Source organism: Copadichromis virginalis, linkage group LG12 (genome assembly GCF_057382275.1).
Source record: "Copadichromis virginalis isolate Kocher_CV1m ecotype Utaka linkage group LG12, C_Virginalis_male_GT1.1, whole genome shotgun sequence".
In the NCBI taxonomy this organism is placed as follows: Eukaryota; Metazoa; Chordata; class Actinopteri; order Cichliformes; family Cichlidae; genus Copadichromis; species Copadichromis virginalis.
In genome coordinates this window covers 1,837,771-1,909,498 of record NC_140629.1, presented here as the reverse complement: position 1 = coordinate 1,909,498, position 71,728 = coordinate 1,837,771, and the positions used below count along the sequence as shown (strand labels likewise).

The following is a 71,728-nucleotide window of genomic DNA, read 5'->3' as shown; positions in this document are numbered from 1 at the left end:
GTATTTTTATTTTTTATTCCTATTTATTCTATTTATCCCCTTTGTATATTTTATTTATATTTGTCTCTGTATTTATATGTGTGTGTGTGTGTGTGTGTGTGTGTGTGTGTGTGTGTGTGTGTGTGTGTGTGATATATATATATATATATATATATATATATATATATATATATATATATATATATATATATATATATAACAGTTCTGTAACTGTAACTTTGGTCGTTGCTGTGCTTTTTTTGGAAGTCGAATTTCCCAGAGGAACCCACCCGAGGGATTAATAAAGTTCTATCTTATCTTATCTTATCTTATCTTAACAATAAATGCAAATAGAAATTATTATCAGAGCCCTTTTATTTTGCTAATAAGGGGGCAGGTTGCTTTTTGTCTGGAGTATATTTGTGAAGTTTTCATTTATCTGTTATTCTGTTGTTGTTTTTCTCTCATGTTAATGTTTTTTCTTGTAATTCATGCCTGTTACACACAACACTGTTTCCCCCCAAAAGTTGTAACATTGTGTAAAACAGACAAAAATGAAAAAGGAGCATCAAGTAATCTAAAACCTGTTTTCCTGATCAAACATCTCACAAATAAATATAAATAAATAAATATGTATATTATGACAATATTACTAACATTTCCCAATCGATGTGTCTTTAGTGTTGTTGACCAGGAGGGCCTAACTGGCACTGTGGGATTTGAAACTGTAATGGCTTATTGTGTTAACAGTGGTTTTCTTGGTGACAGTGGGCCCAGCAGTTATGACTTCATTACCATTTTTTCTTGTGTAGAGTAAATTTATTTTACTTCCAGTGAATAATGGCACTAGCTGTCATTTTCTCCCCATGTTGTTGAGATGCTTGTAGCCAGTTCCAGTCTTGGTGATTTTACATGATGGTTAGTTTGAAGATTACACAAATTCAGGGTAACTTCAGGTGTAATTAACTGTGAATGCTCACTTAGTAACTGTTCATTTTTAAGTTGTTACAGATGAAAATTCTGTGTAATATACTGATTTAAAATCTTGCTTTAGGGGGTACCCATTTAAAGCTTTGTCTGATTAGATGTTGTTACGCATGGTGTTTTTCTGCAGGCTAATCTGTGTACTTTATGTAATGACAAACCTTTAAATAACGACTTATTTTCAATTCAATTCGATTCAATTTTATTTATACAACACCAAATCACAACAAGTTGCCTCAAGGTGCTTTATATTGTAAGGTAGACCCTACAATAATACATGCAGAGAAAACCCAACAATCATATGACCCCCTATGAGCAGCACTTTGGCGACAGTGGGAAGGAAAAACTCCCTTTTAACAGGAAGAAACCTCCAGCAGAACCAGGCTCAGGGAGGGGCGGGGCCATCTGCTGTGATTGGTTGGGGTGAGAGAAGGAAGACAGGATAAAGACATGCTGTGGAAGAGAGACAGAGGTTAATAACAGATATGATTCAACGCAGAGAGGTCTGTTAACACATAGTGAGTGAGAAAGGTGACTGGAAAGGAAAAACTCAATGCATCATGGGAATCCCCGGCAGCCTACGTCTATTGCAGCATAACTAAGGGAGGATTCAGGGTCACCTGGTCCAGCCCTAACTATATGCTTTAGCAAAAAGGAAAGTTTGAAGCCTAATCTTGAAAGTAGAGATAGTGTCTGTCTCATGGAAGCCAATGAAGGGAAGCCAAAACAGGAGAAATCTGCTCTCTCTTTCTAGTCCCTGTCAGGACTCTGGCTGCAGCATTTTGGATCAGCTGAAGGCTTTTCAGGGAGTTTTTAGGACTTCCTGATAATAATGAATTACAGTCGTCCAGCCTGGAAGTAATAAATGCATGAACTAGTTTTTCAGTCACTCTGAGACAGGATATTTCTAACTTTAGAGATGTTGCACAAATGGAAGAAAGCAGTCTTACATATTTGTTTAATATGTGCGTTGAAGGACATGTCCTGGTCAAAAATGACTCCAAGGTTCCTCACAGTGTTACTGGAGCCCAAGGTAATGCCATCCAGAGTAAGAATCTGATTAGATACCATATTTCTAAGATTTTCAGGGCCGAGTACAATAACCTCAGTTTGATCTGAATTAAGAAGCAGAAAGTTAGCGGCCATCCAGGTCTTTATGTCTTTAAGACATTCCTGCAGTTTAACTCATTGGTGTGTGTTATCTGGCTCCATGGACAGATAGAGCTGGGTGTCATCAGCATAGCAGTGTAAATGTATGCTATGGCTTCTAATGATGCTGCCTAAGGGAAGCATGTATAATGTAAACAGAATTGGTCCTAGCACTGAACCCTGTGGAACTCCATAATTAACCTCAGTGTGTGAAGAGGACTCTCCATTTACATGCACAAACTGGAGTCTATTAGATAGATATGATACAAACCACTGCAGCACAGTACCTGTAATACCTACAGCATGTTCTAATCGCTCTAATAGGATATTATGGTCTCGAACGCTGCACTGAGGTCTAGCAGGACAAGCACAGAGATGAGTCCACTGTCAGAGGCCATAAGAAGATCATTTGTAACCTTCACTAAAGCTGTTTCTGTGCTGTGATGAGCTCTGAAACCTGACTGAAACTCTTCAAATAAGCCTCTGCAGATGATCTGTTAGCTGTTTGACAACTACTCTTTCAAGGATGTTTGATATAAAGGAAGGTTGGAGATTGGCCTATAATTAGCTAAGACTGCTGGGTCTAGAGATGCTTTTTGAGTAAAGGTTTAACTACAGCCAGCTTGAAGGCCTGTGGTACATAGCTGAATAAGATTACACTTGTTTCATAGTGTAATCTTAACATGCTTTATCTTTACCTTTCTGCTGAAGCTGTTTGGGTGCCTGGGTCGTTGACCCAGATTTTTCTGTTTTGCATTATTATTGAACTTTGATTTTGATATTATTTATCATTTCTAGTCTTTTGGCTTCTTTGTTAGTTTTCTGGTTTCTGTCTGTTCTTCGGTTGTTCTGTCTCCCGTCTGCTGTATCCCCTTGTCAAGTCCGAGTCTCTGTGTTATGTTTCCTGTTTTACTTTGAAGTTCATGTCTCAGGTTATTGTATCGGGTTTTGCTTCCCTTGTCTCGTTAGCCCTGATTTGCCCCAGCCTTGTTTCCCTCCTGTTTCCTATTCCCTCTTTGCTCCCTCTGTGTATTTAAGCCCTGTGTTTTCCTTTGTCTGTGTGTGATTGCCGTCATCGATGGTGTGTGTTCTGTCTGTCTGCTACTTCAGTTTATTAGTATTTTCAGTCTAGTTATTTTGCCTGTGTGAGTCTGCACTTTGGATCCTCCTTACCACACTCCTGCCTGCACACAGCCTACACATGACAGAAGCAGATTCTATTTATCATATTTACTCATTGTGTCTTTATGGATTTAATAGCTTTACTGTAAGCAGTGCAGCTGCAGAAAGAAACACCTAAGCTAATAGCTTAACAGTCTGTGTGGGCAAAGGTAGCTTAGCTGCTGCCCAGCAGATTGTCCTGAGCCAACCGCATCCGGTTGATGGTGGGGAGTGTGTGGTACAGCATCACTTCCTGTTTCTGTTACAACACACAGGGGTGTTTTTGGTTACCTTACCTGTGTATTCAATTTTATAAATACCGTCTTGTTTCTATGGACGAGGATTAGAGCCACTGGAAAGAGAAAAAAATGGGAACATCCTATTCTCCGAATTTTGAGATTAAAGTCAGAATTCTGGAAAAAAAAAGTCTGATGCTTCGCCTCGTCCATCACAGCTGTAAAACTCAGTCTTACTCGTTATCATCGTCCACCTGGGCCTTACACAGAGTTTCTGTCTGATTTTTCATCTGATTTAGTGCTCAGCTCAGATAAAATAATTATCTTATCTTAAAAACTTCATATCACACCAACAAAGAGTTTGCTGCCACACTGCAGGCTTACTTATTGATTCTAGGATATTTAAAAGTAGGAGGGAGGCAGAGCCTTCAGCTTTCAGACCCTTTTGGTGGAACCAGCTCCCAGTTTGGGTTCGGGAGGAAGACGCCCTCTCTATTTTTAAGCTTAATCTTAAAATTTTCCACTTCAATAAAAGTGGAATAGGGTTGGATCAGGTTATCCTGATAGGCCTCGTCTGCTGGGGGATTCCCATAATGAGTGTTTCTTCTCCGCTTGCCTCTTTTTACTATTTGTGTTTATACATCTCTTTGAATTTAATCATTGTTGACCTGTGGCTGTCTTCCAAAGCATGTCTTTATCCTGTCTTTGTCCCGTCAGGAACGTCTTTCAGGATTAAGAACTCCATCTGCTAATAAGAGACTGCTCATTTCTTTGTAGGTGGTTAAAATGATGAACTCAGCAGGGGATCAAACACTCATACTGTTCCCATGTATGCATGACTAAAACAGTGTGCACATATCAGGCTTAGAAAAACGTTCTTTTATGTTATATTTCATGTTCCTGTCAGACATTTTCCTGGGTTGGGATAAATAAGAAGGTACAGACACGTATTGATGGAAGGAACCTCAGTTAATGGAATTGATTGTGAAAATAGTGTTTGCTTTCTGCAGGAACTCCGGTGAATCGGATTCCTATCATGGCCAAGCAGGTGTTGGACCTCTACATGCTCTACAAGCTTGTTACAGAAAAAGGCGGCTTAGTGGAAGTCATCAATAAGAAAATATGGCGGGAGATCACCAAAGGCCTTAACCTCCCTACCTCTATTACCAGTGCAGCTTTCACTCTCCGAACACAGTGAGTACAAGAACAGCTCACCGGTCATCTGGGAACTCTGGATGACCAACTCATTATTTTTTATTTTTGCTTATTTTAACGAGTGAAATTTAGATTTATTATGTATTTTTTATTTTCCTTAATTGCAAAGAAAGAGCTGGGTGTCACAGCATAAAAACATAAAAGGACTATTTGGTCATAAATGTGATATACACTGTTGTATGTTCATTTCAAAATTATTTTTATCTACTTAATCACCTCTTTTCCTCTATAAAACTTTGTCTTTGAAGTCAAAATCTAGTCAATATGACGTCTTTCTTCAAATATGTTAAATTCAGAGATTATTTTAGATGAGTGGATCCTTAACGTCCCACTCCTCACACACACACACACACAGCTGTGTGTGTGTCTATTTTAGCACTCTGCATCACTGTAAAAATAAAAGGACATCAGGTCCTTGAGCTTCTCTCAGATGTGATGAGAGGTAAGCCGAGGGGTCTTCATTTAGTCCCACCTTTCTCAGCAATTGAAAAAAATGTGACATTAAAACAAAATCAAATAATCAAAATAGTCACAAAAAATCAGGAAATCATTAGCATCTGTTTCGCAGGTATATGAAGTACCTCTACCCGTATGAGTGTGAAAAGCGGGGACTGAGCTCCCCTGGCGAGCTTCAGGCAGCTATTGACAGCAACCGCCGCGAAGGCCGAAGGCAGAGTTATGGCTCAGCCATCTTGAACTGCTCTCTTATGGGAAGCCAAAGCCTTCTGTCCTCACCAAAGATACAGATGTCCCACCTACCCATTCCTACTCACAACAGTGGCCAGATCTCCCAGGTTCCTGTGATCAAGAAAGGTAAGAGACAACAGCAAGGTGTAAGGTGGTGACTAGATTTTACCGTCATTTTATTTCCTGCTTTCTGCTGCATTGTTTACTCAACATGAGTTGTAGCTCAAGGACCTGATGTCCCTGTTTTTTCATTTGCTCTTTTCCTAATTTGTTATGCTAGGATGTTTATCTCTCTTATATGCATCTGTCTGCATCACAGTCATAGACCTGGTGTTGTTGCTTGACACAACCCCCACCCAGCACACACACACAAAAACACAAAATAAAAATCCCCCTGTGAGTATTAAATTATATGTTTATTGAGAGGGATCAGCTCAAAGTGTTGCCATAAAGGAGAACACTTGTCCTTTCATTCGGCTCCAAGAAAGCATGCTGCATGCTTTGCTCCAGTTGATGCCAACACAACCACAGACAGTTACTGTGAGTCCACTGGGTTTTGTCATAAATCACGCCAACACTTCGGCTACCTTCTGAAACAGCGTCAGCAATCATCAGTGACGTCACTTGCCCTTAAAGCAAACCTTCATACTTCATAACTTCTTACTGGATTTCGCGACACATGCTCTGAAACCTCCACACAGTGCGTCTCTAGCTCTTTCTGTTTGCCTCTGATGGAAACGTGTCTCGTGTTTCGCCTGCGCTGATTCCTGGATTCCCTGGTGTGTGGTGAACCAGCGTGATGTGTGAATATATTCACTGTAAATAAACTGAACTTTGCGTTTATTTACAGTGTTTTTCTGCTTTCCAACTTCCCTCTGTCACTGATATTTCAGATTTCATCTGTAAGTCAAATCCTTTTACTTGTCAGCGAGACCCCACTCCTCTGCTTCCCCTCATATCTGCTGCCATCTACTCTTCACTTACCACTGAACTGTTCCTGCCGTCTTCAAAGTTGCTGCCATCACCCCAATGCTGAAAAAAACAGGCTTAGATCCCAATAATTTTGATAATTTACCATATCTATCAAAAATTCTCTAAAAGATAGTTGCCACACAACTCCACTCATACTTAACTAACAATAATTTATATGAACAGTTCCAGTCTGGTTTTCGCCCCTTTCACAGCGCTGAAACAGCGCTAATACAAATACCCAATGATCTTCTCGTGGCAGCTGACTCTGGTTTACTCTCCATTCTTATTCTTCTCGATCTAAGTGCTGCTTTTCATTCTATCTCTCACTCAAATCTCCTCAGTAGGCTCGCCTCCATCGGTCTCTCCCATATCCCACTAGCCAGGTTTAAATCACTCAGTTTATTCGACTTAAATCCTTCACTTCTCAGCCCTTTCCTCTGGTCGCAGGCGTGCAGGGATCTGTCCTGGGGCCTCTTCTTTTCATTATCTAGCTTCTTCCGCTTGGACACATTTTTCGTAAATACAGTATCCATTTTCACTGCTATGCTGATGACACCCAGCTTTATCTGTCCACTAAACCTGATTCTGCTCTCCCCCGTCCTCCCTCACTCCTGTGTAGCTGAACTAAATTCATGGTTCTCTTCTAATTTTCTCAAACTCAATAGTAACAAATCTGAGCTCCTCCTGGTCGGCTCTAAACAAACACGATCCACAACTAATAGCTTTCCTATTACAATCAATAACTCCAAGAATTTCTCCATGTGTGAAAAGTCTGGGTGTCATCCTCGATAGTACTCTATCTCTTAACTCACACATCAGTAACGTCACTCGGTCTGCATATTTCCAACTCCGTAACATTATTCGTCTCCGTCCTTTTCTCTCCTCGCATGCCGCTGCCATTCTTCTTCATAGCCTGGTCACTTCCCGGGTCGATTACTGCAACTTCTTTCTGGTCTTAGTCAAAAATCTATCCATCAGCTTCAACGTGTCCAGAACTCTGCTGCTCGTATCATCACCAGGACTCCTTCTGTGCACCACATCACCACATCGTTGGGATTCAGGGAGGGGGAGTGTGTGTCTGTGTCAGTCTGCAGCCTCCCACTTCTGCCACCCATCCATCGTGTATGTAGGGAACGTCCCTCCAGGACAATCGGGCTCTCCCGAACACTCCTCGTTAAGAAGAGAGCGTCAAAATGCACTGAGGGACCAGTTGATCTCTTTAGAGAACAAGAGTCCTTTAGAGTTTTTCTACAAAGTTTAAACGACGAATTAAAGAATGAGTTAGCTGCTAAGGAGTTAGCCGCCTCGCTGGATTGTTTTATTGCAATGTGCATGAGAGAAGATGGCTACATCTGTGACCAAAGAAGAAACAGAAACGCTCTCACTCTCTCCTTCAGCAGAAATACTGTGGAAATGGCCGGAGGCAGAGAGAGGGATCTGATGACAAAGGGGGAGCAACCAATGCAGCTTGGTGGCGTTTGCCTCCCTCTGAGCACAGAAGCAGGTTAATGTAGCCAGAAAGGCAATTTCATTGATTCTTTCATTGGAAGACTTTTCCCTATCGTGGCTCATGATATGTTCAAAACTCTCATTACACACTTGCTCCCACACACTCCGAGCATTAACTGACTCCATGGTAGAACGACACTCTGGCTCTGAAGCTCTTCAAGTAACACTCGATGGACTTCCTGATGTAACTCATAAGATCCGCCTCTCTCTGCGTCTCTTATATTTGTTTGAAGAACTACTTACTCCACTGGTTCTGGGTCACCCCTACCGTTTCCTGATCCTCCATCCTCATCTCCAGACCCATCTGTTCTTCCCATTTAACACAGTCTGGCTGAAGTACTTTGAAAGGATTTGGCACTATCTCTCCCCCTCATAGAATATATGACTCCTCCTTCCCAGTGCTTCACTTTCCACCAGACAGCTGTATAGCTTGTCTAAACCTGAATGGGGGGTGGGCGATGAAAAATACTCATTAGCTGCAGGCATCATCTTCCTCTACCCTAGGTTCTTGTTTTTTAGTTGTCAAGAAGAAAGACAAAGCCCTGCAGCCCTGTATTGACTTCCTCAGGTTGAACAAAATAACTGTTATAAAAATATACACTGCCTCTACTGGCATTTGCTTCCAAGCTGTTACAGGGAGCCACCATTTTCATCAAACTAGAACTTTGCAATGCCTATCATCTGGTGTGGATTAGGCAGGCGGACGAATGGAAGACAGCCTTAACATCCACCTGGGCCACTTTGAGCATCTGGTAATGCTAACACTGTGTTTCATGGTGAACAATGTCCTCCAGAATTTCATTAACCATTTAGGTTTTGTCTATGCAGACAAAATCCTGATCTTCTCCTGGTCCCTCCAAGAGCACGACTCCCATATCCTGAGTGCCTCCTTAAAAACAAACTGGCTAAGTGAGAGAAGTACAAATTTCACATTCACACAGGTTCTTTCTTCCGGCACATTGTTGAGATGGAACACCTCAAACCTGAACCAGCTAAGGTGCAAGTAGTGATCGACTGGCCAGCTCCGGTTAACAGAGAATAGCTAGAAAAGTTGCACCTGTTTGGGTTTGTGAGCAGGCTTCCATGATATTGCTTAGTGTTTCATGCCCTCTTTAAAGCCTCTACCTACACCGCTCACCCATAGTCCCATATAGCTCTTGACCTTTGTCACTGGTTAACTCCTCTAGGTAAATAACACAGCAGTACTTACCACTATTGATCACTTCTCCACTTTGTTGCTCTGCCCAAGTTTCCCTCTGCATTAAAGATCATGCAACTCCTCCTCGACCATGTTTTCCGGCTTCCCTCTGGACATAGTGTCTGACTGCAGAATACTTCTGCATTCGCTTCACAAGTCTGATGAGAGTTCTGCACTGCACTCAATGCCAAGGTCAGTCTGTTCTCTGGCTTTATCCTCAGACGAACAGCTAAGCAGCAAATCAGGTATTGGAGGCCGTCCTGTGCTGCATTGCTTCTTCTAATCAGTCCACTTAGAGCTCCCAGCTGGCCTGAATAGAATATGCCCATACCACGCCTTCTTCATCAACCGGACTATGTCCCTTTAAGTCATCTCTCGGATACCAGCCTCCACTCTTTTGATCTGGTGAAGGTGAGCACTCAGTCCAACTGCATCTCCGCAGATGCCGCTGCCTCTTGAAAGCCACCTGTGCCACCAGGAACAAAATAAGCACCTAGCCGATCGCAGCAGAATCCCAGCAGCCATCTACTGTCCTGGTCCAAAGGTTTGGCTCTCCACTCATGGTTTTACCCGTCTTTTCAAAATACAAACAACTGCCCCCTAAATTTATTGGGCCTTTAGAGTTAGATTCCATGGTTAACCATGTGTCTGCCCATCTCAAATGACCCCACAACATAGAAATCCACAAAGTCTTTCATGATTCCCAATTAAAATGTGTTTTTTCCAGTCCGTTGTGCCCATCCTTCAGACCACCACCGCCAGCAGAGTCATTGATGGGCAACCTGCCTTCTGAGTTACATGGATTATGGATTTCAGACACCACGGGAGAGGCATCCATGGATGGAAGGGATACAGCTCAGCTCCGTCCTGGCTTCCACAGGCCCCAGTTCTGGATAAAAACATGATTAGGAAGTGCCACTGCCGGCAGGGTGTGTACTGTCATGGTCCCTCAGTCCTCCCTGATTGATTTCTTTGGGTTTGTTTTCTATCTGTCTCTCTGGCTCAGCTTTCTCTCTGTGTGCATGGGTGAGACCTGACACACCTGGGGCAGTCACCCTCCTGATCCCAATGATCTTATTAGCAGCAACTGCTTAAAGTAGTGGCTGGCTGCCGTTCTTTGCTGTATGTTGAAGTACACAGTTAAGCTGTGGCTCTTTCTCCTCCATGTGCTTGTCCTACGCAGATTCCTGGATTCCCTTCCCTGGTGTCGTGAGCCAAATGGATGTCCCTTCCTCCCTGGACCCCTGGAGCACGATTCCCCTTTTGGATAGTGTTGTTGTGTAAATATATGCACTGTAAATGAACGCACTGAATTTTCACCTTCTGAGTCATGCACTTGAGTCCAACCTGCTCTTTTGGGCTGCAACTCCATATTTACAATAGCTTTACAATATTATATATTAATATTATTACTATAGTGGGCAGTGGGCCTTTTTAACTATAGTCACTGCGGTTCACAACATGTCACCATACACATGGAGCCTTGGGGGGCAGGTTCATTACCCAGGGGTTGGTGGGTGGGGCTGCTGCAGTATTCAGCCATTCACTGCTATGTGCATCTTAGACATTGGTACTGTTGGAGGTCGAGATGTCCTGGATCTTTGTCTGTGTGCCTCTGGCTCCGTGGGTGGGGGGTTATTGTTGCTTCCAACACTCTTGTTGATTTGTGTATCTGTGCATTTTCATCGTTTTCTTTTCCAGGTACTGTGTTTTTTTTCTTTCTTTGTTTTGTTCTTACAGGTGCAGCAGTCGGTGATACATCGTGTTTTTCTATTTGTCTCAATCCTTTTATTTTATTTCTCCCCGTTTTGTTCTGCCTGTCAGTTTTATACTGTAATAACTGATACAACACTAAAGATACTTTTTCACTACACTTCTTCCAGCTGCAGGCTGCTGGTGGGCTGTGTGCTGCACGGCCTTCCTGTGATACTCTGCCACATAATGCAAAGCCCAAAACGTTTACTTAAATATACTTCAGTAAATAGAAACAAACAAATACAAATGTGTCAGATTGTTGTGAATTCATCTATAATGTAAATCCACGGAAGAAAGAAAAGGAAACAATGTATCAAATATGAAATGTTTGTTCTTTATGTGAGCAACCAAAGAGGATCTATTTATAGATCACATTTTTAATAAGAACTATTGTGTCAAATCATTTATGTGTTAAAATGAAATTTGGACAGGTGATTAGAGGAGCCTGTTTTCATCAGTATGTATATTAATGTAAATATTGTATAAGAGCAGGGACAGATCATATATTGGCTTTTTTGTTGGTTTTTTCCTCCAGAGGAACCCATGATTGCCAGCTGCCTGTCCAGGCAGGTGGCTCTGCCCATGACTCCCAGCAGCCATCCTGCTGCAGCCATGGCCGTCCAGACAGCCGCTCTGGAACAGCTGAGAGAGAAACTGGACAGTGGCGAGCCGCCACAGAAGAAGATGATGATGGAGCAGCAGAGGATCATGCAGCATGCCCTGCAGCAAAACCTGCTGGCGATGGCCTCCCAGCTACCCCTCAACATCAAACTTAACAACAGAGGTAAGAACAGTCATTTAAGGTTTGAGTGCATGCTCTTTGGTTGGTGTTGTATGTGCGTCTTTGTCATTTCTTCATTTCATTTTCCAGTTAAAACCAGTTTAAGTAAAGTCTTTAATTTCACAATGTAAACTTCTAAATTTCCAAAACAGTGTTGAGGGCATGACCTCTGTGTCCTGTCACAGCCGTCTCTTTGCGTGGCTTTGGCAATGAAACTTCTAAGGACACTAAAAAGGGTCAATTAAGATGCTTCAGATGCTCGTGGATATAATACTATCTAACGTAATCTGCTGTCCACTGAAGCCTCTGCAAGAACCTAAATGGACAAAGAAATAGATTTCCTATAGCTTAGCACTGTTGCAGCCTGTGTTCCTTTTATTGTCGCAAAGAAATCCTACAATTAGATGTTTTAGTTGTGTAGGCCGTTCCTTTCCATTCACACTAATTTTGTGTACTAAGAAGGTTTTTCTTCTTGTTCATTCTGTTTCCCTTAACATAGTTAAATTTGCTGTTTAAGCTCCTACTTCATCATCTGTTCAGTGCTTCATGATCATGTTTAAATGTGATATTTTACAAAATCCTGATACAATCTGAAGTATTTTAGTAACAAAGCGTTTAACATGGAGCAGGGTCGTACTCACATGGTGTTGCTGTTAAAGGTGTTTTGTGGCACTACCAGGTGACGTAGCCCCAAACAAACACATTTATTAACATTTGTCAGGAATGATGAGTCCAGCTGTTTTAGGACATTTCTGAACCTTGAACATGGAGACACGGTAAGAGGTGGTTAGCATGAATGAACATTTCACATAACAGATGTTCACTCAGATGGGAATTTAACTATTGTTACTAATACAGTGTGATCTGCTCACTTTATGTTTGTAGAAACATATTTGAGGCTGATTTGAGTGTAAATCTGAGCCCAACTCAAAAATGTGTCACAAACAGCAAACGGTGAAATACCTGAACCACTAACATGCACAGAATTCATCATGTAACACGTCATTACAGACTCATCAGACTCGAGATGTTTTTCTCGTGCTGATCATGAGTGAGTACGCCCTCCTGCCGTGGCTTCGGCTGCAGCCAGCGCGGCTCATGAAAATCCATAAGTCACATATGACTTAATGATAGCGGTTAAAGGAAGAATGAGAGGCCCAGCTACTCAAGTGTGATATCATTTCTGTGTGCACCAGTGCCTCGCACATATTAGTCATAATAGCTGCCTTGAATTTGATAGGTGATGGAAGAATGAGGTTAATTCCCACACCGGCCATCCAGCTCTGTCAAAAACAAACCCTGTTATTTAAGATTACACTGAAAACTATTATTATTGTCTCTCAAATGGATAAATTTGTGTTTACAGATGTTTTAGTGCAGCAGCCACCAGCTGAGATCACCGTGTGCACGGCTCGTCTGTTCTCTGAGGACGATTTTGTTCAGTTAAAAGTTTATTTTATTTGCTTTCAGGTTTTGTTTTAGAGTACTATTGACACGCTACGCTTTCTTTCTGCTGGTTTCCGTTCTGAAATGGCAAAAGTTAACGACATTTCTGTCATTTAAGAACCTGGCCAAGTTTTCCGACTGTGTTGTGATAGGATTCATCCATAATTGACATGCAGAAATAGCTGTGCCATCTTTTGACAGTTCTTTCTCCCCAGAACTCTTTAATAAAGCTCTCCTTATCCTGTCACTCTCTGAATTATCACCAATACTCTTCTTGCTTCTTCCGTTCCTTTTCTAAATGCTCATATTGAGTTTTTTTCTCTCTCCTTCTGTGCCCCTTCTCTTGACAGATGATAGACAAGAGACTGCATTGAACCTGTCTACCAACGGCATTAGCAGCATCAACATGTCAATAGAAATAAATGGAGTTGTCTACACAGGTAAATAGAGGGGCCGTTTGCTGATGTAATTGCAGGCAGGAAATTCAATAAGTTATAGGAGCACCCTGGTGCTTAGTCCTCTACACAATTTGATGTCTTTGCTATAAAATCCATCGTAATGAAGTGGCAGTCCAATAGTGTTAAAAAAGTTAAATATCTCAAAATTGGGCCTGTGAATTTGAAGGTTTATTTTCTGTCTGTGTGTGGATACAGGGAGCTTGTGCCTTGTAGTAATTACTGCATCTCTCCTTTAACATAGCCCATTCATATCATCGTGCTATCGTCTCTAAGCTCTCTGAAGTTCTCCACAGAGCTTCCAGCTGCTATTCTCAGATCACTCTGTGGATCCTCTTTCACTGGACCTCAAACTTGTACAAAGACCAAAGATCAACTTATGCTTCAAACTGGCCTCTAACATATCTGAAGGATCGTAGCTGGTGAGGGGTCCCTGCTAACTGGTCATTTGCAATTACCGGTAGATTTCAGTGTCCACAGTGTCTGCCAATCAAGTGAGAAGCAAAAATTTGCTATTTTTTCAGCACTGAACAGGTTGAATGTGTCACTGCAGTCTCGCTCTGCTAAATCTTGTTCAATTCAGTTTTATTTATACAGCACCAAATCACAACAACAGTCGCCTCAAGGTGCTTTATATGTAAGGTCGACCCTACAATAATACATGCAGAGACAAACCCAACAATCATATGACCCCCTATGAGCAAGCAGTTTGGCGACAGTGGGAAGGAAAAACTCCCTTTTAACAGGAAGAAACCTCCAGCAGAACCAGGCTCAGGGAGGGGCGGGGCCATCTGCTGTCATTGGTTGGAGTGAGAGAAGGAAGACAGGATAAAGACATGCTGTGGAAGAGAGACAGCGGTTAATAACAGATATGATTCAGTGCAGAGACATAGGACTCCTGCTGCAGCATTTTGGATTAACTGAAAGCTTTTCAGGGAGTTTTTAGGACTTCCTGATAATTATGAATCCAGTCGTCCAGCCTGGAAGTAATAAATGCATGAAGCAATTTTTCAGCATCACTCTGAGACAGAATAAAGGGATGGTTGGCTCAACAGAGCTCTGACTTTTTGAAACCTGGGGTTGTTCTTATTTTCTTCAATCAGTGATGAATAGTAAGATGTTCTGGCTCTGTGGAGGGCTTTCTTATAAAGCAGCAAACTATTTCTCCAGGCTAAATGATGATCCTCTAAATTTGTGACACGCCATTTCCTCTCCAGCTTACGAGTCATCTGCTTTAGGGTACGTGTTTGAGAATTATACCACGGAGTCAGGTACTTCTGATTAGAGGCCTTAGTTTTCACAGGAGCTACAGTATCCAGAGTCGTACGCAGTGAGGAGGTGAAATTATTAACAAGATAATCGACCTCTGTTGGAGCAGCGTTCAGATAGCTGCTCTGCTCTGTGTTATGCACAAAAACAACATTGGTGTATTTTATTTATGGAGCATTATTATTTAATAAACGTTGATAACTCTGAGTAATTTCTTCATCTACATCTACGCTGCATGTTAATAAAGGTGCCTGTGTGAGATCTGGGACACAGCTTTGACCAAGAACTCTCTTTTTGTTCTTACTTTATGGCTTTAAAAAATATCGAGATATATATCGTATATCTCCATCCAGCTAGAGAATATCGAGATATGAATTTTGGGTCATATCGCCCAGTCCTAACTACTATTGCTGTAAGTTATGTCAGATTATTCCTTTTGCTTGTTAAAACAAACAAAACTATGTTTTTGTCAGCCTGTGAATTTCATTCTCTGGTCAGATCCAAAACCCACTTCATCTTTTTTGATATTACCTGTGAGGGATACCAAAATAAATCCTTTCATGCTTTATAAAAGCGTCTGAAACAAACACGCTCTGAAATCTGATGTTAGGACAGCGCAGAGTTCAAGGCTAACTTGGGCTCGATGTTTCTCCACAGGCGTCCTGTTTGCTCGGCAGTCGCCCATAGCAGGGATGGCAGGACACCATGGGAAGCATCATGGCTGTCAGACTCAGGGAAGAAGCAGCCCTACAAAGTTCCAGCCCTCCTCATCCTCCTCGTCCTCTTCTTCTTCTCTCCATGGACACCGAAACACCTCCCCCTGACCCTCCACTTCTTCTCACCTCCCCCTCCAGTCCCAGTGAGAAGAACCATGTTACTAAATCATCAGATTAACTCCAGTTTATTTCAGTTGTGGTTTACTCCACATCCACAGGTGAGCAAAGCACTGATTAAAAAGCAACTGTTGCATATAGACATCTACCTGCCCCCCACTTTTAACCTGTGTGACAGAACATTGTTCATGTCCTCAAACACATCTAGTTAGTGTGGAAAAGTTCACTCATCAACTCAACATACCACCACAGTGAGCCAAAGACTCGTACCCCCGCGCTGAAATGATGTTGCAGCTGAAACCGTGGTTTTGGTTTTTGTAACATTGTGACAAACCTCAGAAACGGACTGTTTACAGTGGATACATGAGGGACTGATCCAAAAACAAGAAGCACATCAGAGGTGAAAACCATCTGGTTCATTAGATAAACAGATACTCAAAGACTGGTGTTCGTTCACACGCTGGAGTTAAAGTGATGTGTTTACTCTCCTCTCTACTGCATGGCTCTGTCCACCCGCTAACAGTCCTATAAGCACAGCGTGTCTCAAAGCCATGTTGTTCACAACACAAAGATCAGCTACACAATTCATTTGAATAATTCGTTTGTTAGGTTTCCCCAAACCAGCTGGTACCAAACTAGCAATAGCCTGAGTTTGCTGTAGTGTATAATAATATGATAGCTGCCTAAGGTGTGTACTATGTAAGTATAATAACCACTCCAATACGTATTAAAGCTGCATCTTGACACTACAGAGAGCCTCAAATTTGGGGAAATCCCACTGTAGCTGTTCAAGTGCAAAGAGCTGCTGTTCAGTGTGTTTGTGTCTCCACCATAACCAGAACACGTCTCCATCATGGGATTCATCGTTTGTTTAGTAAATATGTAAACGTAATTAGAAAGCAGGCGTGTTTGTGTCCTCTCTGCTTTCAGGATGTTGGGCACAGCTTACATTAAAGTAATGAACGTGCACTTTATGTTGAGCGTGATTTTTACCCTGAGTAAGATTTTGGAAGCTCTTCTGACAAAACCATACGTGTAAAGTCTGTGCTGAGGTTGATGTAGATATACTGTAGATGCACAGATGGTGTGATGCTGTTGGGCTGACTGAAAGTCCTCAGAGGAAACGACTGTGACGAGAACGAGCAGCAGTTCAGTTGGCAGGCAGTAGGTGAGCAGGAGGCAAATACAGGTAACAGAGCAGTCATGAGTCAAACGTGGTTTTATTTTGGGTTTCTGTTTTAAAATAATGCTCTGGTGTCTTCATAAAGACCTTTGTTCATCATGAAAGGCAGTGGACACACGCTGAAGTGTTGTTTCTAGTACGTCTGTTAAAGCAAGTGTATGTTTGATCCTGTATCATCACTCTCGCTGATGCTCGTTGGCAAAACTTCACCAAACCACCTACATACAGACAAAGGATTAATACAAAATATACCTCATACATTTACTTTGTTATTACTGTTTTAGTTCAGTGGATCGCTGGGTTTTTTTCACATTTTACATGATTAAACAAGTGACACACATCTACCTCATTCATTATACAACGTGCCAACAATCACGTCTACATGGCAACTTTCATATCCATGTATTTATGAACCAGCAAGTTTACAGAGCTTTTTTACGTTATACCAAAAGAATCCAGATGAAAATGAACAGAAAGAAGAAATGATGGTGGCACAAGTGTAAAAGGTGTTTTAGATATAAATATGTGTTCATGTGATACTTTTTGTGACTGATTGTAAGAAACTGCAGAAATGAATTTGGGATCTTGCATCTTTCTCAGAATGACGCAGCTTTACATTTATCGTCCATATTTATAGCAGGGAAATTGTTGTAATTCAAGCTGATATCAGCCTAAAATTGTCTCCTGCAGTGCTGACAAACACTAAAGACATCATGAAATGCTATAATTACTTAAACTCCAGCACTCGCATAAAGATGTTTTTGATGTTTATCTCAGATTCACTCAGTTATCATTATGATGCATTTGCTTCAAACATGATCAGAGGACGTTTCAGTGGCTCCGAGCAGAGAACAACAACAGTTTGGAGTATTTGCATCATTTACTTCCACGTACAGGCCAGGCTGGGTGATGCTACAGGTTTCAGTAACGTCCCACAGACGACAGAAACATCTGAGCAAAATGAGGAAGAACATTTTTGTGTTTGTTGCTTTTTGCCTGTCATCATTAACCAGCACAGCAGTAACATCGTTCTTTTTGAGTACTTCACATCACATCTGTTTGGTGAAACTGAGCTAACATTCCCAGATATTCACTTCAGTCCCATCACATTTAGGAATGTTACCCTCAGATTCCTCCTCATTCATTTCAAAGCAACATATGAAGAGTTCGTGGAATGTAAGCATGTAGTTGTGTCTATATTTCAGATTTAATGATGGCAAAAATGGCAAAGACACAAACGCAGTACAGAAAGATGTGACTCACTGGGAGCTAATAGAGTGTTGCAATCAATACTTTGTATTAAATCAAAAATATAATATCTCTGTATGTTTAATTGTGGGTCCTGAACCACAAATATAATTTGTTTTAAACCTAAGAACATTCACTGCTACCTGCTGTCGTTTAACTGGGTTTTTTGGTTTTTTTTAACTGTTGTAACTAAACAAATCGCAGCCACGGACACGTGAAACTAGCGTGGAGACGCTCCAGGACCAGTGAGACTGTCTCTTTCTTAGCATCCTGTAGGATGATGCCCACTACATCGTTTAATTCTGTTTTATTTGCATCCAAACACAACAACAATGGCCTCGAGGTGCTTCAGCAGCTCAGATAACTGCGTGGCTGAAACATTTCACACTCACTTGATTTTGAGCTCATCGAGAGCAGAGAACCAAAGAGAAAGCAACACCTCCGCATGCAGGAAAAATGTAACCAAATAACATGTATTGTATTTGATCTATGATATGCTCTGCTTGTAGTTTTTAGACAATGACTGCGTTATGAGTTGTGTGCAAAGCTGTAAATGTTTCCCTTTGTTTGAATACATCCAGTGCATTCTGGGACACTGGCGTGTGGTGCTCAGGGGTAAAAATGTGTCAAAAACCGTTGTGATGGATTTTCTGGGTTTACCATTTGACTTGTGGTGCATTTAGAAATAAAAACATGCGTTTAACGCAACTTTTCCATTGTTCTGTACAAATGTTTGTGTTACCAAATGCATTTATATACACATGATACTCCACAATCAGTATCTTGGGTTCTGACAAACTTGACTTGTGATGCATCCTGAAAACACTCTCATTATTACTTTTTTATTATTTCTTGTTCTACTGCAAGAAAACAGTGAAAACATTTGTTTCAGAAACAGAAAACTGCAAAGTCCTTTTCAGCAAATGCAGTTTGTCGAGTGCAGCATTAAGCAGGTAAAATGCTGTAAAGATTGGTTAATTAAGACTGAGAATCCTGATGTAATTAGGGGCAGCAAAGATTAGCGGTTGTCAATGGTGCAGCTAGGATTTGCAGTAATAGGTTTATTATTGGGGCTTGCTGAATGTTACTTTATACTTCTGAATAAACAAAAACAAATTAGGAGCAGTCATCCAATAAAGGGTTATCTTGTCAAGGGCTGACAGAAATCCATGCCCCTATAACACAGTGTTAATTTTATGCACCACTGACAAACACAATGGTAATCAATAACAACACTATAAAATAAGGTGAAGCATCACTCTGAGCTGAAGGTGCTGGATGGATCCATGAGCAGAAAAACCATTCTGGCAGTATTTTCGGCGTTCCTCCTGTGCACAGTGTTACACAGCAGGAAAGAGCTCGCCTCTGCTACTGAAGGACGAGCATGTGAATAAAGTGCACAAAAAACTGCTGCCATGCACTCTTTGTAACATCTGTAAAGACAACATGCTAACACAAAGGTAGACCTATTAAATCCTCTTCTGATCTTCAGGAGTAACAAATGTAGTGATGAGTGCTCGAGCTTGCAGTTTCATCTCCATTTCTACATGTTTCTATAGTACAGTATATTGTAAGGTAAAAACCCTACAGTCATACAGACTCAATCAAATGACTCCCTACGAGCAAGAACTCGGCTTAACTAATGAGTAAATACAGAGTGGTGTGTAAGCGCATGGTCAAGGGGTGAGACAAGCATGTTGTAGGGTAACTAAGGGAGGATTCAGGGTCACCTGATCACGCCCTAACTATAAACTTTGAACTATAGACGCAGTCTAAGAGTTAAGAGCTCTATTGGGGTCATACGGTACTATAAGGTCTTTAAAGTTAGCATGAACCACTACATGTATTAAGGCCGATTTACATCATGGAGCCCTGCTCTCAAGAGCTGGATTTTAGAAATCAGTGCTTTTGGAACATGTTTAGCACCATATTCAGTCAGTCAGGAACCTTACACCACTGGGTTGGCTGATTACTGGTGGTCAACATCAGTTTATGTGTTGGAGATTATGTATCGCAATTTCAGGAGCGGGACTACGTCTCCAAATACGCTCCTTCCAGTTGTCATCTGTAGAGGTTCCCCCAGTTCTGGAAGCTGGGCATTTTCGTTTAGGTGCCCCACCCTCCCTCCTCGTTTTCAATTTTTTAACTTCTTCCTTTCTATTTAGTACACGGGGATCTGCCAGGCCCGGGAGCCCCCAGCCCCCTTTGAGGCCTTCCCCAAACCGCAGCTCACTTCATGTCAAAGCCATTCACCTTTACCTACCAAAACCTTTACCTACCAAAACACTGTCAATCCTAAGATGATGTGGGCCCAGCTAGTGAAAGCTAATTAATAAAAGAACCCAAAACTCAGCGGAATAGAAACCAGTTTAGGGGTCACTTTTGTTCTACCCCGGCAGCAACAATAAGTAAACAGAGCAAGGATTTCATTCTTTCTCTTTAGTAGTAACTGGCTCATCGTTTGGCTAGCTGCCCTGAAACAGGAAAGTCCACCCGTTAGCCGTAATGTTCAAGTTGTAAAGCACTATGATCAACCTATCTCTAATAATCAGCTATGTGCCACAGGCCTTCAAGCTGGCTGTAGTTAAACCTTTACTCAAAAAGCATCTCTAGACCCAGCAGTCTTAGCTAATTATAGGCCAATCTCCAACCTTCCTTTATATCATAGTCGACCATAATATCCTATTAGAGCGATTAGACAACCCGTTCTCACTCCCAAAGCGTAACATTTTACGCTAGGTGACAAATCGTCACCATATTACGTTTTCGGCTACCCACCACGTTCCTAAATGACGACCTCGGAAAAAGAGGAAATATGAGAACCGTCTGGACTGAACCTACACATGTTCGCTCTTTTTCTTCAAATCGCTTAGAAACACGCTATTTAACATCATTAAAGTCCTGGTTAAGGTCAGGAATAAGGTTATGGTCAGGGCTAGGGATAAGGTTAGGTTTAGGGCTGAAATACAGGGCTGGAACGTCTACTACCGCGGGAGCGTCATTGCACTGGATTCCAGCAATAACCCGCCGCGTACCATAAGAACGCCGAAGGTCTCCTTTCGCGTTCCTCAGGAACGCCGCGGGACGTGACAAAACGTCGACATGTTACGCCTCGGGAGTGAGAACGCTCTGGATTAGAACATGCTGTAGGTATTACAGGTACTGCACTGCAGTGGTTTGTATCATATCTATCTAATAGACTGCAGTTTGTGCATGTAAATGGAGAGTCCTCTTCACACACTGAGGTTAATTATGGAGTTCCACAGGGTTCAGTGCTAGGACCAATTCTGTTTACATTATACATGCTTCCCTTAGGCAGCATCATTAGAAGACATAGCATACATTTACACTGCTATGCAGATGACACCCAGCTCTATCTGTCCATGAAGCCAGATAACACACACCAATGAGTTAAACTGCAGGAATGTCTTAAAGACATAAAGACCTGGATGGCCGCTAACTTTCTGCTTCTTAATTCAGATCAAACTGAGGTTATTGTACTCGGCCCTGAAAAGCTTAGAAATGTGGTATCTAAGCAGATTCTTACTCTGGATGGCATTACCTTGGCCTCCAGTAACGCTGTGAGGAACCTTGGAGTCATTTTTGACCAGGACATGTCCTTCAACGCACATATTAAACAAATATGTAAGACTGCTTTCTTCCATTTGTGCAACATCTCTAAAGTTAGAAATATCCTGTCTCAGAGTGACGCTGAAAAACTAGTTCATGCATTTATTACTTCCAGGCTGGACGACTGTAATTCATTATTATCAGGAAGTCCTAAAAACTCCCTGAAAAGCCTTCAGCTAATCCAAAATGCTGCAGCAAGAGTACTGACAGGGACTAGAAAGAGAGAGCAGATTTCTCCTGTTTTGGCTTCCTGTTAAATCCAGAATTCAAAATCCTGCTCCTCACATACAAGGTCTTAAATAATCAGGCCCCATCTTATCTTAATGACCTTGTAGTACCATATCACCCTATTAGAGCACTTCGCTCTCGCTCTGCAGGCCTACTTGTTGTTCCTAGAGTATTTAAAAGTAGAATGGGAGGCAGAGCCTTCAGTTTTCAGGCCCCTCTTCTGTGGAACCAGCTTCCAGTTTGGATTCAGGAGACAGACACTATCTCTACTTTCAAGATTAGGCTTCAAACTTTCCTTTTTGCTAAAGCATATAGTTAGGGCTGGACCAGGTGACCCTGAATCCTCCCTTAGTTATGCTGCAATAGACGTAGGCTGCCGGGGATTCCCATGATGCACTGAGTTTTTCCTTTCCAGTCACCTTTCTCACTCACTGGGTCATGTTCACTGTTTATCTTCTGTATGTTCCACTTCCTGTTTTATTGTGTTAGCCTTACTCTGTGTGCATTATGTTCTAGTTCTCTTCCCATTTATCATTAGTTCATTATGATCAGCTGTTCACTCACCTGTCTCTAATCGCTCATCATTCATCATTCAAGCCTGTGTCCCTCAGTTACAACAGTCCAGGGTTGAGTCATTGTCGCTGTTAGGTTGTCCTATGTTCAGTTCCGTCAGTCAGTCGTTCAGCCATTTCCTGCTTCTGTTCTTTTTGTTCACTCCGTCTGCATTAAACACCAACCTTCACCTACCCGTGAGTCCAACGTTTGGGTCCTCCTTCCCTCATCCACACTGCAACCCCTGACACTCACTATGTGTTAACAGACCTCTCTGCATTGAATCATATCTGTTATTAATCTCTGTCTCTCTTCCACAGCATGTCTTTTATCCTGTCTTCCTTCTCTCACTCCAACCAATCACAGCAGATGGCCCCGCCCCTCCCTGAGCCTGGTTCTGCTGGAGGTTTCTTCCTGTTAAAAGGGAGTTTTTCCTTCCCACTGTCGCCAAAGTGCTGCTCATAGGGGGTCATATGATTGTTGGGTTTTTCTCTGCATGTATTATTGTAGGGTCTACCTTACAATATAAAGCACCTTGAGGCAACTTGTTGTGATTTGGTGCTGTGTAAATAAAATTGAATTGAATTAAATTCGTGAATGAGGCTGTGTGGGGGTCAGCTGATGCCATCAGGGCTATTTTGTGCAAGAAAATAATCGTTCTTTTCCTGAGCACATCCAAACAGATTACTACATGCACATCATAACACATCATAACACAACATGTTATGATGTGCATGGTGTGGTATACAGTGGGGCAAAAAAGTATTTAGTCAGCCACCGATTGTGCAAGTTCCCCCACCTAAAATGATGACAGAGGTCAGTAATTTGCACCAGAGGTACACTTCAACTGCGAGAGACAGAATGTGGAAAAAAAATCCATGAATCCACATGGTAGGATTTGTAAAGAATTTATTCGTAAATTAGGGTGGAAAATAAGTATTTGGTCACCTCAAACAAGGAAAATCTCTGGCTCTCACAGACCTGTAACGTCTTCTGTAAGAAGCTTTTCTGTCCCCACTCGTTACCTGTATGAATGGCACCTGTTTGAACTCATCATCTGTATAAAAGACACCTGTCCACAGCCTCAAACAGTCAGACTCCAAACTCCGCCATGGCCAAGACCAAAGAGCTTTCGAAGGACACCAGGAAAAGTATTGTAGACCTGCACCAGACTGGGAAGAGTGAATCTACAATAGGCAAGCAGCTTGGTGTGAAAAAATCAACTGTGGGAGCAATCATCAGAAAATGGAAGACATACAAGACCACTGATAATCTCCCTCGATCTGGGGCTCCACACAAGATCTCATCCCATGGGGTCAAAATGATCATGAGAACGGTGAGCAAAGATCCCAGAACCACACGGGGGGACCTGGTGAATGACCTGCAGAGAGCTGGGACCAAAGTAACAAAGGTCACCATCAGTAACACACTACAACGGCAGGGAATCAAATCCCGCAGTGCCAGACGTGTTCCGCTGCTGAAGCCAGTGCATGTCCAGGCCCGTCTGAAGTTTGCCAGAGAGCACATGGATGATACAGCAGAGGATTGGGAGAATGTCATGTGGTCAGATGAAACCAAAGTAGAACTTTTTGGTATAAACTCAACTCGTTGTGTTTGGAGGAAGAAGAATACTGAGTTGCATCCCAAGAACACCATACCTACTGTGAAGCATGGGGGTGGAAACATCATGCTATGGGGCTGTTTTTCTGCCAAGGGGACAGGACGACTGATCCGTGTTAAGGACAGAATGAATGGGGCCATGTATCGTGAGATTTTGAGCCAAAACCTCCTTCCATCAGTGAGAACTTTGAAGATGAAACGAGGCTGGGTCTTCCAACATGACAATGATCCAAAACACACCGCCCGGGCAACAAAGGAGTGGCTCCGTAAGAAGCATTTGAAAGTCCTGGAGTGGCCTAGCCAGTCTCCAGACCTCAACCCCATAGAAAATCTGTGGCGGGAGTTGAAAGTCCGTGTTGCTCGGCGACAGCCCCAAAACATCACTGCTCTCGAGAAGATCTGCATGGAGGAATGGGCCAAAATACCAGCTACTGTGTGTGCAAACCTGGTAAAGACCTATAGTAAACGTTTGACCTCTGTTATTGCCAACAAAGGTTATGTTACAAAGTATTGAGTTGTATTTTTGTTATTGACCAAATACTTATTTTCCACCCTGATTTACCAATAAATTCTTTACAAATCCTACCATGTGGATTCATGGATTTTTTTTTTCACATTCTGTCTCTCACAGTTGAAGTGTACCTCTGGTGCAAATTACTGACCTCTGTCATCATTTTAGGTGGGGGAACTTGCACAATCAGTGGCTGACTAAATACTTTTTTGCCCCACTGTATTTTCATAGGCCAATGTGCGCAATGGAAAAGAAGAAAAACCTGGAGACTCAGAGGAAGTGATATCAAGGACACGTAAGCTTAACAACAGAACAGGGGACAAACATGGAAGCACATGGCAGAGTGGGGAGACAAAGGACGAAACACAAGGACAGGACGGACCCAGAGAACGAGGAATCGAGACATACACACAGAGACTGATCGAGGACACGTAGACGAAGACAAACGCACAAAGGGACCTAATAGACAGGAGACCACAAAGCAGAAATAATAAACTCAGAGACATAAGAAGACTAACTCAATACTAACCGTGAAAAACATGAACATCTGCAACAAATTATAAATGTAAAATAACATTAACAGAACTCAACTGTGTAAGTTAGTGAACCAAAGTGTTTTACACACATAATTATCAGACATTGCAGGTTCTGTAAGTGTCAGATTACTAATACACATCATCAGAAACATCTTTTCTACTATTTCAGCTGCTATCCAGACAGCATGTTGTATCATTGCATCGTTAGCCGCACCTCTTTAAAGGTCTCAGTAATTGTTCTGAGAGGGATTCTGAAGATTGACGGCTTCCTTCAGCCAGGCATCGTGGTTCAAAGGCCCCAGGATGGTGGAAGGATGACTCCGCAGCTTACTTATGATACCTGACAGTGTATTTCACAGAATAGGTGCACAACTGAAGTCCATTCTGAGAAGCATTAAACAATGAATATAAAGTTGGATTAAATTAATTGTTAATTTGTGATTTGTTTGGGTGTATCTCATTCAACTGGAAAGATGTGTTTATTTTATAATCCTTTTGAACAGTTTTATAATTTTACTGAATAAAGAAAGAAACATGAAAAACAAAACACAAAAAGTCACAAAAACATTTGCTGCAAAACTTTCTAAAGCTTGACAGCTCTGTTAGGTTTTTCTTATGCACAGACACACACACAGACACACACACACACACACACACACACACACACACACACAGACACACACACACACACAGACACACACACACACACACAGACACACACAGACACACACACACACACACACACACACACACACACAGACACACACACACACACAGACACACACACACACACACAGACACACACACACACACACACACACACACACACACAGACACACAGACACACACAGACACACACACACACACAGACACACACACACACACACAGACACACACAGACACACACACACACACACACACACACACACACACAATTACACTTAAACTCGGCTCCTGGTTTCTTTACCTTCTTGGTCCATAAAGTCACTTATAGTTACAGACACGTGGGACCTTTGGAGGATACGTGCTCCAACACTGGGGCCGAGATGTGTGGCGTCTATATGGACAGAGTGGCCTTCATGTAGGCCAGCCGCTTGAATGCAGACATATGTTGGCATCTACACACAGAGTCTTTGTTGTTTTCCACGTCTGTGTAATAACACATCTCAAACAGGGCTGGAGTTCATCTCGTCATTGTCTCGGTGCATCACTGCACTTTATTAACTATTTCTCAGTCAAATGTGCTGAAAGGAGCACCATATGCCACATTTTCCCTTATTTCATGGCATAATTATCTGTGCTGCATGTGTATATATTGCACATAAGTATTCACTTACCATTCCAAACCACTGAATTATGTTCCAATCACTTCCATGTCCACAGGTGTCTAAAATCAGGCACCTGTGCATGCAGCCTGCTTCTACCTGTGTGAAAGAATGGCTCACAGAACTCCAGCGCTGTGCCGCGACACAATACCACCTATGGAAAAAACCCATTCATGAAGTATCCTACTAAATATTCCCGAGTCAACTGTTAGTGAAACTATAAGAAAGTGGAAGTGTTTGGGAATGACAGCAACTCAGCCACAGTGGTGGGAGATGTAAAGTCATAGAGCAGGATCAGAAGTCGCCGACTTTCTGCAAAGTCAATTCCTACAGACCTCTGAACTTGACGTGGCCTTCAGATGAGCTCAAGAACAGCAATGGAATCAGTTTCAGTGGCCGAGCAGCTGCATCAATGCTTTACACCAAGGGCAGCGCAAAGTCTCTTATGCAGCAGTTCAACCACAGTGATGGGTTTGGTTGACCTGTTAATAATTATTCCTAGAGTAGGGCACATATATATATATGCGTTCACACTGATGTCTTTAATCATAAGGTAGTAGAAATGACAGAGACGACCACTGTACATGGTTAGCATGCATATATTTTGGCCTGCAGGTCAATTTAACTCTGTTTGTGCTGCTACTGCTGTTGGTGCTTGCAGCACTCTACCTTCCTCTAGTGGTTGGTTGATGCTGACAATGATTGTAACACTCTGTAGGACTTAATGCCTGTGACACCACCAAGTGCACCCAGAGACATCCTTGTAAGATGACCCAGTTTGACAACGCCAGCCTCCACAAACTTGGTCCATATTGTAGCAGAAGAAAACACAGTGCTGGGAATGAAGTCATTAAAAAACAGCGGCTCCTCGAAAAGCCACATCCCAGGTCTGGGGTCAGGAGCACGAGCGACCTTCAGCGCCCGCCAGGTGTTCACCACCGAGCTGTAAAATGGCACAAGTCCAGACAGATCCACCTGATCCAACTTCAGAAGAAAGAGGAGTTTATCCAAACCAAGCCGGCCCGCTCTCCTAAGCAGCACCTGAGCAGAAGCCATCCAGCTGTGACCACAGCCACACAGCAGCCTCTGTGCCGTCTGCAGTCTAAAGGCTGCTGTTCTGGACAAAATCTATAACTCAGTGTATCAAATATTAAAGACATTCAGCATCTCTCATGTTTCTGTCTCTTTATAAAAACAGCTGCTTTTAAAAACTGACCCAATTAAAGAAACATGAACTTCCATATTGATCAGATCAATACACACAGCTCTGATGTCACTACATCTCCTTGGACTCTTCATTGATGGTGGTTTGTGGCCCTCTGCTGGTGAGAAGATGAACTGCATGATGTCAGGTTCATGAACACAGATGACATGAAGTGTTTTTATTGTGCTTTTTCTAATTGTTCAGGGTTCTGCACCAGGAAACAGCTTCAACACACTCAGAGTTTCAAAATAAAACAGTTGATGTGAGTTGGAGAAAAGAGTCATTTGAATCAGTTTAACCCCTCTGTCATCATCAGAATCAAGTTTGATATCATTTTGATCCTGAAGGAAACACCAATGCGCACCTGCGGACCACTTACGTGCACCCTGCATATAAAGGCTGTGCGAGGCGAAAATTCATCTAGTAAGTTGACGGAGTTCTTTGTTACACCTGGGAAAACGAGGATGTTGCATCTGCAGCAGAAGGTGCATTTCATACTATGAAGCGTCACAATAGCTACAGATCCATGGATTGCACTAGTGTGTTGCTAAAAAAAGAAGCATTTCCAGACTTTAACCAAGACTGAAGCTATTGTCAATGGTGTCATAGTGCTACATTCAGTTGAAGTCACTCTTTGGCTCTTCATAAAATCCAGTACTGTGGCATTTCTCAGACTTCAGTAACCAGGAACAGAGAAAATATTCCCAATCGTACTTTGACTGGAAGAATGGTGGCATGCAAAAAAAATTAATTGAGGGTAGAAACGCGAAATGAGACAGCAGAAACCATTGCACAATACCTCACTGGTACCTCACTGGTCATTTTTCTTATACAAAGGAGGTATTATTACTGTAACGTTATTTAATTCTAGAGGTTTTTGAATTATTTTTTTGCACTTCTTGACTTGTAAAAGCCTATAAGACATTTTTTTATTTCACCACTCATTTACTGCACAGAGAAGACATCATTTAAATATGTTAAAATTTTCTTTAAACAAACAGTATTATTAAAATTCGTCATGACTGGGCCAAGTGTCCTCTTTTTTGGAAATCAGAATATGGTCACCCTAATAATTACTTCCTCCAAACCATCAACCTGTCTTTTAGACCCCATTCCTACAAAACTGCTCAAAGAAGTCCTGCCATTAATTAATTCTTCGATCTTAAATATGATCAACCTATCTCTAATGATCAGCTATGTACCACAGGCCTTCAAGCTGGCTGTAGTTAAACCTTTACTCAAAAAGCATCTCTAGACCCAGCAGTCTTAGCTAATTATAGGCCAATCTCCAACCTTCCTTTATATCATAGTCGACCATAATATCCTATTAGAGCGATTAGAACATGCTGTAGGTATTACAGGTACTGCACTGCAGTGGTTTATATCATATCTATCTAATAGACTGCAGTTTGTGCATGTAAATGGAGAGTCCTCTTCACACACTGAGGTTAATTATGGAGTTCCACAGGGTTTAGTGCTAGGACCAATTCTGTTTACATTATACATGCTTCCCTTAGGCAGCATCATTAGAAGACATAGCATACATTTACACTGCTATGCTGATGACACCCAGCTCTATCTGTCCATGAAGCCAGATAACACACACCAATGAGTTAAACTGCAGGAATGTCTTAAAGACATAAAGACCTGGATGGCCGCTAACTTTCTGCTTCTTAATTCAGATCAAACTGAGGTTATTGTACTCGGCCCTGAAAAGCTTAGAAATATGGTATCTAAGCAGATTCTTACTCTGGATGGCATTACCTCGGCCTCCAGTAACACTGTGAGGAACCTTGGAGTCATTTCTGACCAGGACATGTCCTTCAACGCACATATTAAACAAATATGTAAGACTGCTTTCTTCCATTTGTGCAACATCTCTAAAGTTAGAAATATCCATATCACCCTATTAGAGCACTTCGCTCTCGCTCTGCAGGCCTACTTGTTGTTCCTAGAGTATTTAAAAGTAGAATGGGAGGCAGAGCCTTCAGTTTTCAGGCCCCTCTTCTGTGGAACCAGCTTCCAGTTTGGATTCAGGAGACAGACACTATCTCTACTTTCAAGATTAGGCTTCAAACTTTCCTTTTTGCTAAAGCATATAGTTAGGGCTGGACCAGGTGACCCTGAATCCTCCCTGTGTTTCTTCCTCGAATCAAAGAGAATGATCCTCCCCATTGAATCATGACTATCTAGATGAGCACAAGCTCTCTGCTACATGTAGATCAGCCTGGGAGCCGGAGCCAGAGAGAGCCCAAGTACCACTAGTGGTACGTGTACCACAGTTTGAGGAGGACTGATGTAGATGATTACCTGACACATTCCCAGATTTGGTCTAAGTAAACTTAGAGGGTCAAAGGGTTTTTCACCTCTGGTGTTCAGTGGGTCAGGACCAGTCTCTCCAGTACTTTCATAAATGTGAGGCACAGTTATCACTGGCAGCCACAGCAGGATGAAAACCTACTTCTTAAGCACATCTTACTTTTTTTATCTATATTTCTGAACTCACGGGTCGTTCTGGAGCAGCTCTGCTTTTGAGTGTAACACAGACATTCACAATCATACGGACACACCATCATTTCCTTGAATTACATTTTTTCACCCATTTTCAAAACCAACAAATTCTGTTTACAAAAGAAAATATTTAATAATAAAAAACAACTACACGTACCACGATTCTGGACGCTGATGAATACAGGAAACACAACAAGCCTTTTCTGTCAACACTGTTTAAAGAAAAATGGTACAAGTATAAAATAAAGTAACACAGAAACCAGTGGATCCACTACCATCTGCCTACAGGGAACCAGTCGTCTTTATGAACACTCCAATCATGTGTGTTAATAAAGGTGCGAACAGGCAGGAAGTTTAAAGCACGCCGTTCTTACCGTTATTTTATACAGAAAATGGTATTCTGAGAATAGTTCATACGACGTTTTCGCTCATGTCCTAATAGTTCCAATTAAATCCTCATTTCTGGAGCGAGAGAGTCACAGGACACCTGCTCAAACATTTATCTTCATTTGCTTCATGTTGTGATGGATTCACACAGCCTTAATGTGTCCACACCCACATTTATTAGCACAATATTCAGCTTCTGAATTGAAAAAGTACAAAGTGACCTAAAAATATTCTACGTCCCTCTATTTTTATAACTTTTAACAATTTCATGTGGCTGTTTTTGAATTAATGCAGCCACTTCAGAAAGCTGAGACTCCCTGAGACTGGCTGAGCGCAGATTAATGTTGTGATGGGACCATTGCTGCTCTGCTGGGAGACAGAGTGTGTGTGTGCGTGCGTGTGTGTGTGCGTGTGCGTGCGTGCGTGTGTGTGCGTGTGCGTGCGTGTGCGTGCGTGCGTGTGTGCGCGCGTGCGTGCGTGCGTGTGCCCGTGTGTGCGCGTGCGTGCGTGTGTGCGTGCGTGTGCGTATGTGTGCGTGTGTGTGCGTGCGTGTGTGTGTGTGTGCGTGCGTGTGTGTGTGTGTGCGTGCGTGTGTGCGTGCGCGTGTGTGTGTGCGTGTGTGCGTGCATGCATGTGCGCGCGTGTGTGTGCGTGTGTGTGTGCGTGTGTGTGCGTGCGTGTGTGCGTGCATGTGTGCGTGCGCGTGTGTGCATGTGTGTGTGCGTGTGTGTGTGTGTGCGTGCGTGTGTGCGTGTGCGCGTGTGTGTGCGTGTGCGTGCGTGTGCGTGTGCGTGCGTGTGCACTCAAACAGGAAATGTCTGCACCTGCAGTTTTGCACCAACACATCACATCCTCTGAACTGTTCGTACGTGTTAACACACTGAAGACACGGGAACGGCTCAAAGTCTGGATTTCCTTTGTGAGAGCGATGAGCGTCATGACTGTTTGTTTTCACATTTAAATGAGTCGTGATGTGGGCGGGACTGATGGACAGACATGACTGAGGGCGTGGACTCAACATGATGATAACACCAACAATAACTGCGCGCCTGTGACATGAACTAATGTTAATGAGGCAGCAGCGTTGCCACAGACGTGAGCTTCGATTACATGGATGCTTTGCCTGCTGTGACAAGGCGACATGTCTGCTGTAACTATGGAAACTATTAAACGGGAAACAGTATGTGAAGAACGTCAGGACGTCACTGTGAACATAGTGCAGGTGTATACATCACATGTACCCTGAGATTAACATCCACCTGAACACCTCTGAGAGCACGTCACTGATTACAAACACAAAGCAGTTCGTTAAACTAGAGCGAAGTCTGCAACCTTTAATCACAGCTCTGTGTAACGAACCTGTCAAGCTCTTATTGCTCTGATTCATTTACTGTACGATAGAACAAACAGTTTGTGTTGGTATGACATGAAATCCACCCTGTAACAACGTCCACAGACACCACCAGAGCTGGAGACGGCTCAGTCCACCGTCTGTGTGGGGAAACACCCACTCACTGTGACAGCGTCTTCTTACGCCCAGCCTAGAGCAGCGGGTCCGCTCTGAGTCCACTCCACACTGGCGAGGCACACAGTTCAGGTCCGATTTACATGAAAGGAAACAAATCGCTACAACAGCTCGGTGTTGTAAATGTTTCCAGTCCTGACAGGACGACGTTCACAGAGCTCAGGCTGAAGCTTTTCCTTTGAAAGTGTAACCATGTACGTCACAAGACTTCCTGTCACCGTGTAGAAAACAAAGTTCAATCAACTAAAACCAAAAACGACATTTTCGTTTTATGTACAAATGTCTGCATGTTGTTAAAGGACCATGAACAGCAAACATGACGTGACATGATTAAGAAACTCATGTCTTCAGTTAATGTGGTCCATGGCATTTATCATGCTAATGCTGTTAAAACAGGCGCTGCCATCATCAGAGTGCTCGTGTGGAAAACTGAACATTTACAATATTTCACATTAAAAAGAAAACCAGCTCCATCAGGTCCAGTACGGCGAGGCTCAATCGAGAGAAATGATATCCGATGTGCCGCCGTCGGCCCCTCCTCCCGTGCCCCCGCCCCCTCCTGTGAGGACCCTAGTGTCATGGAAGGAGCTGGCGGCGTGGCTGATGGCGTCATAGTGGCTGCTGGTTGCTGCAGCTGCATTTTGCATGCTGCTCGTCAGGTTATCCAAGAACATCTGAGGCGAGTAATGCTGCGCAGAGAGACACGCTGGTCAGATCAACGTCAGAGTAAATGAAAGTTTTACTGCATATAACATCTGTCAAAAACAAACAAACAAACAAACAAACAAACAAAAACACAAACTAATTGACGTGCCATATAAAAAAGATTCGGACTTCCACACCTCCGTGGGATGGAGCTACTACAGCGCTGCTCCCTAACAGCTCCATATCCTGTCCCATTCACTCTTTTCATCTACAAAATAAAAGTCCTTTCCTCCTTCCTTAGTGTGCAGCCTCCTGTACGACTCACCACAACTCTGGTTGTGCATTTGCCACCCGTCTTCGCTCTGCATCTACTCTTCCAGCACACTTTGTCTTCAGTGGTCTCACAGAGGATTCAAGGTGGCACACACAAGAGAAGCCCTACAGTACAGAGATCCCAAAGACTGCAAGGTAACATCAGCAGGCAACAAGGTGAGGAGGTAAGGAACAAAGTGGAAGGCCGAGAAGGCAGTTGAGGTGACAGAGTCACGCCTAAGGCAGAAGACACCGGTGGGGGTCTTAGCAACAGGGGGAGCAGGCTCGGGGTGCTTCCCAAAGGCCCAGGCCTGCAGGGCACAGGGAAAGGAGAGACACCAGCTACTCCAGGAAGAGGTCCGAGCAGGTATGGAGGAGGAGCGAGTACGCAGGGCCGGAGGTCTCAGGCAGCAGGGAGCGTGGACAAGGTGGGAGAGCACCTTGCAGCTCAAGGTCACCTGGGCAAACATCATGCAGGCAGACTTCCAGCGCATCAGATTCCTCGTGCAGGCAGCCTGCCAAGCCCAGTAAAGCTCCATGTGTGGGGGACGAGTGAGACACCTGCCTGTCCCCTGTGCTTTGGAAGAGGAACCATAGATCCTCGGCAGCTGCCCAAAGGCCCTGGCCGATGGTCGTGTTCTTGGCGACACGACCAGGTGCTCAGAGTAGTTGCTGAAAAGATTGCCTCAGCAATCAGTACCAGCAAGCACCATCACGCTCTGATGAAGCCAATCTCTTTTATTAAGGCTGGACAGAAAGCCCAGGTGCGCCCACATTCAACAACCGGCCCCCAGACACAGCCTCTGATTGGCAGCTGCAGGCTGACCTGGGTAAACAGCACACTGTAAAAACATCCCTGCACCCACACATGATCATCATTTCTGAGGGCTCAAAACATCTGCTCATGCTGAACGCACAGTGCCCTGGGAAGAGCGGATCGAGGAGGTCAACGAGAGGAAGCACACCAAGTACCAGGAACTAGTGCAGGATAAGGGGCTGAAAGACTTTCTATGAGCCCATAGAGGTGGGATGGAGGGGCTTTGCAGGACGATCGCTCTGCAAAGTCCTAGGTCGGCTGGGTGTGGCTGGAGCAGCGAAGAAGAGCGCCGTCCAGGTTGTGAGCGAGGCAGCAGGGAAAGCCACAAGCTGGCTGTGGATTAAGAGGGCTGATCCGTGGGTAGCTACTGGTGCGCAAGTCGGGGCCTGATCACCCCCAGCTGGGTCGCCTGGGCGAAGGTCTATGATGCTGCGAGACCCGAAACACCTGATGGCCCCAGGATACATCACTGAAGATGCGTACCAGGAGATGTTTCCTGCATAGTGCCTCTGCCAACCTCTTCATTCGCACACTATGTGGCTACTGTGTTTGCATTTGAGACATGCTACTCTGCTTTCCACAGAAACATTTGCACAGACTAAGAGTTGTTGTTGCCGTGACGTGAAGTTAATCTATCGTCTAAATCTTTGCCACGTTTGGTCAGACCTGCTTACACAAAAGAGCCGAGCTTTGAATCTTGGAATTTTGTACCATTTGGCACCACATGTCAAATCCACTCTAACTGAAACAAACAGAAAGCTTGCATGTCAGGAACATTATGAGACTGCGTCACTGTGCTGTCAGTTCAGACAGCATTAAAAAAAGGAGGGAACATAAAACACATACCTGTGGATCAGTTTGAATTAAGGAAAACAGATCCAGACCTGAAAGACAGAAGAATCAGATTTTGAACAGTATCCATGTGCACATAGCTGACAGTCAGTGAGTGTTTCTCTGACTCACTCTGCATGTCTGTGGGGATGGAGGCCAAGGCAGAAGGATGGAAGGGGACTGCATAGTCGGCCAGTGTGGAGTTCAGATACGACGGGTCCAGGGCCTGGACGTTTGGCACTCGCACAGTGGGCTGGTAGCTCAACACTCTGAGAACATCAAAGACAAACACACACAGCTGATGAGCACACATGTAATCATCAACATGCTGGGGTACAGCGCGGTCACACCAGATGGTTCACGGGAAAACTGAAACATGGCTCACCCCTTTGCATGCATCTCCTCATTCTTGGAAATGTAGACGCAGCGTTTCTTGGGTGGAGGGTCTTTGTCCTCTTCATCATCAGAAGAAGAGCTTTCTATAGTCAGATCGATCACATCCGCCCTCTTGGTGCAGCTGGGCTCAGTAGAATGAGGGGCCACCGACGGTTGACGCAAAGGAGCCGAGGCTGAAAGGTAAAGGTCACCTGACATGAGTCTGCTCCTCCCGTCCCAAGAAAAGACCGACAGCAATCATTTTCACATCTTTCAACGAGCTGAATTGAATCTGGTTACTACAGGTGAGGTTTCAGCCAACAGACGGTTTATGGCTAAAATCAGCATGTATGGAGCCACTCTGTAAGCTCTTTAGTCCATTAGTGGACTTAAAAGTTGGGACACTGGGAGAAGATGATGGTCTGTTATTACTGATCCTCACTGGAGGTTTGTTGGACACGCAGTCGGTTCCTCTCCGTCTCTTTCAGTTCAGTTATTGGGTCTGATAACAACACTGTCAAAGCACCAAAAACCTACAGTTTCATTTACAACACAATGACACAAAGATGGATTCATGAATAAATCCATTTCTCCCAGTTCTGTCCCAGTGAGATTAAAAGGATTTCTCAGTGCTGTGCAGACAACAATGAGTCTTTAACAGCTTTGCAAACATCCTTCACCCTTCTTTTGGAAACTTACAGGACTTCTGTTGACACAGGAACAAAACTATTTTAGAAACAGGGTCACGTGATCACCCCCTGATGCTAATAGTCTGTGGTCGTCCCAGGCCTTATCCTCCTTTCTCCATGACTCACATTCAAAGTTTCAGTCCTGCTCTGTATTATTGTCGACTCTTTATCTTACGATATAAAGCGCTTTAAGAAGACCTTTGTTTTGATTTGGTGATATATAAATACAGTTGAATCAAATATTTTATTTATTTATTTAACAAAGCTCCTAAATCAAAGCAGCCACTGACATTTGTTTTAACACACTAGCCTCTGCAGCCCTGCCCACCATACAGGCCAGTGCTGTGTGCCCACAGGACTCACATATACATGAATCCACACCATCTAGAAGCTGCCAGGTGTGCAGGGGACGATACTTACTGTCCACCTTTGGAACGGACTGAGTGGGGATCTTTACAGCGTCTTTCTTTGGTCTCATTGGACACCACGTCCCATCCTCCTGGAACTTGATTTCATCCACGTCCGAGCAGTCGTTCAGGATCTCCAAGAACAATCTTTAGTACAAGATAGGGAGGGAGGGAGGGAGGGAGGGAGGGAGAGAGAGAGAGAGAGAGAGGGAGGGAGGGAGGGAGAGAGAGAGAGAGAGAGAGAGAGAGAGAGAGAGGGAGGGAGGGAGGGAGAGAGAGAGAGAGAGAGAGGGAGGGAGGGAGAGAGAGAGAGAGGGAGGGAGAGAGAGAGAGACACAGAGACAGAGAGACACACAGAGAGAGAGAGAGAGAGGTAAAACACTGATGTGAAGTACGGTCACACGAACGCGTCACGCAGGCTGTCAGCACTGTGTCAGTGTTAGAGATGTCCAAACAGCTCAGTCTGATGTCATCAGTACTGATCACATATGCATCTGTGCACAGGGAAGATTACATGCATATTCATTATATGTGGAGTGCAGTGCTGTGCAGAAGGCTAAAGACCTGCCTCAGTTTTGATCATTTGCTTGGAAAATAAGAAATGTCTGCAGTGAATCATTCAAACATGCACTGAACAATCTAAATCTTGTATAAAAAGCAAAACCAGTTTATAGTTCAACTCTAGTATGAACAGGTTTGTTCTCAGGCAGCGCTCCTGTAATTCCTTCAGCAGTCTTCAGGAATAACTCTCTGAAGTCTTAATGACTGCTCAATGATCCTGGTCAGGAAATCCCAGGAAGTTGATTCTGTTCATCTGGATGTTTTCAGTGGGAGGAACGTTTCTTCATCCTCCAGCTGACTCCTTCAGTCTCAGCTGACTGCAGCCTTATAAACAGGACAGTTGTGTATTGACTGAAACCAGCAGCACAGATTAAAACTGGGCTGTGAGGTCAGTTTCACAAACCTGGGTGTAAATGACAACATGACCCCATCAGTCTTTTATAGCTGAGGGGAAAATGAGAAGGATGTCTTGTATTTGCAGGCTTTGGGCTTCAGATAGACTCTTCCTTCTTTCAGCTGCTCCTGCTGCCACAGGTCTGCCTCCATCTCAGCCTAACATCCTCTTCTGTCACACCAGCCCTCTCCGTGTCCTCCTTCAGCACATACATGAGCCTCGTCTGTGGTCTTCCTCTTGTTCTTCTGCCCACAAACCTCACTGTGCTCATACATGTCCTGCTCCACCCTCACACGTCCTCATGTAGGACCACACTTCCTCTCAGTATGTTGTCTCTGGCTCCACAGAGACAGTAAGCTCCTGTTTAAGACGTTTTCAGTGCACTTCCTTCACTTGCACATTCCCATCTCTGTCCTTCAATCTCTCGTCCCAGCCAATCGGTCTTTTCTCCAGCCTCAGATGAAGCCTTTTCTTCTGCCGCTCCTCTCGTGGCTGCACACCTAGCCTCCTGTCTACATCCCCTCCCAGACCATCTGCTGAACTCTTCCTTTGGATACGTTCTCATTCCACCACCAAGTCTCCTTGTCCTCTTTCCTCTATCCAGACACTATCCCAAACACCTTCTTGGCAGTTGTGCTGTAGTGCTTCAGTCCAACCCAGACCCCAACTCTTTGCAACAGTCAGCCTTCAGCTTCCACCACGTAATCCTTTCCTCCACCTTCATCCATCCTATACTGCCTAGGTAGACTGTTGCTGCCACCACCTTACAGTCTCCTACCTCTTCAGATGGTACCTTTAAATGAGATGTACCTGTGTGAACCTGGCTCTGCTCACATATTACCTCCATCTTCAACAAAGCTATTTCCATCCTTTTCCACGATCCATCCTCTTGCATTTCTCTTCTTAACATCAAACCTAGTTAACCTCTCATCACCTCTGTTCCTTTCATTTACATTAACATCTTCTCCCGTCACTAACCTCTCTCACCTGGGGACACCAACATGTCATCCAGAGTTTCATTCAGCCTGTGGGGCAGATGGACTGACCACCTTCAGCATCACCTAACGGACTTGCAGCGTCACATTCATGGTCCCACCTTCAATTCAGTGTTATTTATACAGCATTGCAACAACAGTCGCCTCGAGGTGCTTTATATTGTAAGGTAGATACGCAGGTAAACAACACTGAGCTGAGCACAGCCTCACTATAAATTGGGCCAAGCCTACCCAGGCCCGATCCAAGTCACCAACAGGTGGACCTCAGCCATCAGTCCACCTGAGTATCTGACACATACGGGCACCAAACGGTGCATAAAGCACACATGGATGATTGTTCAGTGTTTCACCAGCTGGACCACATCCTCATTTAGGTTTGACAGCATTTCTATTAGATAATGGCGGATGGGAGGAGCATGAATGAGGCTGCAGTTTGGGGAAGGCCTCACAGACCAGTGCAGATCCCCATGTACTGACATGAGGTGGATCAAATGAAAAAGGGAGCTGTGGTCCTGCTTAAATGATCTCCAGTATGTCATGTTTCTGTGATGACGGCCTGCTCAGTTACCCATCAATGATGAGGCTCTCATACGCAGCCTTCTTGTCACACACAGGACAGATCCAGGTGGGTTTCTTCTCATTCATCTGCAGGTAGAGGGCAGCATCGAAACACTGCAAATGGGAGCACGTCACAGCCCTGCATGGCACCATCAGTCGCATCTTACCCAGCTGCAGGACGAAACAAAGCGGAGGTCAGGCCGATGGGTAAACACAGCGGGTCAGCACTCGGCTCATACGTGAAACTCAGGAAATATGAGTGTGTGTAACGCGTTACAGGTTCATGTGTCAACATCTGTGACGTATGTAAGAGTCAAATCATCAGCAGCTTTCTGCATATGTGCACACGGTCATAATGCTGAAGCTGCAGGGAGACTCAACCACACAGCCTCAACTGGAGCTGAAGGGAGTTCCCTCTCAACCGAGCAGAGTTTAATAATCACAGCTCGGCAGGTTTTCTTTAACACTATGACCTTCACCTGACCTCGGCCCAACCAGCTCCTACTTAGGCTACGTTCACACTGCAGGCGAAAGCGCATCAAATCCGATTTTTTTGACCCTATGCGCCCCATATCCAATCATGGTATGACATTTGTGCTCATGATAGCGTTAAGCATACAGTCTAATGAAGGTTAAAAGTGTCGTTCAGCGTTATGTCTGAACTGATATATTGATGAAATGACCTGCATGCTACAATACCCAGGTCAGTTTTGTGTGTTACAATTAGTCAACACATTGTCAACCTAGTGTATAAGAATGTGATACAGTACATTGTGATTGAGTTGATTACACCACTCAATCCTGTGCCTAACACGCTTACATACACATAGACATGAAGTATAATTTCTAGGGTAAAGGTGAAAGACATCTAGCTTTGTCTCTGCTTGGCAACTAGTGATCCGGGCCTACAGGAAGCATCTGGAGCAGCCAGACAACCATATAGGGGGAAATGCTGTTAAACACGGAAACTAGTTGAACTGTCGTTAATTATAACCTGTACATGTGATGTTTTGTCTAACGCGAGAAGGGGCGTGAACCCTGACATGATAAAACCATGCTGAAAGTACGTTTTGACGGGAGATCTGGGGTGACAATATCGAGCTGTGCATCTTTCCACACACGTGTTTAATAAAATCATTGTTTTGACGCACTTGGACCAGAGGTCGTTTGTCTCTCACCTCAATCACGAATCGGGACAAGAGCCATGTATGACATTTATCATTTGTTTACATATGAGTCCAGATTTCTCTTCATGTTTTGGTTCATGTCATTTTCCTGCACACTACTTACATGTTGACTGTTTTGTTATGAATGTTTTAGTTTAGTTTGTGCTGCTGTCCAAATATTTTCAGGTCCAAAGCCACAAAACGTCCCATAGAACAGAGTCTGGCTGCAGTTCTATATCAGTGCAGTTCTACAGTGAGGAGGGTTTAAGGTGGAGCTTGTTAGTAACACTACATGTAGACACCTCGTTCTGACTCGTGGACTCAGCACACACAGTGTTCAAACTTCAGGGAGCTTCAAACGTGTCACATGTTGCATGGCTGCTTATTTACCGGGCACATAAGAGACACTCGAAGGCTTGTTGTAGCAATCTCACTGTCTGGATCTGCTGTCAGCTTCTCTTTGACTGGAACACAGAGAGGAGGGCAAAATGCAAAGACACAGGTTGAAACACACACGACAGGGCTTCACCACATCTCTACACTATGAGCCTGGTCTTATACTCAGCTTTGACTCCTGCCTGGAACATGTCAGTCTCAGGCAGGAAATAACTAAGAACATAACTGTCATGTCTCTGCTGTTTGTCAGCATGACCTGATGTCATGTGATCTACCTGATGTCATGTGATCTACCTGATGTCATGTGATCTACCTGAGTATACGCGGGAAACATAAGTGTGAGGAGGATGAATAAAGTCGTAGTAAGACTGTAAAGCTGAGGCATCAGTGTTGTAGTCGCTCATGCAGCTCACGTTTGGGTGAAGACCATTTGATTACAATCAGACCTGTACTGTGTGTGTGGGGGGGGCTTGTTACTGCTGTAACAGTTACTGCTGCTCTGTAACTGTTACAGTAACAAGCTCATTATTACTCAGTGCTCTGGAGTGGTCTGGGTTCCTGATGCCCTTCATCCTCAGTCTTTGCAGGAGCAGGGGAGACGTCAGCTGCCTCACCAAGTACACAGACATGGAGTAGGTCTGAAACAAAGACGGCGTGGCTCATACTCAGTGTGAAACAGCAGGAGTCAAACACACGCTCAGGATTAAAATGACATCAATAACAGGAAGGAACAACAGATGTTCAATGACACAACCGGCTTCAGCTATAGAGATTGAAAATGTGACGTCACTCAGGGGTAAAACCGCAAAGGATTCTGGGAACTCGTGGCAAGCGGTACTATCGCACGCAGGCTTTCAATTGAAATCAGTCACACAGCGATAAAAAGAAACACAAAAATGTCAAGAAGCTGTTGTATTATTAACTGCAATAGCCGGTCGCATGACAGCCACGGGAAGCCGACGGGTAAAGAGATCAGTTGTTATCGGATTACGTCGTTGAAGAGAAATTGTTCGAGCCATGTTTCCGAAGTAACAAAGATGCGACGGATGGCCTGGATCGCAGCCATTCAAAGACCAAATATAACGTCCCAGAACCCTCCAGCTCACAGGTTAGTCTGCTCCAAGCATTTACACGAAGGTCAGTGTTTTTTAGTAGTTAATACGTCATTTTCATAACATAATTGGTGATATAGGTTACAAGCAAGTCTGGCGCTGAACAGAAATTGTCGCGCTATGCTCCTTTATTTATTGTGCATAAATAGTGAATTGTCCTGACACAATATTGCGTTTCGCTTCTGTTATTATGGTACATTGACAAAAACATATACTTTTATTCACAGGATAAAACAGGTTTTTTGTATCACTAATTGCCCAGTACGATTACAGCATACAATATTATTGTCACTGCTACATTTCTGTGATGCTACCAGAAATTATTTCCACTACTAATTAATTACCGTTGAGCTCAAAGGTCCTATTAATAAATGGTTAATGAATGTGTATTTATGACGACGATTTGTGAGACTGGTAAACTTATGATACGTACGATGGTCTTTACTTTATACACGGTGCAGTTCAAGGTCCTGCACCCATCCGTCGGTAAACTGTACCTGGGCTTGTTGCAGTGACCTGAAGTTACTAAACTTCATGAGTGTATGCACTCACTCCAAGAACCGTATGATTATAAATATGAGCGTGGTGAAAGTTGGGCAGCACGCTGATGTCTTTTGTCCCTCTGTGTGCTCGTAAGGGTCTGACCCTTTCACTCCTTTGATTTTTTCCTCGTATCTTTTCTTTGACTTTTCATCAAGTCTGTCTTTGTACGGACCGGCATTGCTCTCCTTCGTTTTGTACATACCTTTTTGGGGGGCAAAGAAAAAGCAAGAATTTATTGGAACCGAAGAATGAACATTTTGCGGTGCATCAAATGCTTGCATTTGATGCAGGTACTTGGATTGTTTTGCCACGAGTTCCCGGCATGCAATGCGCAAAAATCACGTGGTCTGTCAATCTCTTGATGCTTCTCATTGTCACACTAATAATAACAACAGAGACACTTCATACACAGTGTGGATCACTGATGTTTGGCATCAGGTAAAGTCTCGTGTCTCGACAACATCCCATACACACATCTGTCTGTTTCATATCTACGGTGAGTTTCTCTTTAACAGGTTGTTGCTGCTGTGAGTCCCTGCAGCCAGAGCCCGGTTACTGTTTCTTCCAATTCTGCTGTTTTGCTTCAGAGATGAGACTAGAACGATGTGACTGTAAATGTGTTCCTTTAAAGAGAAGTGTGTGTGTGGCAGTATCCAGATTACAACCCTGTGAATTCAGAGAGCATCACCACCTCCACACATCACAGCGCATAAACATAAGCATGCTTAAAACATTTCCAACTTGAGCTTCTTCTCTTACCTTTCCAATTTCAGGTGCCCATGTCACTGAAATCTGATTGGGTACTGCAGATGAGAGTCTAACAAGGGAGGTAATGTTGAGTGGTCTTCCTGGTCTCTTCTGTTCCACGCCATTTTTTGGTGGCGGTGCGTAGCCCTGCAGGCAGAAATCCAACGTTAGCATATTCACAATATAAAGTTTGCCTGGCTTCTTGTTTGACTGCAGTACAACGAGCACTTACTGGCAAAGGAAACAGTTTTCCATTGACCTTTATGCAAAGACTGTTGGGGTAATTGTCCTCCTGAGGGCAGCTCGTCTCTGATAAACAAAACCTGAAAACACACAGAAACATTTCAGAGCCCAGTACGAAACTTTAGATATAGTCAGATATACACAGATATACACAGATATACTCTGATATACTCTATTTAGGTAACTGAGACTTCATCATTACTCTTAAATGAGAAGTGGGTCGAGCCTAACTGCTGTAGGAGAAATAAGACAGAGCTGTATTTATATTTAAAAATCTGGACAATAATGTTTTTTCTGAAACGCAAACAACGAGATCTGTTACAAGCAGTTATTTATGAATGTTTACTGTCATAATATGACAGAAATAATCTGGTTTGATTGTCACAGGAAGTCAGGGACCAGTCCCAGTGTGTTCAGATCAGTGGGCTGGTATTTCTCCTGTTTTCATTTATCAGCCACTACAGAGTGTAAAACATCCACACTAACATCTCACAGAGGACAATATGACGGGGGTCAGGTTCTAATGTAAAGCCCTCTTCACACCGACCGCGTCAATTCACCCGCCGTGTATATCTGAACCAAGCTGGAACTTTCTGACGTTTCCGAATCAAGAGATCTGACCAATCAGATTACAGCATTTGGTAACAGGTGCCCTCGTAGCTCAAATCTCGCACTGGTATGAATATTCAATGATATGGAAATACAGTTTGTAGCTCAGACACAGCTAGACGCTGCTCTGGGTCCATCTGAATGACCTCTCTGAGTTCAAACTGCCATCCTGAAACATGTATGTACGCTGTGATATTCTCCATGTTGCTGCCTGCTCGTGAGAACTGGAGGAACTCGGAATCTCTGCTTCCTCCTTTTCTCCTTCAGGATCATCAGGACCAGATCATCATCGCTTCAGCTTCTTCTTTTGTTTTTAAACCGTTCGTTTTTTGAGGACGAATTTTCCTCAAAATTCAGTGTGTATAAGTCACACATCGGTTTAGATTGATCAAATCTGCAATGTCGTGTTGTCTTTAGGCACTGTGTTCGGTGTATAAATGTCACTTTAAGTGTTTACAGAAAACTGAACATCCTCACCTCAGCTGAATCTGAACCATATAGTCTCTCCTCCCACCTGGTAGAAAGTCTCTGAAAAAGTTTAAATCAGTTAAAGTTGATTTTAAAAACTTTTTTCAGTTACTGCAGATGAACTGACCAATCAAGAAACAGGCTTACCGGGAGATGCACACTTCTCTAACTTGTTGTGGCGTCAACGCAAAGATAAAATATTTTTCCTGGTGGTACCTCTGAGCCGTACTCGCTCCTGTCAACAGAAACCAGGGCTGTCAAGTCAGGTTACAACACACACTTTCTCTGTCATTTATATTTTGGACAAACGATCCTGACTTCAATGATTTCTCCACTGAGATCGGCACCATCTCTCTGTTAGCTGTTGTTATACTGACTGTTGCCCCACAGCAGTGACTTTTATCATCATGTGCCTGAGTACACTGAGTCCATCCTCACCCACCCACGACCTGTTTCAGTCTGCATCCTTAAAGGACGCCCTCCCTGGTGCTCTCAAACCACTCATGTGCTACTGCTGTTCCTGCACTTCAGTTCAGTTCCTGTTCCATGATGGTAACAGCAGTAACACCTCCAACAACATCATGCTGCGCAAAAGGCTCCACAGCAGCGTGTGCTCAGCCCACTACTCCTCACCCAGCTGATCCACCAACCAAATCACTGGGTTTCCAGACGACATGGCACCATCAGCATTGCTGTTGATGGCTCCACACTCCTCCTGCGTTTGGGAAGGAGGTATCACGGCATCCAGAATCTGTCTGAAAGACTGCTGAACAGCTTCATTTATCAGGCTGGGGAGGTGTTTGGAGTTTCATTGTTTTGTAGTGTTGGTCATGTGACAGCCTTGTGTGTCACAGGGTTTAGCTAACCCAGTATTTAAGTTCCAGTTTGTCTTGTGTTTGTTTTTGTAGCTAATATTTGGAGTTTATCGAGTTGACCTCTTTTCTTGGTCTGCCTGTCCAAGTTTTGGATTTGTTCATCATTTTTCATATTTCAGGGTAAATAAAAACACATTTTTGGATTTAAACACCTGTGTCCTCGATGCTGTTGATGTGTAATTAACTGAAATTACAAATAGATTTTTGGGACTAGGACAATCAAATTAATTACATTTTCTGTCCTCTAGATGGCAACATTGTGTACTGATTGTCAAGCAGACGGGACAAGTTATGAGCCAAGTATACTCACTCCAACAGTCATGTTGGGACTAGGGGTGGGCGATAGAAACGATATAAATTTGGCCAACGATAGAGATTTTGATTACACCACTCAATCACGTTAGCGCATGTTGATGATGTCATCAAGCTGCGCCTGTTTTGGTCAAAAGCATCGCAGCGGCTACAACCATCATCATCTGCAAATTATGCCGACAGTCACAGCAAAGAGATGAAGCACTTTTGAAATATGGGGAAAGCCAAAAACTGCGCTTCCTCTACTTCCGTAACATTGATTCATTAATGTTGGATTCTCTCGCAGCTGCTCTATTCCGGTGTTGTTGCAGTATATTAATAACTAACCTCGTATTGTGGATGAATAATCTCAGTTGTTCTCCTGACTTAGTTTGGCCCGTGTACAGCATCCTGCTATGTGATTGCATTTGTCCCTGACCACCAGAATCCCTCACGTTAACTTTTATCGAGTGGAAAAAAAGTTGGCGTTCAACCTCCAGCTTCACTGTGCTAATGTTATGCTAACATAGCTGTGTCGCTAGCAGTCACGTAGCACAACATTATATAGCAGCTAGCCCAACTTCAGTAACCCTGCAAACGTCACTGCTGTTTAGTTTCTGTCTTCATTTATGTTGGAAGTGACAGCAGAGCTGTACGTTTGAATTAGTTTCAAAAATCTCTCAGTCAGAACATGGTATGAAATGTTTAGGTGGTAACTAGCGAGCTAACTTCCTGTTAACTTCTAACTCCGTTAAATTTAATAAATTCTGTTTTCATGGATGCCTGGATGTTAAACTTCATTGTTACACCTGATAAAGGCAGCAACGCTGATGATTTTATTAAAGATGAAAGAATTTAGACCGTTTTTAACTCTCAGTGTTCGTTTGATTTGGGACCTGAAGCGGACGGAGTTTTGGACCCAGATTACTCCGCGAGGCTCCTCACTACGGCAGCCGTAATGCTCTGACAATCCATCAAACATTTTTAACAGATTTCTGCAGCCAAAATCGGTTCAAGGTCAGTAAGCACAACCAGAATTCATACATAAGGAACACTCTCTCGATTTTTGAGAAAATTAAAGGATTTTAAGTCCTTATAGTGTGAAAAATACGTTATACAGAAGAAAAGAATATATCGCGATATATATCGTTACCGCACGTGCTTCAAATTATATCGCGATATGGATTTTAGGCCATATCGCCCAGCCCTAGTTGGGACCATTTAAAGTAGTACTGCGGGTATAAAATACTCACTGCAGTATTCTCCTGAGCCACAGGTGTCACCACTCAGACTACACCACCATGTCAGTGCTGACAGAGGCGAGGAAAAGTCAAAACTGGAAGTCAAGACTTTGCCGAGTGTTTTTGTTCTTTCCAAACTGTTCCAGCGTCTCCTTCTGTGTATCTGCACGTCTCTGAGCTCCTGTTCTGGAGCATCATTAACATGGGGGTAAAAGACTCTTCCACCCAGATGGGCAACGCACCTGGTTGTAAAAAATCAAGACCAGTCGACACACCACAAGTTTGTGTCTTGTGACACATGATGTGACGTCAAACTAAGCGGCGCACCAGATAAGAAGTTGCAACACGCGTTTGCGTCCATATAAAAGGCACTGTTTTTGTCCGCTAGAGTGGGATTTTCATGGCACATTCTGCACCACATCTCTGTGCGTTCATCATTTGTTTGAAGCCAGCTCACCTCCTGCAACCACTTTTCCAAGAACACGCGCTTCTTTTGTGGTTCGGACTCCTTCTGACATTTCTTTGGAGGTGGAGGAACACTAAAGTAATTGCTTAAAGGAGCTTCTTCGACATCTTTAAGCGTTCTAAACAAATGTCTGTCCTCCTCCAGAAAATCTTATGTACACAAACACGCGTTGCAACTTCTTATCTTATGCGTGTTTTTTATTTTGACAGCGAATGCGCACCTGCGGACCACTTATGTGCACCCCTGGTTATTTAGCTTGTCATATTGCAGCCACAGAAATTCTTTTGTCCATGAAACCATAAAGCTGCACTTTCTTTTTGTTCTTTTCCGTTTTGTGGTAAGCTTTTCTTTGGCTGTCACTTCTTCACCCTGACCTGTCTTATTTGGCTGAACTAAAATATATATCCTGCTGCTTTTACACACGCGCTCACGTTGTCAGCGATTCTCTGCTCGATCAACCTCTCACATGTTTAAGCTTGCTGTGGGAGATTTCACTTGTCATGTTTGCATAGTAAGCTAACGATTGATAAGACAATGTCAGAGGAATTGGTGCGCAAATTATCGTCACTCACCAATCAGTACTGTCGCTCTCTATGCACAGTTTGCGCGATTGCAAAGTGAAGCAAAAAACAAGCGCAAATTCAAACGCGATTTCAATATGTCACATATTGACAGTGGCTCACCGATTCCAATGACATAATTACCCAGCTACATTTCCGAAAGAATGCAAAAGCATTGACATATATTTTTCCTTCCTATGATAGCCCGACGGGCAGGGCTGAGATAGATTTTGGTAGCCCGACTGGAAAAATCGCTAGCCCCGGGACGTCGGGCTAGCGATTTTGCGAGCCCTGCTCTAGGAACAACAAGTAGGTCTGCAGAGCAAGAGCGAAGTGCTGTAATAGGGTGATATGGTACTACAAGGTCATTAAGATAAGATGGGGCCTGATTATTTAAGACCTTGTATGTGAGGAGCAGGATTTTGAATTCTGGATTTAACAGGAAGCCAAAACAGGAGAAATCTGCTCTCTTTCTAGTCCCTGTCAGGACTCTTGCTGCAGCATTTTGGATTAGCTGAAGGCTTTTCAGCGAGGTTTTTTGGACATCCTGATAATAATGAATTACAGTCGTCCAGCCTGGAAGTAATAAATGCATGAACTAGTTTTTCAGCGTCACTCTGAGACAGGATATTTCTAACTTTAGAGATGTTGCACAAATGGAAGAAAGCAGTCTTACATATTTGTTTAATATGTGCGTTGAAGGACATGTCCTGGTCAAAAATGACTCCAAGGTTCCTCACAGCGTTACTGGAGGCCAAGGTAATGCCATCCAGAGTAAGAATCTGGTTAGAGACCATATTTCTAAGCTTTTCAGGGCCGAGTACAATAACCTCAGTTTGATCTGAATTAAGAAGCAGAAAGTTAGCGGCCATCCAGGTCTTTATGTCTTTAAGACATTCCTGCAGTTTAACTCATTGGTGTGTGTTATCTGGCTTCATGGACAGATAGAGCTGGGTGTCATCTGCATAGCAGTGAAAATGTATGCTATGTCTTCTAATGATGCTGCCTAAGGGAAGCATGTATAATGTAAACAGAATTGGTCCTAGCACTGAACCCTGTGGAACTCCATAATTAACCTCAGTGTGTGAAGAGGACTCTCCATTTACATGCACAAACTGGAGTCTATTAGATAGATATGATACAAACCACTGCAGCACAGTACCTGTAATACCTACAGCATGTTCTAATCGCTCTAATAGGATATTATGGTCTCGAACGCTGCACTGAGGTCTAGCAGGACAAGCACAGAGATGAGTCCACTGTCAGAGGCCATAAGAAGATCATTTATAACCTTCACTAAAGCTGTTTCTGTGCTGTGATGAGCTCTAAAGCCTGACTGAAACTCTTCAAATAAGCCTCTGCAGATGATCTGTTAGCTGTGTGACAACTACTCTTTCAAGGATTTTTGATATGAAAGGAAGGTTGGAGATTGGCCTGTAATTAGCTAAGACTGCTGGGTCATAAACAGATTATTTTGATTTTGTGCAAAAATTATGATTACTTCTCTGTCAGTGCGCCCCAGGGTGGCTGTGGCTACAATGTAGCTTGCCATCACCAGTGTGTGAATGTGTGGATGACTGGATGTGTAAAGCGCTTTGGGGTCCTTAGGGACTAGTAAAGCGCTATATAAATACAGGCCATTTACCATTTACTTCACATTTTAATATTTTTAATGATAACATTATTAGGTTTTTAATGTCCCTTACTGCAGAATAAAGGTTTCTTATGAAAGTTTTGTTTTGTTTTGTTTTTATCTTTAGCTCCATTCTAAAATGACCAGTTTCAAGTGTCCTCAGTGTAGGACACATACAGGATGTCATGCTGAAATGTAAAGCACTTACAATAGAAGACAAACAACAAACTATTCCAGCCTAATTGATGACATTTATGGCATTTGTTTTCTGTGCTGACTGATATGCTGCTCAGTGCTTTGCTGCCTGCTTTTAAATCAGATGTCACTCTGAACATAAACACAAGCTACATGTGATGTCTCTGATGTGTATCTGTTTCTACCCATGCTGATGCTAGCATGACTAAAGCTAGCCAAGCAGCAGTAAATATGTGAAGTAAGGAAGAAGGATATACTCATCAAACAAACAGGATCATAAGAATATAAAACCACGAGCACTACAAATGTAACAGAAATATGTTGACATAAAATGGCATGTTATTTGAAATCTACACGAAACAATGACACAACTACTTTTTTTCAATTTTTTCAATTTATTTATTTTTTACCAATTGTCCAAATTAGTCTGTGATTGGCCTGAGTGTGACAGAAATCATATTTATATACAACTAAATATGACTCAGCAAACATGTTTTAAATGGATGATTCCTCACTTGATGACGAATGATCCATTTCCATATTTGCTGAGTCTTAAATTTGATGTCAGTGAACTTACCAGTGGTTGGTGTTAAAAAAAAAGCCCCCAAATCCCCTATGAGCAAGCACTTGGCGACAGTGGAGAGGAAAAACTCCCTCTTAATGGGAAGAAACCTCTGACAGAACCGGGCTCAGGAAGGGGTGGCCTTCTGTCTCGACCGAGAGGGGTTCAAATGTTCACTGACAATTTAGTTGTATATAAATATGATTTTTAGGACTTGATGTTGACACCAATTATGTGAAATTGGGGACGCACACAGTTCCGCTTCTTCTTGTTCTTCTTCTTCTTCTTACTTGGCGGAATCTCTGGCAGGCTCTTAACTTCATTCTCGAGTTCAGCCACCTTGACATTGAGCATTTTCTGTTTGTCTCGTAGACTTTGCAAAGATCCCTGTACAGAAAATGCAGCTGACTCTTCTTTTTCGATCTTCTGTTGTTCTGTGGTGTCTTTTTCTTTCTGAGGCTCCTGCAGAGACATTGCAGTGGATGGCAGTGAGTCCTCTTTTTCCATCTTCTCCTGTTCTCCAGTCTCGTTTTCTTTCAGAGGCTCACATTTATGCATTTCATTTGCAGCAGTGGAATTTTGTTCTTTGTGCTGCTGTGGGATTTTAAGTGAGCAATCTTTGGCCTCTTTCAGCTCTCGCTCAGGAGATTCTCTCTTCAAATCATGAAGGGCCTTGTTGGGGCAGAGCTGGGATTTCAGGTCACTGATTTCCAGGTTGAGTGTCTCCTGCTCCTGCCTATGTTTAACGGCCTGCTCTTCAAGCTGATTTTGAGCTGCTAGGAGCTGTTTCTGGAGCATCTCAATCTGCTCTTGCTGAATCCTACATTTGAGCTCAAATTCAGCCTCCTTAGAGGACTTCAGTCCTACAGAGTCAGTGTGTGAAGCCTCTGTGGTTGGAGTGGCAGACTCCACACACTGCTCTGTGGTAGGGTGGCTGATTTGGTCCTGCAGGGTAGCAATCACCTCATCCAATATGACAATAGCTTCATTGTCATTTGTGAGAGTGTCTGTCTCACTGATGTCATTGGGCTTATTACTAGAAGCCTCTTCCAGCTGCTCTATGAGGTCTTTAATCGTTTCCTCATAATTTCGCTTGTTCTCGTGAATTTCTTCACAAAGTTTGTTCACCTCAAGCTGGTGATAAGAGGCCCTCTTGTTTGCACCTACCATTTTACAGTAAAGGTTGTTCTGATGGTATTGGGAGGCTTCCAGTTGGTGTCTGAGAGCAGCAATCTCGTGCCAGGGATTAAACGGGGGTCTAAATGTGGGATTGGGTTGATATTGCCAAGTCCCTCCGTTAGGCACAGGGTTTGGTCTGCTGTGGTTCTTCCTATTTCCCTCTCTCTCCATGTCCTCCTTTGCATTTGAAATGGGGAGGGATTCAGCCTTTTCTTTTTCAGGAGTGGCTTCAGTGTTTTTTTGCACTTCTTCATTTTTCGAGTTTGCTCCATAACCCGTGCTGTTTTGAGCTTCAAGAAAAGTCCAGGCATATGCCCGAGTAATTGGTCTTCTTGGTTCTTCAGCCACTCTTTTCTGTTTTTGCTTTTGTTGTTTCTTTGGTTTCACAACCGTTTCCTTTGGTGGTTGTGCCACAGGAGACTTTTCAGTATTTGGTTGTGCGGCTTTTTTTGCTTCTGCCATTGTAGATGCGTCAGCGTTTGCGTCTGCGTTTCTCTGCGTCTGCCTTGTCTTTGTTTTAACAACCAGGTTGTTTTGTGTTTCTGCCATCCGAGATCCACTGAAGTTGGTTGAATGTCTCCCCTATTTATAGGTTTTTCAGTAGAATGTGCACAGTGACATCACAGGCTGTTCCTGTGATGCGCTGTTCCTTTGAAGTGCCATGATTAGAACAATTCAAAATAAAATGCCCACAAACCTAATGTAAAGGAAAGGCTTTTATTTTGTAGCACATACTGAATTAACACTATAAAAGCTACTCTACAGGAATTGCAGTAAAAAATAAAACTAAAGCAAAATATGTTTTTTAAATGGTTGTTAAAAAAACTAACCAAAGTAGAAGACAACTGTTTAGTGGAAAGTATTCGACATTCTAGAGATTCTCAGGCATAATAACTTCTTTCATAATTTAAACAAGGACAGGTAGAAAACGTTCATATTTAGTGAAGGATATTTATTAACATTATCCAATGAGAGTTACTGAATGTCTGTAGGCAGTGAGATCTTGGTGGTTGCCGAGGCAACAGAATATCATCTATGTTTTGTTTTAAATTCAGTTTCAATGCTGAATCTAAGAAACAACAGACTGCAGAGGGAGACTTTAATAGAGGTTTACTAACTCTTACTATCATATACATTGTGGAAAAATCTGTCTTTATTTAGCATAATATATTTGTTATAAGCACTAAATATGTTTGATGATTAACTGACGATGAACACTAACGTACCAAGCTGAAAATTCTGCTCACCAGTCAGCAGCTTATATTCACAAAAAACGGATAAATCTGCGATCCATGCAACTCTAACCAGCCAACAAAAACATGTGTTCATAATACAAAACAAGTTTACTTTGTGAAATGTTAAAAGGTACAAAAAATAAAACAATAAAATAAAACAATATGTTTTCAAGACTTTTTCACAAGTTCCTATGAACTTCCTATGAGCGTGAGGGCGCCATAAATCATCCCTGCTACCCTCGATGTAACCTAACTGACCATGAGCAGCACTAACACTGGAGAAGCTCGAGAAAGCTTCTAATTCACAGGAAATGACGCAGTTCATCCACCTGCTGTGAAGAGGTCATGGAACAGGAAGTCTGACACCCCTGCAATGGTTTATCTGTGCTCTACACTGGGCTCAGTTTACACGAGTAAAGGCCGACATTTCTTATCGTATTAACCCAATAAAACATTTGACTTTCAGTGTTAAAAACAAAGTGAAAGCAGACCTAGACTTGAAGGTTTGATCAGAACATCCAGCACATCGTAGAAGGGAAGAGGCTTCATCTGCACATCAGGGTGGACAGGGGGGATGGGAGGGGCTGGCTGCTGGAGATTCATGGTGGATGTGGGGACACACGGCTGCTTCACCCGTCTGTGTTACAGAACTTACTCCTGTTTAACATAGAGAAATGAATGCGTATTTACTATGGTTAGCCTTCAATCAACAGAGAACAAGCAGCAGTGATGGTTGGACCTCCACGGTTGGAGACAGACTGGTAACACAGCTCCTTCATACGTAAGCAGAGACAGCCTGATACTGAGCCCAGTAACACGCCTCGACGGTACATGACTGAATACTAGCATAAAATAAAAACAAATTCAAAGAGTTTTCTACAGTCATACTGATGCACTGAGTGAAAAAAGCACAACTGTGTGATGTAGATCTGAGCGTACAGTAACATTTTTAGAATAATGTTGCATAAAAAAGCAAAAGAGGCCCTTTTGTTAGTACTTTACAATATTATAACTGCAGGTGTTTTATCAACGTATCAACATGTTGTTGCCTCAGGGTTTGACTGGAATAATAATGTCATAATGTGAATTCATTCATAGCAGCTGACGTACAGCCGGCTGCTGTGAGAGGACTCCACAGTTTCTCTGGTTCAAACATTTTCCCAACAAGTTCAACACCAGCTTGTTTTTACTGAATAAAGTGTTTGTTTGTGTCACTAAACTAGTCACATGTCATCATGTGTGAAACACACACGACAACATGTGGGTTACTGACACACAGCAAGCTTCAGCTTACATGGTTATCAAGCAGAGACAAAACAGGACATTTCTGCCACGATCCCACAGCAGAGGGACGGGAGCTGAGGAGGATATAACAAATCTGATATATACCAGTCATAACATTACTTTCAGGTTACTCTGTAAAATAAGCTGAAACACACTGTCTCATAATCACCATTTAACAATATAACCTGAGGCTACAGCCCCACACACCAGCACAGATGCTATCCTGATGAGGACACTCGTGATCTTTCTCTGAGTGTTTATGTATGAAACTAGGGGTGGGCGATAGAGACGATATACGATAGAAACGATATAAATTTGGCCAACGATAGAGATTTTGACTATACCGCTCTATCGCGATAGCGCATGTTGATGATGTCATCAAGCTGCGCCTGTTTTGGTCGAAAGCATCGCAGCGGCTACAACCATTATCATCTGCAAATGATGGCGGGCGACAGTCATAGCAAAGAGATGAAGCACTGTTGAAATATGGAGAAAGCCAAAAACTGCGCTTCCTCCACTTCGGTAACATTGATTCATTAATGTTCTCAGTGTTCGTTTGATTTGGGACCTGAAGAGGACGGAGTTTTGGACCCAGATTACTCCGCGAAGCTCCTCACTACGGCAGCCGTAATGCTCTGACGATTCATCAAGCAGTGCGGCTTACAAAGTTGTACTAAAACATTTTTAACAGATTTCTGCAGCCAAAATCGGTTCGAGGTCAGTAAGCACAACCAGAATTCATACATAAGGCACACTCTCGACTTCTGAGAAAATTAAAGGATTTTAAGTCCTTATAGTGTGGAAAATACGTTATACAGAAGAAAAGAATATATCGCGATATATATCGTTACCGCACGTGCTTCAAATTATATCGTGATATGGATTTCAGGTCATATCGCCCATTTCATAATGAAACCAGCACAAAGACACTTCAAAGTGATTCTACTGTAGAAACATCAACAGGTAGAAACCTGCAGCCTGACTGCTCATCAGTTTGCTGCCTGTTCAAGTTCAGCAGCAGCTCACTTTGTAACGGTGCTGGTCTGGGGTCAGCATTTACTCAGCTTTAACGTCACTCTGGGATCTTGGCTAGTTTAGCGTTAGCGTTAGCATGTTGTCTGTGCAGGTGCTTGTAAAGAGCTGAAGTTGTGTTAATAGTGTGATTCTGTCCTGGAGCAGTCTCACTTTGCCATCACGCTCTCATCCTTTTGTGCAATAAAAATAAAAGTCATGTCCACGCTGCGGACTGCGCTGCTGTGTTCCTCCTCCACAAACTGAAATCAGCTGATCGTAACGAGGGTGCAAGAACTGATAACTGGGATCTATAGGCAGACCGACTAACGATTCCAAGGAATCCTCGTTTCCCAACCCTAGAGGCAGGTGACATCCACACAGTAATTGTCTTTTTTCTGTTCGTTAAACATGCTAATCATTCTTCATCTAGTCTCAGGCTTAAAACACATTCTTACAAAAACTACTGCAATCCATCAGTGTCTCCCCTCAACTCTATGGTATCAACTTTAAAACATCCTACATCATCTCATCCTCAACTTATCACATTCCCAAGATTCCCAGAAAACGTACTCTGACCTTTAGGTCGAGGTCACCGAGGTTGGAACTCATTAGAAGATGTTGAGTAGATACACTTATGGTACTAAATGAAAATCCTGCGTCGCTTCATTCTGTAGGTCTTCCTTTTTTCTTTAAAGTAAGGTCACGTGATATTTTGTGTGGCAACACTAATCCTAACTCTATCGATACAGGCACGCCACAGGTCAATAGGATGCTGAATTCACTCCCTGCTCTCACACATGATCTCCAGACCTGCATGCACCTCTTCCCTCTGAGCCCCCCCTCCAAACATACAAACTCTGACCCACCACCATCAGCCTTTCATTGACTGCCCCACTCCCACTGCACACGAACTTACCCACAATCACTACGATTGTGTTGGACACTGCTGTTTAAATAATTGTGTAGTGTTGTATTGTGTTGTACATAAAACTTTTTATTTTATTTTGTTTTTATTTCCTTCTCTTTGTATTTTTAGTGTACACTGGGGGAGCATTGCAATTCCAAATTCCTGTGTACGACTGTACATATGATCTTTGACAATAAAGCTGACTTTGACTACTAAACGAGAGGGCCCATTTCACCTGAGGCAACCTTTCTGGACACAGCTGCTTAGGCTGACTGGTTAAAAGGTCTAATTTATAAATGCAGGCAGATTTCCAAAGAATGAGTCTTTATCAACAAGGACAACTGAAAAGGATTCGACTGAGCAGCTGCTCTGGTTATAAGAAGAAGGCTTCACAGCAATAATAAGCAGTAATATCTTCATATGAATTTGTCTCTACGTGACAACAACATGTTATAGTGATTTATCACAGCTGCTGTATCATCAGGAATAAACTGCATGTAATTTGAAACTGTCGGATGGCAACATTTATGACAGATACAGTGTTGGTGTGTTTGACAAAACTCAGAACTATCTGACTGAATTAAACAGATTTGATGAAGTTTAACTTAATTTGCAGTTGAAAAAGATCAAATGTCAAAGTTTATTATTACAACGTGGATTTGTTATATGTTTGAACTGAAAACTAGAGCGTAAGAAAAGTACTTCAATCGTGTATTTCATTGTGTTTTTAATGAATCCATTTGAACTTTCAAAAGCGAGTTTAAATGTTTGTCTGAATGAAAGTGACAGACCTGATTTCATCAGCTGAACAAACAACTGATTCTAGTTTCTCAGAACTGAAGACGAACACACAACAGCACGGCCAAGTGCCCAGCTTAGTTTGTCCTTTATCTGGGGTCTTGTTTCAGTGTCACGTCCACGGTGAGTGAACCCACGACAGTGTGATGATACAGACGCGGTGAACGAGCGCTGGATCAGGAATATTTAACACGACATGAAAGCAAAGTTTCTGTAATCTCGTTACTAATAAAATGAAAACCCGGATGTTTTAACATGTTTGTGTACATCGTGTTTAACTCACAGCCTCGCGATAACTTTTGGCTAATCGGGTGTATGTAGTTTTTTCGATTAGCAGTTTGGTTTAAGATTCCCACGGAAACTATTATGTTTCTTACACCATACCTCACACTCATGTCTGCCACATACAACACGTAGTACATCAAGACAGTGTGCGAGCTTCAGGCGCATTAACTTATAATAACAGCGGGTTGTTGGGAGCTAGCAGAGACTGGCTAGCCTGTGTTAGCATCAGGGCTACATAGTGAAACGTCCACGATTCCCGTGACTACGCTCATCCCTGCCTGTGGGCGCCCACCTCGCCCATCACTCACACAAACACACATCAGCTGCTTTCTTTCTTCGTTACAAGCTTCAGCGTCAACACGAGTTACAGGTTGTGTTTTGTTTTCGCCTACCCGAAGCACCACAGTCCTCGCCATCTTGTTGTTCCGGTCAGTGTGATCACTTCCAGGTGAAGCTACAGTGTATGGCGTTATTTTTGTGCCAGGCAGCTCCGAAAACGTCAGAGCACTTGTGCAAATATGTGATGGTATTTGAAGTTTACACAGAAACATTCTCGCATGGAAAATATCTTTAAAGTTTATTTTGTGACGCAGACAGAGTAATATTTCAAACTCTGTCTTCCTCCGCCACTGCCTCGTTTGAGTTTTGAACGAAATGCATTCTGGGATATTGCATTTCGTCATTTCGAGCTGATTGGAGACCAGAACAGCCAATCAGAGTTTTTTGCATCCAAGTCTGTGATTGGCTGGTTTTGTGGCACAAATATAACGGTGTAGAGAAAGAGTTGAACGCGCACGGGCAGAAATGTTGAGAGCGCGAGCGACACATTGCGAGCGAGCGCAAATGCAAAAACTGAGCGAGAGGGGCTGCTGGTGTGTGTGTGGATAATAGCAAACACTGAAATACATCTTTTGCACGCAGGAATGAATTTTGTTCACTCAAATTTAGCTTTTCTTCGCTCAAAATAGATTTCTCCTCAAAATACAACACTTGCACCTGCAAACTTTTTTTACGTGTGCTCAGAATAGCAGTGTTGGGTAAGTTACTTTAAAATAGTAACTTAGTTACATTACTAGTTACTTCTCTCAAAAGTAACTCAGTTACTTCAAGTTACTCGTTACTTTCAAAGTAACTAGTTACTAGGGAAAGTAACTTTGGTTTTACTCAGAATTCTCTTGTTAATGTGTTGCTCCCATAACTTTGCAGTCTTCTAGCTTGCTTACTTGCCACAGTGCACTGTGCCACCTACCAATAGAAAGAAAAAGATAATGTGCATATTTCCACGAGAGAAATCCCACGCCTGGACCGTCATTGACTGCTGCCATGATTCTAGCCTACGTCACAGCGTCATGTGCGCCTTTTACATCCAACACAAAAACTGCAGTCGTGGTGCTTTGATTGTACTCAGAACTCGGAAATTCTGCCTTCTGAATAGGAAGATGTAGGTAACACCAGACTGCAGATGAGCTGCATACAGGGCTGGACTGGGACAGAAAACTGGCCCGGGCATTTTGACTAGAGACCGGCCCACCATTATAGGAAAAATCATAAAGCCTTTGAATGAAAACAAACACTGTTGTGACAGTGATGTTCACTGTTCTGATGGTATATATGCATCAATCTATCAATCGTTTGTTGTAAGATTCAGATAATTATTTTTTAAAAGCGAGACATTTTGAATGAGAATAAGAAAGAAAAGTATTTCTTTGTGCCCCCCTTTCCCTGTTAATGCCCTACATGCCCCCCTGGCAACACTTTGCTAGACCCGCCCCTGCACAGTTACCAGCTGTCAGCTGCTTAGAAAAGGATCCTGGTGTTATTTGTCTCTCAGAAACAGTTCATAACTTCAACTCATCCATGTCACCTAAAAGGTAAACCTGTTTCTCCATCACCTGTTCAGCTCTGATGATCCAGTAAGGGCATCTCCTGGTTTCATCTTCATGTTTCCCTCTCACCAGATAACCAAACCATATCATGACCAGCAGCTTTACAGCTGTGGCTCCAGCAAACATCAGCTGATACTAGAAATTAATATTAAATAAATTCTAACAACAGCTGATCAAGCTTAAACGTGCTGCTGTTGTTTAGCGCGACATCCGCTGGTTTCCTCTTTCGGCGCAAAGTGGGCGATAAACAAACAAGAGAGACGATCAGCTGATCATTGATCAGTTTCATGATTGAAGTAGAAACGGGAGAATGAGAGGAGAGGCAGCTGTGCAGCGTAAACACAGAATAACTCCAGCTTTGTGTCTTTTACATTGTAGCTGGATTACGGGACAAACTGTTCCTTTTCACCTCAATAAGAAACGCGTAATATTTTCTCTGAATACCAGACGGGACGGTTGGCAACTCTAATAACTTATGAACAAAATAAAGTTCAACATCATTAACTTCATAGCACCACCCAGCTGTATAGAAACTCCGTCATGCTAGCTAGCACGCAGTACGGAAAAAGTCAGCATAACGAAAATAAACTCCACCTAAACTTGGTTCATATCTGACCCAGAGAGACTGCAGGTCATAACTTCTTACCTGAAGTTCAGTTCACACTTGGACCGGCGGCCGCCTCGGGTCTCTTTTCCTTCTGCGTCCCTTTTCCTTCATCCACCTGCTGGCCTCCACCACTTGCTAACGTTACTGAATCTGTGGAAGCTCCGTGATAGCCACCACACGAAGTAACGAGTAACGACCCTATCTAAATCCCAGTAACGAGTAACGCGTTCCTGATTTTGGCATAATAACTAGTTACCGTGCTCGTTACCACAATAATAACGTAGTTACTGTAACGCGTTACTTAATAACGCGTTAGTCCCAACACTGCAGAATAGTGGCACAAAAATAACGCCATAACAGTGCGGTTCACTTTACAGCAGCTACAAGGAAACTCACAGTGAAGCCTGTCACGACAAGCAAGAGTCTGAAAACTGCTGTTGTTTAACATGTGTTAGGAAATGGTCCCACAGCACGTGTCAAATCCTCGCTAATTTATATAGATAAGAGAGTGAGACCAAGCTCTTTAAGGCCACCGAAGCAGCATGTACCACCGAGCTGATGGGTCCCACTATGGGCCCCGGGGACAGACTGGGTACAGCCTGCCGTGGGTACAGCCTGCCGTGGGTATTGCTGCCGTGTCAAATGTGGCGCATTGCTATGGAACTAAATTAGGATCAAAAGCTTTGTTCATCTGGAAAAGTGATTTCCATCTGTTTTTGACATTTAAAAATTAAAACAAACAAGCAGATGAATTATTTTGAATAAAGTATCCTTTGTCTGTTTTCTGTTGTTGTTTTTTACAGCTGCAATTTTTTCTTCTTCTTTTTTATCAGTTTCAGATCTTTTGGCCATGATTTTGTGTTGTGGGCGTGTATCAAGGGCGGGCCGTAGAGTAACGAGTGACAGCTGGAGCAGCGTTGGATGGTAGTGCTGGAGGACGACTTTGGAAATCAAGAGGAAGCGAGTGAAGGCAGAGGCAAGGATGCAATGGTAGGAAATGAAGAGTAAAGGATGCTGCACAGATTTCAGGGAGAGGTTGAGACAGGCTCCGAGTGGCAGCAAACATGACTGGAACAGTACAGCTATAGGCTGAAGGAACCTGTCATGAAGGTGATGGGTGTGTCCTACAGAGGAAAGAGGACAACGAGACTTGGTGGAGGGATGAGGAAGTGCAGGAAAATATTAAAAGGAGATTACCAAAGAGACTGGCAAATAAAAAGTGGGACCGGAGGTGCAAAATACAGACAGGAGTACTGGGAAACTAGGCATACAGGAAAGACAGACGTGGCAAAGGAAAAGCCTTAGTGAGTTGTATGTGAAGGAGGGAAAGAACAGTGCTGAGTGGCTACACGCTGACAGATGGAGCTGGAAAGGAGCTGGAGATAATCAGGGACAGGAATGGAGATGTGTTAACAGGTGATGGGAGTGTGCAGAAAACGAGAGATTGAGGAGCACAGATGGACAGTGGGTGAGTCAGGAAGTGACTTAGAAAGGAGGAGGAGTGGAAAGGCAGCTGGTCCAGGTGCCATACCTGTGGAGGTATGGAGATGTCTGAGAGGGAGCAGTGGACTTCTCAGTAGGCTTACAGCAAAGCAGTAAGAAGAGAATCACAACATCGTTTCAACCTGTTGACCAAATAATAAAGCAATCTTTGATGATTTTCCACCTAACGTGCACATTTGCAGACACTCTTCTTCCTGTCATCCTCAGTCCTATGTTGATGCAAGTGTTCAGGTATTTCTGACTGTTCCAGGTTTCATGTCTGTAGTTTTCCCAGTTTAGGGAAAGAAAGGGGTTTGTCTTTTGGTTAATGTTTTGCTATCGGCCATAATGAACGACAAATCTAGTTTTGCGTCTGGTCGTCTGTGTTTGGGTCGCCATGATCACTCCACACGCTGTGGCACTGCAGACGATCAACATAATCTATGTTATAAGAGCAGGTTTGTGGTCCACACACACTGAGTAGTTCTATAAAATCATCATGAGTGAAACAGAAGCTTCCCTGGTGTGTATCATCTTTCACTACGTGTCAGATCTTGTCCTGTTCTTAGCTCTGTCTCTTTCTCACCCTCTCTGTCCTGCTCTCTCAGTGCTGTCACAGCAAAGTGTAACAGTGAAACAGAATTTACAACCACATAAATGCCATCAGACTAAAGTTAATTAATAATTTCTAATAACACAGTGTACACATGTTTATAAATGAGACGGTGCAGTCTGAATATTCAAACTGAAGGTGGACTACCGCTTTTCAATGTTCAGGTACAAGGATGACCTGCAGAGCTACATCATCCTATACTGAGAGAGACGACGGTCATTGTACAGCAGGGTGGTGCAGCACATACATGTGTGCAGCAGTGGGGGGGGGGGGGGGGGGGTTACATCAGAAACGTGCTCTGAGCCGTACTTGTTTGCAGTGCTGATGGACAGATTCACACATGTTTGTAGCTTTAGAACGAAAGTGCAGGGCGAACATGGATTTGCACGTGATATTAAAGTAGAAACATGAACTCAAATAAAACTTTATTGTTGAAAGTGTTGCACAAGCACATGGAACCTTTTTGCTCTGTGCCATCCACACGACTGTTGCATGAGCCAATTACAACAGACTGACAGCAGAGCTGAGGGTTAACCAAGCCGACTCATACAGGTGTAACTCATCATGCGTTTTCAGGGGTCTACATGCGAACACCTGCATTAATACTAACAAATAAAGCGGAAGCAGACACAGCTGGGTTCAGGCTCAGGTCTCCCCCCGCGGCTCCGGCTCACAGCCCAACATGTTTGTAACATACATAATTACAGATATCCCGCATTTAAACACGTCGCTTCCTGGCGTGGACATGTCGGCATGTTCACAAACAGGCGGATGTCCAACCTGATCAGCCTCAGCGCAGGAACAGACCCATATTCCCAGCGCGGTGAATTCTGGGAACACACAGTAGTTTCAAGATGGCGGCGAGCAGGAGGCTGGCCAAGGTAAATCCGTCGTTGCCGTTCTTTTTGATCGTTTCTAATGTTTAAGGACGTATTGACGGTTAGTGGAAGCGTCAGTCCTTTGGCTCGTGTTCACGTTACAGAGTATATTTGCATTAAGTGACCGTCAGTGTCCAGCTGTAGCTGTAGCTCAACAGAAACAAGAGGTCAGCATTGACCACCTAGCCGACCAAATATTAACGTTAGGCAACTAAGCAGTCCCAAATCAGGCCGGAGGATCTACAGGGATCCTGCCCGGGGCTGCCAAAAACCTCATTCAAGTCTCTTATCTACAGTTTGAACGTCAGAAACTCTTGAGTTGTGTGACCGAGGGAGTCAATCCGGCAGCGGGCAGCCCGAGATCGTGTCAATTTCCACGGCATAAGACGTTTGCTAATCAGCTAAGTTGCTATCCCCAGGTCTCAGCTAGCTACACTTCAACTTAATCAGACTTTGAAGTTCGCCATTAGGAAGTGGGTGTGAACTACAGCGCAGCGTTACACTTCCAGTAATGCGGCCTGAAGGCGACACACACTAAATGCTGCTTTCGTTTTGTGTAGTGGTCGTAGCATATTGCGTAAGGTCTGCGTTAACCTACGTTTGTTTCCCCGTGATTATCGTTTCCGCCTTTAAACGTACACTGCGCTGAATGAGGCGGTTACAGGAGGCTGTATGTTTGAAGTTTACCCGGAGTAACAACGCTGAAAGCTCGCGGAGCAGAGCTGGCCTGGAACCGGCTCACTGATGCAGGTGGAGTTATTCAGTGCGGACATGCAGATTAACATTGACAGGATTTCATTCACGTGAAACAAACGTCGGTGCTGTTGGACCGTAAACCGGTCACACGCTGTTTATTAATCACAATCACTTTACCCTAAAAACGTGTTAGACACGTTTACACCGTCGAGCTGTGCAACAAAAACCTGCCACAGATGGAACCACGAGGCTGGCTGTAAGTGCCACTCAGGGGGTTTCAGCTAATAGCTAACATAATCTAACGTAAGTCAAACTGGTGACAGAACCAGTAACCTGATGGCAAACTAGGAGGTCCACTGTGGTGCTGCTGGATGCAGGTTGTAGTTCACTTTCACTTTCACTGTTGGCTGCTGCACTGAAATGAAAGAGAAACGCTCCTGTTGGCTGGAAGGCTTGAGTTTGTTTAGCATGTGATGAATTAGGATTAAGTGCAAAGCTGCTACTTTATGCAATGAAATAGTTGCAATCCAAGCAGTTTAGAGCTTAACAGGTCACTGGACACATACTGTGAATAAAACATGTAGCGCTGAGCACATCCTCAGATCTACCATATACAACACTTCTCTACAAAGCTGAGATGTTGCAGTTGGTTTGTCATTTGTTTTAAGTGACATGTTTCATTGTATAGCAGCTTTAATTTTCTTTACCTGAAAACACTGGAGGTGGTGCTGTTTAGTACTGGGGACCTCTGAGGTGGATAACAGGAACCAAACCAACATCAGCTTGTTGTTTCTTTGCTCCTACTTTCTGCTGAGACTTCACATCAACATTCAGGAAAGAACGTGTAAATAATTTCAGCGCAGTTTAAAACCTGGTGTGTAGTTTGGAGGCTGCGTCTTCCTGCTACGCTGTCCTAAACTGGTGGTGTCATTTGGGTGGTGCATCCTTCCACTCTGTAAAATCATACATGTTTTATTTTTCTTGTATTGACTGTAATAACCTTTCTAATATCAACTGTGTGCTCGTTCTTTCAGGAACTTGATGAGATTCGCAAGTCTGGAATGAAAAACTTCAGAAACATTCAAGTTGAGGAATCAAACTTACTGGCATGGCAAGGGCTGATTGTTCCTGTAAGCTGCTGTTCCTTCTTTGGCTGGTCTGAGATACGTAGGCCCGAGGTTCCCCTTACTAACCTTATTGGTTCCCTTTCAGGACAACCCTCCTTATGACAAAGGTGCATTCAGGATTGAAATCATTTTCCCCACCGAGTACCCTTTCAAGCCTCCCAAGATCACATTCAAGACAAAGATCTACCACCCCAACATTGATGAGAAGGGCCAGGTGTGCTTGCCTGTGATCAGTGCAGAGAACTGGAAGCCTGCCACCAAAACTGACCAAGGTTGGTGCTGAAGTCTTACACAGGGCTGCTCGATGTGAGTCGCAGCGAGCTGGAGAGCTGCACATCTTTTGATTTTTGTCTGACGTGATGATTGCAGGAAAAAAAAAGTCCGTGTCCAAAATAAAACGTTGTCCTGTTTCAGTAACTGTCCGTCTGTCGGGCTCAGAGCATTTTCACATAGAGCTCCGTGTGACGAACAGAGCAGAAAGCGTGTTTTATGCACACGCATGGTTGTGTGATCAAAACACAGTGTTTAGTATGTTTTGTATTTATTGAACAGCACAGCTATAGTAACAGGAAGCTGTGACGATTCTGTGACCCAGTAAAGCGTCACATCGTTTAGACGGCTGTGTGTTTTTATATCGCTGCTACTGCAGCTGCTAACCTGTTTGTTTTATCAGCGAAGCAGGAGACACAGAGATGACTCCTACTCACGGTTTAGGGAACATTTATTCCTTAAATCTTAAACATTGAGTGTTATTTCAGTTTGAAAGAAACAAAGAGAAACCTGCGGAGTTTATCACAAAGTGTACGTGAAAAACAAGAATGAACTCAGCACCGACTCAGTTTTCAGTGTTGTCCCTCAGGTGGTAGGACCTGCTGCCAGACAGCTTTTAGTACCTGGTGACGGTTTCAAGCGAGCAGAGTCGGGCAGAAAGTGTGATGTCAGCAGACAACAATCAACCCCACCAGTGTTTGTGAAACATGGAGGGAAACAGCTGCACATAAACCAACACTGTGGTCCAACGATGGGTGCAGGTGCAGCTATAATCCTCAGTCTGCTCCATTGTTTGGGCCACCTTGCTATAACAACCCATCATCATTGGGGTGGTGCTCAGTTGTCATGGAAACAGAGTGGAGACGAGGTGCTAGTGTGAACGAGGGAGATCTGTGGTCAGAGTTTCCACAGTGCTCGTGGGTATAAATGTCGTTATAATTTGGGTCCTTTAATGATTTCTTTGAACCGGTTTCTTTCAGGGTGGAGTGACTGTGCAGCGAGCACGTTTAACCACTTTAGAAACAAGTTTGGATTGATTTTGTCTGATCCACACTACGACTGAAAGCAAACTGCCCCTCAGTGAGTGGGGCTTGGCCTTTAGCATAGTTCTGGCAGGATATTTGACCACCGTTCTGGGCACAGTGGGTAGAGTTCATTCCAGTTGGTTTGGTGTCATGGAGCCATCTCTGTAACCCTAACCTCAGTCTACAAACTCTTCAGTAGGGTTAATGTTGGGCTTTTAAGAGCATCCCAGGAGCTCAGTGCAGCCGTTTCTAAATGACTGCAGATTCTGGGATCACCAGTTTCAACAGTTGGACATAAGTGCCAGTTATTTGGATGTGTTAGCACTTTGCTGAGGTGTAGGAGAGGACATGTTAACCTGCAGCTGCCCACGTGGAGAAAAGTCAGCGTCAGATCTAGGGCTGAACGATTATGGAAAATAATCTAATTGCGATTTTTTTTGCCCCAATATTGCGATTGCGATGCGATATGCGATTATTTTTTAAGGTCTTTGTCTTCTGTATTATTAAACAAAGACAAGCAATACATCATATAGTATGGCCAATACTATATTACATTAATTTTAAACTGTTCTTTCCTGGAAGACAGACCTCTGTTATGATGACATGAGGTGATGCATGAATTGATGACTGACATTTTTATTTAACTTCTTCAATCACAACAGTATATTTGAACATACACAATAGTTTATTTTTAGCTTACAAACATCTGAGCATAAAGTGCTGACAAGGAACCCTGGTGTAAACATTAAAATGAAAGTCAGTACAATGTGCAGATTGCAGAAATATACATAAACAAAATCAGTGGCTTTACCACACTCAGTTTTTCGACATCTGTGAACTACTAGACAGTCATTCAATTAAAAAATAATATTAAATAAATAAAACTAATAAATAAAAAATACACACATCTTACTGATCTCTGCAGTCAGTAACATTACACATAAAGTGCAAACATAATAGCAATTGTATAAACACACACACAAACACGCCTTTAAAGTTTAAAGGCGTGAAATTGGACGGTCTAGTTCTGATTAGCGTCACCGCTGTCTCGGTGGAGTTTAATAAACTCGGCCGTCTGCTTCTTGCTATCTAAAATATAACCAGACACTGGTGTAAATTCTCGACTGTCTCATACTTCTGTTTAATAAGTTTTCTGTTTGACGTTTAGTCAGCTGTGTGAAAACCAAGGAGGAACCCACCCGGGGGATTAATAAAGTTTTATTTTATCTAATCTAATAACTTTAATCTCAGCCAAACCGATTTACTCACGAACAAACAAAACACTGAAAAAAGCCCAACAATAACATTTTTAGGTTGTCTAAGTGACTTATATATCACGTTTAACCCGAGCAGCGAAACTCCGCGGTGATCTGAAAATGATGTGCCGGGAGTTGTGCCGTTCTCGGCCGCATCAGTAACCCTCGAGCTCCCGGCTAGCTGTCGAGCTGGTGGGTAGCAGACGCCTCTGAAAACGTCGAAGCACTTTTGCAAATATGGGATATCTTGATAAACCGAGCAGATATTTGATGTTTACACAACTACTTTCTCGCCTGAAAATATGTTAAAAGTTTATTTTGTGACCCAGAAAGATTAGTATGAGTAATTTTAAAACTTAGTAGCGGCCGCCATTGCTGGAAACTGGAGTTTGGCTGGGCCGCGCTATGAATTCTGGGATATGGTAGTAATTTGGACAGCCTTCGGCGCGTCGCTGTGACGTAATCGGTCTACAAATGTGGCCTCAGGAGGATGCAGCCCATGAATTTGGACATGTCCAGAGTATAATCGCAGCCTTTGCGGTTAGAAAATTGCACTTGATCATGTCGCGATATTATCGCAAATGCGATATATCGTTCAGCCCTAGTCAGATCAGACGTTTGAGTTGACAGACGGATTTAAAATTGTGCATCCAATTCTTTCTTCTGTTTTTAAAAGTCCTTAAACATGTGCCGTACAGTCGCTTCACCCTGGAAGAGTTACTGTGAGCGTCTGTAAACTTTTGGCCTTTCATTATAGATCAGGTTATAATGGTTTCTACTGTCAAACACATCGTTACATACATACGTCACACTGCAGGGTTTCATCTCACTGGTTAATCTTTAATCTGACAGTTTTAATTCAATAGTTTAAATGTTTCCCCATAAGCTGAGCTTCAGTCTGCTGACGTGGAAGAGCATCTGTCCTCTCAACAAACACCATACATGCAACCACGCAGCTGAAATGGGGGTTAACCTCTACTGTGCACGAGAGATGGCACCATACCACTTTTTTATGTCCGTACCGATATCATAAATTTGGATATCTGCCGATACCGATATGAATCCGATATAGTGTTTTTTAATCAATAAAACTGTTTTTTAATATCTTGCTGCATTTTGTATAAGTTCATACTCAAGTTTAAATAAACAACAACACTAAAGCTATTCTGTTATACCTGTATGTAAAAAACACACTGCACCCAAAATATTTCATAGTTCAGCAAAACTGATCAATCTAATAAACTTAAACCTGCTCAATCCTCCTACTCTGGTATTTTAAAGAGTAAGCAACCTAACTAATAGGGTTGCAAACTCCCAACAAAAAAAATAGTGAACCCCCACCCCCCACCTCATGATGCTTAATCGATGTAATCAACCTTAATTTGATGCAGTGTGAAAAAAAAAATGCACAGAAATAAATTATTTTTCAAGAATAATTAAATAGATTCAACATCTTTCTTCAACAGAACTGCACAGATGGAAAAAGTACTATAGCTTACTAGGGTATATTAGACTTAACAGTTACTATATACAGTAATGGACTTCTATACATTTACATCAAATTAAAACTTTGGGTGTCAGATAATTATTTATTAAAAGCTCGACATTTTAAATGAGAATAAGAAAGAAAAGTATGTCTTTGTGCCCCCTTTTCCCTGTTAATGCCCTATCGGCCCCCCTGGCTAAACTTTGCTAGATCCGCCCCTGCACAGTTACCAGCGTCAGCTACGTAGAAAAAGATCCTGGAGTAGAAAGTAATATTAAATACATTCTAACAACAGCTGATCAAGCTTAAACGTGCTGCTGTTGTTCAGCCGCTGGTTTCCTCTTTCTGGTGCAAAGTGGGCCAAAAACAAACGAGAGAGACGATCAGCTGATCATTGATCAGTTTAATGATTGAAGCAGCAGCAGGAGAGGGAGGGAGAGGCAGTCGCTCCATATATCGGTTGTTAAGCTTAACGTGGGAATGCTTTACAAACATTCAGAGATGAACTTACACACTTGCTTTACTTCTCTCTAGGAAAACTTCCTCTGAGTTTGGTAGCGAGGCTACAAACACACAGCCGCTCTATCACGTCACCACGCTGCTCCGACGTGCTACGGTTATGAGCAGAGTTACGGCGTGTCGCAAGTTTTGTGAGGCGCTTTTGTTATTTAATGGATCGATTACATTTTTTTTAAAATTTCTCTCCGATATCCGATCCAGTAATTTACGGTCCGATACGTAATATCGGATCGGTCCATCTCTACTGTGCACATGACTTATTGCAGCAACGTCATTGGTTAATCAGTTCCCAGTTGCCCTCTGTAGTGTTTCAGAACGGTCCCATGGATTTATCAGTGAACTTACATGATGTGTGCACGTTTCAGAAGAACGACACGACTGTGCTGATCAGGTCTATCAGGGCACGCTGGGTTTGTGTTTGTGGATTCACTGAGCGCGTCTCCTAAACGTCCACACACAACAAACAGTTTTATTTAAACAATCACAACAACATTAAGCTGAAGCTGCTTCCCACTGTCAGTGTGTGTTACCTACAGTCATACAACATGTGTTTGCATGATGTGAGACTGACGAAGAGAAGGTTGGACTTTCTCACGACACAAACTCATGAGTTCACTCTGACTCTAAAGACTTATCTAAGTGCACAAGCTGCAGACTGTTTTGTTTTTATTACTTTTTAGAAATGTTTTCTATTTCTTTGCTTTACATGATGATAGTTGTGAAAAGCTGTAAGTCACAGCACACTGCAGCCTCCTGACAAACGAACTGCTGTGACAGTGGAGGCTGTGGCCTGTTAGGAAGCATTTTGTGTCTGACTCGATCTCCTTCATGTCTTTCAGTAATTCAGTCCCTCATCGCGCTGGTGAACGACCCCCAGCCCGAGCATCCCCTGAGGGCCGACCTAGCAGAAGAATACTCAAAAGACCGTAAAAAATTCTTGAAGAACGCAGAAGAATTTACAAAGAAACACGGAGAAAAGCGGCCAATGGACTGATCACGTCACGAGCGCGTAGCCCTCTGTCTGCCTCCCTCCCCAGCCCCCTTCTGTTTCACGTGTCCGACCAAATACTGATCTTCCTCTGCCCTCCCCGCTCCGTCCCCCACCAGCAGCTCGCCACCTCCTCGGCCCCCCCCCCCCCGTTTCACATAGCGCTCCTTTAAACGGCCCTGGAGCTGCCCCGCTGAGGCCAGGCAGCGACAGCCAAGCAGGACTCTCTGTGGATCAGACCGCTTTCTCTCTCTCGTCCTCGTCGCCGTAGATCTCCAGACCATTTCTAACTTTCTACTCTTTCTTAAAGTGAAAAATGGAAAAAAGAAATGCTAAGGGAACATGTGTTAATTTTCTTTGGGCTTTTTTGGCTTTTCCTCAGTAGAAACAGCTCCTGTTTTAAATGGATCTCACTTAGACATGATTGGTCATAAATATTTGATTCTTTTATTTTGAAAAGCAGAAGACGAGTGTGTTTGTTTTTGGTTTTGTTGGTTTTCATTTGGCCCATCTTGTGTAACATTTTAAGCTGAAACACATGAAGTAGTGAAATGAGAGTTGCCGTAGCTCAGGCCGATGTTTGGCTGCAGAAATGCACCGTACTCTGTGGAACATCTCACATCTCCTCCCCCAGAGTCTGTAACAGTTGACAATGTTAGGCCGTACATGAGTCGAGTTATTGTAGAAATGCCAGAGATGACTTCCGAGTGTTAAAGATTTTCAAACACTAAAAACATGCAGCTGAAAACTTCTGCATCACAGATGGTTAGCCATTCACCCGCCCTCCTCAACAGCCATTGGCTCCCAAACGTCTTTTTTTTGATTGACACTTGTGTATAAAATCTGCAAGAATGTGTTGGATTGATTTGAATTTCCATGCATGTCCCCTTTCCTCCTGCTGGGTGCCCAGTATAACCATGTTTAGAACCAGGAACCTGTAGTACACTGAGACATACTCACATAGTCCCAGCTGGGAGGGGCCTAACTTATCAAGCTGGGGGAAGGAGACGCTAAGCTTGAAGCTTGGATCAGCTCCTGGAGATCGTCCAAGAAACGGTAACCTAGAAGGCAGCTGGGAGAGGGCTGGCCGTCCAGGGATGTGCCGGGACATGGAAAGGGACTGCAGCGGCCAAACGACACCATGTAACAGCTATTTGATCTGCTCCCAATATTGTTTCATAATAAAGATGATGGCTTACCATTTGGCCTCCATGTTTTCCTGGTGCTGTGGGGATGTTGTGTTGGGACTCGATCCAGTGCTGCTCACAGAGGGACCGATTCACTCCACTTCCAGCATAAACTGGGATTTGGTGTTTAAAAAAACACACCACAGGTATTTAGAGAGCGCAGCGAGGGGAAGAACAGGCTAACAGAGATAACACACCGCGTCAGTCCAGGGCTGAAGAAAAGCAAAGTTATAACATTCAAACTATCAAATCTCTGTTCACACCAACGGACCCTTTATCTACAGCTCGGTGAATAATGGAGGCCCACAGTAGTTCTGACAGCAGCTAAACTCCATGCTATAAGCACATACAGATAAAATTGTGCCATACAATAGTAATGGTAGCATCTACCAACACATTAGATTTAGATGGTGAAAACATATGAAAGACTAGGGGACTCTTAGCTGGGCAATATCTGCCATTTGAGCCAATATGAGAATAAAGCTGTTTTATGGCATATTAACTGTAATGGTTGTTGGGTCTGCGCTTCCACAGGCCGCTGGTTTAGAGACTTATTCCCATTAAGGAAGCAAGACGAACAGCGATTTTACTTGCGCAAGGGAGGATCTCAGAGCAGCCCTTCTGCCCTCGTTCAGACCACTTCCACCCCGGCCTCCGCTTGCTGCCTTTCATTGAAAACAGTTACAGTACACACAGCACCACCCATTGTAAACCCCCCTATGGTTATAAAAGATAAGGTACTGTGTGTGTGTGTGTGCACGTGTAAGCATGCGTGTGTATGCATGTATGTGCGACCATCTGTATGTGTGTGTTTGGGGTTGTGTTTCTGTGACCTGCTGCCCACAAAAAGGTCATAAAGGCAGGAAGTTTACTAACCTCATAGGACCTGTCGTCCACACGTGTGGACATCACATTTTGGGTTAATTAGACCAAAATACTAAATTTTGCTCTGCAAGGGCCTGATGTCCACTGACGAGGACGTTATGCTGCTGCTGTTCTATCGAAATTCTAAACACATCCTCATATGTGGCTCTCGTTTTTCTCAGAAACCAAAATCAGGTAAAAAAATAAATAAATCGGGTAATTCTTAGTTTTTACATTCACCAGGTCCCAATCAGCCCAAATATCAAAGAGAAATTAAAAATGCTGCTGTGGAAGAGTTCAGGTCTCAGGAGGCTAAAGAAAACAGAAGCCTCACATAGGATGTGCCTGTAATAAACACTACA

General features: G+C 43.2%; 4 protein-coding genes across 5 annotated transcripts in view; 2 read left to right on the top strand and 2 right to left on the bottom strand.

Moving 5' to 3' along the window:
- arid3c (AT rich interactive domain 3C (BRIGHT-like)) overlaps positions 1-15,646 on the top strand; it is a 70,232-nt gene extending 54,586 nt beyond the window's left edge. Inside the window, exons 4-8 of the mRNA XM_085474318.1 lie at positions 4,520-4,703; positions 5,293-5,537; positions 11,381-11,629; positions 13,423-13,512; positions 15,454-15,646. Of these exons, the coding sequence (XP_085330444.1) occupies positions 4,520-4,703; positions 5,293-5,537; positions 11,381-11,629; positions 13,423-13,512; positions 15,454-15,620 (935 nt within the window). The 3' untranslated portion in view covers positions 15,621-15,646. The remainder of the gene's footprint in view (positions 1-4,519; positions 4,704-5,292; positions 5,538-11,380; positions 11,630-13,422; positions 13,513-15,453) is intronic.
- A 15,683-nt stretch (positions 15,647-31,329) lies between these two features.
- Positions 31,330-57,119, bottom strand: pias2 (protein inhibitor of activated STAT, 2). Its single transcript, XM_085474317.1, has 14 exons — positions 56,875-57,119; positions 52,686-52,851; positions 44,105-44,192; positions 43,967-44,017; positions 42,870-42,960; positions 42,650-42,784; positions 40,768-40,873; positions 40,230-40,303; positions 38,684-38,844; positions 36,179-36,312; positions 35,080-35,263; positions 34,827-34,963; positions 34,710-34,747; positions 31,330-32,778 (listed from the first exon to the last, which is right to left on the bottom strand). The coding sequence occupies exons 2-14, from the start codon at positions 52,795-52,797 to the stop codon at positions 32,584-32,586; spliced, it is 1,506 nt and encodes a 501-aa protein (XP_085330443.1). The 5' UTR covers positions 52,798-52,851; positions 56,875-57,119; the 3' UTR covers positions 31,330-32,583.
- LOC146696228 (uncharacterized) lies at positions 49,466-51,579 on the bottom strand. Its single transcript, XM_085474316.1, has one exon. It carries the CDS (start codon positions 51,506-51,508, stop codon positions 49,988-49,990), a length of 1,521 nt encoding a protein of 506 aa, XP_085330442.1. The 5' UTR covers positions 51,509-51,579; the 3' UTR covers positions 49,466-49,987.
- Positions 57,120-61,872: 4,753 nt separating the features above from the next.
- Positions 61,873-70,516, top strand: ube2l3b (ubiquitin-conjugating enzyme E2L 3b). 2 transcript variants are annotated; one of them, XM_085474314.1, is made up of 4 exons: positions 61,873-61,951; positions 63,679-63,774; positions 63,857-64,043; positions 69,167-70,516. In XM_085474314.1, exons 1-4 carry the CDS (start codon positions 61,925-61,927, stop codon positions 69,319-69,321), a joined length of 465 nt encoding a protein of 154 aa, XP_085330440.1. In that variant the 5' UTR covers positions 61,873-61,924; the 3' UTR covers positions 69,322-70,516. The 2 variants fall into 2 exon arrangements, with proteins under 2 accessions (XP_085330440.1, XP_085330441.1); XM_085474315.1 differs by lacking the exon at positions 61,873-61,951 and adding an exon at positions 62,440-62,698.
- Positions 70,517-71,728: the final 1,212 nt, after the last annotated feature.

What these genes read in the sequence shown, in the direction of transcription:
- ube2l3b (XM_085474314.1), top strand. Translation starts at nt 61,925, where the DNA reads ATGGCGGCGAGCAGGAGGCTGGCCAAG. An exon ending in CGAGCAGGAGGCTGGCCAAG is followed by an intron (nt 61,952 to 63,678) that starts GTAAATCCGTCG and finishes TCGTTCTTTCAG; the next exon opens with GAACTTGATGAGATTCGCAA. An exon ending in GGCAAGGGCTGATTGTTCCT is followed by an intron (nt 63,775 to 63,856) that starts GTAAGCTGCTGT and finishes GTTCCCTTTCAG; the next exon opens with GACAACCCTCCTTATGACAA.
- pias2 (XM_085474317.1), bottom strand. Translation starts at nt 52,797, where the DNA reads ATGAATCTCCAGCAGCCAGCCCCTCCCATCCCCCCTGTCCACCCTGAT. An exon ending in AGAGAAGTGTGCATCTCCCG is followed by an intron (nt 44,018 to 44,104) that starts GTAAGCCTGTTT and finishes AAACTTTTTCAG; the next exon opens with AGACTTTCTACCAGGTGGGA. An exon ending in GAGAGCCTCATCATTGATGG is followed by an intron (nt 36,313 to 38,683) that starts GTAACTGAGCAG and finishes CTTGTACTAAAG; the next exon opens with ATTGTTCTTGGAGATCCTGA.
- LOC146696228 (XM_085474316.1), bottom strand. Translation starts at nt 51,508, where the DNA reads ATGGCAGAAACACAAAACAACCTGGTTGTTAAAACAAAGACAAGGCAG.